This window comes from Pan paniscus, chromosome 8 (assembly GCF_029289425.2).
Source record: "Pan paniscus chromosome 8, NHGRI_mPanPan1-v2.0_pri, whole genome shotgun sequence".
In the NCBI taxonomy this organism is placed as follows: domain Eukaryota; kingdom Metazoa; phylum Chordata; class Mammalia; order Primates; family Hominidae; genus Pan; species Pan paniscus.
The window spans coordinates 124,017,534-124,089,466 of record NC_073257.2 but is presented as its reverse complement, the minus strand read 5'-3'; the positions used below and the strand labels follow the sequence as shown (position 1 = coordinate 124,089,466).

At 41.4% G+C, this 71,933-nt stretch overlaps 1 protein-coding gene across 2 annotated transcripts; it reads left to right on the top strand.

Moving 5' to 3' along the window:
• The first annotated feature begins 23,998 nt into the window (after positions 1-23,998).
• On the top strand, positions 23,999-57,916 carry GPAM (glycerol-3-phosphate acyltransferase, mitochondrial). 2 transcript variants are annotated; one of them, XM_003825587.3, is made up of 22 exons: positions 23,999-24,105; positions 24,902-24,999; positions 25,982-26,112; positions 27,194-27,316; positions 29,741-29,814; positions 32,074-32,187; positions 33,953-34,099; positions 34,718-34,814; positions 35,466-35,602; positions 38,823-38,922; positions 39,245-39,457; positions 41,257-41,370; positions 43,160-43,245; positions 43,953-44,068; positions 46,032-46,102; positions 46,901-47,165; positions 47,716-47,858; positions 49,373-49,450; positions 50,377-50,517; positions 51,724-51,913; positions 53,093-53,151; positions 54,115-57,916. In XM_003825587.3, the coding sequence occupies exons 3-22, from the start codon at positions 26,011-26,013 to the stop codon at positions 54,229-54,231; spliced, it is 2,487 nt and encodes an 828-aa protein (XP_003825635.1). In that variant the 5' UTR covers positions 23,999-24,105; positions 24,902-24,999; positions 25,982-26,010; the 3' UTR covers positions 54,232-57,916. The 2 variants fall into 2 exon arrangements, with proteins under 2 accessions (XP_003825635.1, XP_008949165.1); XM_008950917.4 differs by having other exon boundaries at positions 24,085-24,181.
• The last annotated feature ends 14,017 nt before the right edge of the window (positions 57,917-71,933 follow it).

The window sequence follows — 71,933 nt, the reverse complement described above, 5'->3', positions numbered from 1 at the left end:
TGTGACACCCGGTAGGCTCTTTCTTGTGATAATGGCTAACATCGATGGAGTGTTTTCTATATACCCAACACTCTTCTAAGGGCTTTATCTTATTAACTCAGTCCCCACAATGAGCCACTGAGGTCACTGAGGTGAGTGTCAACCCATTTAACGAATGAGCAAACTATAAGTTAAGGAAACTGCCCAAGTTAACACAGTAAATGGCAGACTTCAGAGCCCATGCTTTTTTTTCTTTACATCTATGTCATCATGACCACTCTAGGGCTGAAAGAGCCAGTGAGAAATGAATGAATGATAGCAGGCTGATGGTAAAAACATTGTAACTGTTTCACATGCTCGGTTGGACCCATTCATTCAGCTGGGCCTACTGAGCACTGACCATGTGCCAAGCTGTGATCAAGGCTTTGAGAATACAGTGATTAGCAAGCACTGACCCTGAGCTGAGATGCTTTCAGTTCTGAGATCTGCTCTGTTCTCCCTGTCGAGATCAGCTTTCCCGTCCCTCTCACCTGCCTTGGTAGCCAGGGTTAAGCACTTACAGGCTTTCGCCTAAACACGAAGAGGAGCTCCAAATCTGGAGTTTTTCCAGCCTTGAAGTAAGTGCTTAATGAAGCTAGCGTTGTCCGGAAGCTGACTGTATCTCAGGCACTGTGCTGAGTGCTTTGCCCTGGCTGATCTCATATTTCCTCCTTATGAGGTAGAGGGGTTACCACCACCCTGTGTTTCAGATGAACAAACCAAGGCTAAGAGAGCATAAGGAATATGCCCAAGCTGGTAAGTGCTAGAGCTGAGACTCAATGGCAGGCTGGTCTAGCCTCCAAGCCTTTGCCCTTTCCATCAACCAGGGGCTTTCTCGAGACCCTAAGCTTTGGGCTCACTGCATCCTGATGACTGGTTTCTGTTATTAAAAGTAACAGCGAGGCCGGGCACGGTGGCTCATGCCTGTAATCCCAGCCCTTTGGGAGGTCGATGCGGGCGGATCACGAGGTCAGGAGATCGAGACAATCCTGGCTAACATGGTGAAATCCCGTCTCTACTGAAAATACAAAAAAATTAGCCAGGCAAGGTTGTGGGTGCCTGTAGTCCCAGCTACTCGGGAGGCTGAGGCAGGAGAATGGTGTGAACCCAGGAGGCGGAGCTTGCAGTGAGCTGAGATCGCACCACTGCACTCCAGCCTGGGCGACAGAGTGAGACTCCATCTAAAAAAAAAAGTAACAGCGAAAACCGGAATTACTTTTGCACCAACCTAATAATATTCCTGTCAGACAGATATTCCTGTCTGTCTGCCTCCCCAGTTACTGAGTTGGGGTTTTCTCCCTGCTTAGTGGTCCTCAGCCCCCTCTTCCTTGACTGGACCCCTGACCTAACATCTTTTCTGACCACTGGTAATTGTGGGCTCCACACTTACGCCTGATTAGGCAAGACGGGGCACCTGCCTGGGGACACCTGCTTTGGGCCGCCCTCAGTCTCCAAGTGGCCCCTCCTCTTCTCTTCTCTCAGGGAATGGTCTTGGAGCATCTGGTTCTAGAACATCACATTTGAAAAAGTCTAAACCAAGGTCCCCAGCTTAAGAAACCCTCATACATCTGTTAATCTTTTGTTAGAAAAGCAGACAGCCTAAGGAAAAAGGTCATTAGAATCCAGAGCTGAATCTTGCTTTTTTCACTTGTTATTTAAATTGTTCAAGCTCTAGTTTCCTCCTTTGTAAAATGGGTGTAATACTTTCTCATGAGGTTACTTTGAGAGTACAGATTCTGTGTTCTGTAAATATGGGTTGTGTGCTTACTGTGTGTGAGGCACACAGCGGGTAGAATAGAGAATGAGGCTGAGAAAGCTGCGTGCCCTTGTGGAACTTGCAGTTGAATGGGGATGACCGACATTTAAAAAATCACACAAACAAATAGCTCAGTCCCATATGTGATGAGAAAAAGAACAGAGGACCTAGTTTAGATGGGGTGGGAGACCCACTGATGAACCAATAGGATTTGAATCCTTAATAGCCCGCCTCGACCAGAAAGCAGGAAGTTCTCAATACTTGCCGCCCTGGCCATGGACCTGCACCTCTCTGGGGCTCAGAGTCTGTGAGAATAAAATGAGGGAGTTGGACTGAATGATTCCTAAGACCGAGTTGGCCACCTCTAGCATTTTGTGATTTGATGGCAGGTTAGATCCAGGTGAAACGAGGGCCTCTGACTCCCTATCCTGGGCTCTTCTTCCCCAGGTGCTTCTGCTGGTGGAGAGAAGCTAGGCCCAAACTCAAGGACGGCAGGAGGAAGAAGTGACCAGTTTTGTCTTCTAGAATCCCCATTCTCTCAGCACCTCCCTCCTACTTCCCCCAGCTGGAGCCCAGTATTCACTCCCCTGGGGTCACTCCTACGGGAAAAACTCCCTAAGCCCCTTTCCAGGAACTACATCCTTCCTGTAGACCCAGTTCTCTGTGTCCTTCCTCTCCAAGCACCTGCACGTCCAGCCTGGGCAGTTAACCCACCTGGGGTGGGATTCTTTGGATGGTGAAATTCTGAGAATAGGAATGCTGCGAGGGCAGCAGGGAGCTGAAGATTTGAGAATAGGCCTAGGTCTGTTCCTTGGCTGCCCATGAGTGCTCCCAATGCTTTCCACTTGACCTCCCCCAGGCTCACGATGTTCCCTTTGCACAGCACACAGTGTCTATTGTGAGCTCTTATTAGTGACATCTCTTACAAATGGCTGGTTAGCATTTTTTCCAGACAGAGCAGAAACTCTGGAGGTGGTGGGGAGGCTAAGTTTGCAGAGGGCGATGAAAGGAAATGCTTAGCCTCAGGCCCCTGAAAGAATGGAGATATCAGCATCTTCAATTCTCTCCCACCTTTCCTGGGTGGGGTTGAGGGGGGCTGTCCCCTTGACCTCCAGAAGCATATGCATTCTTTCTCCATCTCTTCTTCCCTAACTGGGGTCTCACTCTTGCCTTCAGCTGTCTGTTATCCAATACCCCCCATTGTTTGCTGGTCATGGGGCTTAGTGAGACCTCCCGGGGCATTGGTGTTTTAGCCGACGATGCCTGAAGAGAGCAATAATGGTGGGGAAACTGAGGTAGGCATGAGACTTCAGGGCACACAACTCTTCTCCATATGAATTCAAGATTTGAAAACTCCCTGTTTGATGGTGGAGTCATAGAGAGTTGAATGTTAAGAAAGGGACAGAGATGCTATGCAACAAAACTCTAGATCAAGAACATTTCCAAAGAGAGGTTGAATAGGAAGTTGTACTCCAAGGCAATTACCCCCAACAGCTCGTAAGAGGAAAATGATAGTATATGTGCAATGAAATGTTCACTCTCATCCTTCAGTTCCCAGAACTTCAGCCTTGCTATTCCCACCACATGGTACTGGGTTCTCCAACTGCCACAGCACGTCAGACGTAAAACAGGGACCCTGTGTGTCAGGCTGAGTCAGTGCTAATTAAATCATTGCATCACGGCTCCTGGGCTCTCCAGGCACAGGCAGACAGGAGCCCTTTCCCTACCCTGTCCGCCTTGCCTGGGTGCACTTGCTTAGTGAGCTTTGCATGCAAACTCTACCCATGCCCTGTGGGGCTGGCGGGAAGTGTAGCTGTGTTATGGGCTTCAGCATCCTGCCAGAAATCAGATTGGCCATAAGAACACCCAAAATGAGTCTTGAAAGAAAGTGACATTCATTTCCCTGTGGGCTGGACATTCTGCAGGAAAGGGATGGTTGCCGTAGAAATGAACCCTGAAGGCTGCTAGTAACAGTGTCATTCTTTTTTTGAGTCAATTCCAAAAAGTGACTGTGAGGAACAGGGGCCTGGGAAAATTGATAAACCTTGGGACTGAGAGCTCTGCTAGGACTTGGCTATGGGAAAACCAGGGGGACCATGAAGCAGCAGCAGGCAGGAGGCCGGCTTCTCCCCACAATCAGCTCTGTTCCCACTTGGACATCTGCAGGCAATGTGGGAGAGGAGCTGAACTTTTGCTCAGTGGTCCCCCAGGGATGGGGCAGCAGCAATTCTGACTCCCATCAGGCTCCCCTTGGAGCACATTTTAATTATCCTGTGGGTTGATGCTCAGGCTGAGCCCGCTGGGTAAGGTAGGGGTGGGGCCCCTTCCACTACCCAGACAGAACAACACGCACTATTAGATACTAGAAAATGTGCTCTCTAATCCTCCGATTGCATGGATCCGTGAAGCAGCACTGTGCATCCCTGGGGCTTCGCCATCACTCCTTCAGTGCCTGACTACACCATCATTCCTGCCCCATGTCTAATTAGCTCCATGAATCAGGGCAACAAGGCATAGTCACTGCTCTCAAGGAACTCACAGCCCAATGGAAGAGACTGGCAATTAAACAGGCAATTTAGTGCAGCATTACAGAGTGGAAAATGTGACCGGACCATAGAGCAGTGCAGTGTATTCACAGTGCAATGTGTTTCTTCTCAACTGTCCCCGTCCCCAATCCCTGTCCTTGCCCTGAACACCATCTCCATTCCAGCTGGGTCTCAAATCTGATCCTTCTCCAGCCAATGCCAGTGGTTGTTTAGCATTCATGGCACCCACATTCCAGACAGCAGATAGCTGTTGGCTTATGATGTTTTTTCCAGTCTAGGGTGAATGTATTCAATTTGAGGAACTTCCCTTCGTTTTGAGAGTCTATCCTTCCTGCTTGTTGGGATTTTAAAACATTACTTCTTTTATCAAATGATGGGGTTAGTTGATTGGCAATTTATGTTTAATTTAATTTTAACATTATGACTGGGCAGAATTAAAAAATTAGTATCCCTTGGTTTACTGCACTGTAATAGCTCAGAGTCCGAGAAGCATTGTTCAAAAAGTTGCTTGTCACCGAGGCTAACATTCATGCCTAAACCCATGCAGGAGCCCTTGGGATATCCTTCTTAGTTTCTGATTTCCCAGCCTGTAGCAGAGTGGCAGAGTCGATCTATTCAAATTCCATTCACTTCCCCAAGACACTTAGCTGGCTATTGCAGCCAAATCCTTAAATAGAAACTACTGTTTTCTTGGCGTCTCAGGCTCCTGTATGTTTAATGCCTCCAGTATCCACTTTCTGGGCCAGAGTCATGAAAATCTAAAGGGGAAACTATCCGTCTCAGAAAGCAGTTGCAATGGAAATAAAAGCCATTAGTACTCAGGGTTATCAGGATGTTTAATTTTTCATTGATATTTCAGGATAAAAGTTGATCTTCAGAGTGGTGTTAATTCAGGTCACCAGCTTCCACTTAGATGCAGCTTAGAGACTGCTGCAAAAGATGCCAGTACGTTGATTTATGGTAGCCGAATCTTGGGGGTTCTCTATCCGCGTGCTTCTGTTGGGGCATCTTGGGATCATTGGCTCTGCTGTGATTAAATGAAGTCCCCTGATGCATGTGGTTATCCTGACACTTGAGATATGGTCCAGGGCACTGGAAGTCCCTCACAAGCTTGACAGATACAACAAAATGTCCACCAGGCAAGCCGAATCCCAAGAATATAAGTGGCAAAGTCCAAGTTCTTGGGCTGTAGTTGAATGTTCCTGTGTTAAACATTGTTTAAAATAAGCAGGTCATGCTAGGACCTCAATGCTTACATATTTAGCTGCAAGGAGCATTTTGCTTTACCCATGTTTGCAATGTTGCCTTCTCTCTGTGACAGCAAGTGCAAAAGAGACTCTCATGCTTGGGTTGAGTGCTTCCTGAGGTCAAAGATATATCTTAAGCATGATATTGGTGGACACCTTCTCCCTCTGCCTGTCTCTTGCTTGAGACCCAGCACATCTCCTGGCACATAGGAGGCCAAACATGGTTGTTGGTGACAATGATAATGTGAACAATATACATTTTAGAGAGAATGTTTCTGGCAGTTTCTACCATGACCTAATATGTCTACTTAATTATTATTTTAGCTTGCCTATTTCATTATTAAAATAAATTCATTTGGCTTGATCATTGTGTTTGGTTTACTTCCCTAAGAAAAGGAAGTTGAGGGAGCATGAAGCTGGTGGGCAGCAGGGCCTCTAAGGGGACACTGTGTTCCTTCGGAACCTGCGCTGGCTGCTTATGCAGGGGCAAGAACATTGTAGAAGATTTCAAGCAGTGTTTCTCATCAAGGCTCTGCCAGCTGTGTGGACCTATGCAAGTCTCTTTATCTCCCTGGGTTTGGGTGTCCTTATCTGTAGAATGTGTTAGGTTGGATCAGAATGGGTCAACCTTGGCCCTATAGGTGCTATATATCAGATAAGTCTTTTCGTGTGGGGACTGTCCCGTACATCATAGGAAGTTTAGCAGTGTCCTGTCTCTAAGCACTAGATGCCAGTGGTACCTCTCCCTTCATTTGTGACAACTAAATATATCTCCAGACATTTACAAATATCCCCTGTGGAGCAAAATCACCTCTGGTTGAGAACTACTGGATCAGATGATTTCTACCTGAGTTTGAGAAACCACATTAAGAGTTGTTAATGCATCCTGTTTTATTGAGCTTCTACTCTGTGCTAGGCACTGTATTAGGCTTTGTAGCTTGAATAGATATTCTATTGAGAAAGGGGCATCTACTTCATGGAAATCTGAATTAGAGCTGGATAAGCTGAATTATTTGCACAGGCGTGGAGGTAGAGTGAAGAAGATAGAATCCCTGTTTTGATTCTTACTAGCCATGTGAGCTTCATTTCCTCATCTGTAAAACATCAGATTTTCACACTGTTGTCAGAATCTAATGCCCAGTATATAGGAAAACAACAGATCATAGTAGACATGCAATAAATAAACTTCTCTCCCCAACCACCGAGGGAGTCAGATCTGTGAAAATCATTAGCTTTGCCAGTGTTGCTCTATCTTTACAACCTACTCTTCTTCCCCTACCCACTCCCAACCCTCTTCCCACTCAAGCCAGTGCTGATATATCATCTTAAAATCCCCAACTGTCTATTTCAAGAAGAGCCCCCAGATCTCTTGTGTCACCAGACGGTTGAAGTTGGGCCATCCTTGAAAGGGTTGTCTCTTCCTATCAAAAAAAAAAAAAAAAAAAAAAGAACAAAGAAAAAATTCTGTAATAACCAGAGATTTGCAGACAGCATTGTTCTATCTGTGTGCTTGAGCAGGACAATGGCAATAGGAATTGAGGACAAGGGACCTTCTACCATGTGCATTAGCAGCATGCTCCTCCTGGAGGCACTGATTAGGCACGGGTTCTCAGTGTCTCAAGACCATGCTTTGGATATTGACAGCAGCTGCTGTGCCATCTCCTCCACGGAATACACCTTGGTGTTTGGTAGCCTGGCATAGAGAGAGGCCTCATGTCACAGTGAGAAGGAATTCAGGGTGAGGGAGTTTGAAGCTGTACCCTCCTCTCAGTGAGACACTGACTAGGGGCTCCAAGGAATGTGAAGACAGTGCAGTTCTTTAAAAAACAGACTCTGCCTCAAATCCCAGCTTTGCCACCTACTCCCTGTGTGACCTTGGGAAACTTAGTTCTTTTTCCTGAACCGCAGCATCATATCTGACAAGTCTGTAATCATAAGGGTCTTTCTCGAGTTGGACAGTTATGAGAATTAAATAACAGAGTGTATGGAGAGCGTGTGGCACAGTCCTGGTAAATACTAAGTGCTCACCAGAAATCCATTATTGTTAGTAATATGTATCATCTTAAATGGTAACTCTAAACACTAATGAATATAACATGTTAAACAGACAACAAAAGCAGAAGTTTGAGTGGGTGAAAAATTTGAGGTTGACTCATTCTGTTACTGACAAGAAAAAAGGCTTAGAAAGGGGCAGAGTGGGAAAGCCTTAGTAACTAGGACCTCAATGCTGGCTGTTGGCAGAGCTGGGGCAGATTGCCCCTCTCCAGAGTCCCCTTCAGATGCTGGTTCTCCCATGCTGGGGCTGCTTTTCTGCTCAAACATTTATGGCCCATGTTTAGAAAATTACACAAAAATTAAGGAGAATAAGGTGTTAGACCAGTGTGCTATTTGCAGAGGGAATCTTTTTTGGAGGCTTGTTTTTAGAGGGACTCTTTCTTCAGGATAAGAGAGAAATGAATATTTTGTCTAATACTTTCCTAAATACCTAGGGCTACCCCAGAGAAGGGGGTTTCTATATTTCCATCTTAGCTAGATGAAACAGGAAGAGGAGACTGAGTGTTTCATTGCTTCTCTCTCCCTCCCCTCTGCTCCCCCTACCACAGTGCTGAGAGGAGGCCTGTCCTCTACACTCCAGCTCACACTAACCCATTGCTTACACACCGTCAAGCACCACTGAAACTACCTCCTTTGTCCATTGTTCTCCCACCTTCTCAAAGTTCAGCCCCTGACTCCCAGCCTAGACCCAAGGGATGACGAGTTGATATTTTGCTTCAATGCTGATATTCGGTCTTAAGAACCACTCTGAATTACTAAACAACAGAGCACAAATAATGTTCACCTTTCCAAATGAGATTTTAGATTTCTCTAGGCTGGCTCAGACCCGTGATTCATATCTTGCCTTTTACCCCCGGCCAGTGACTCATAAGTTTGCTTGAGAAGGAAAGACTGAGGCGTCCAGGCTCCATGGTTGAAAGAAGAAGGGTTTTTAACAGAGTGGCTTGGTACTATTTTGGACATGCTTGAGATGAAAATTTATGTAGGTATTTTATGGTGTCAGCATGTAAAATTATGCATAACTACAATGCGAATGGAACCTTGCTTAAAATGTCATAGATTATTTGAATTAAACTCTACTGTAGTCTTAAGTGATGGTTATAATTCAGTCAAAAGGTTTGGAGTCATAATTCCTATTAGAACTCAATTTCCTATTTTGCCTTTTTAAACTTAACAGTTATCTACCTGCTGTCTTACTTATTAAAAGAGGGCTTACCATGAACATAGTACACATTTGAATGTTCTTCTTTTCCTCACCCCCTCATTTTTAAACCCCTTTCTAGAATAGCATATATAGAACAATGACTTAACGGAGAGATTGGTAACTATGGCTCCTGGGCCAAATACTGCTTACTATCTGTTTGATGAATAAAGTTTTATTGGCACACAGTCACATCGATTTTCTTATATACTGTCTAAGGCTGCTTTTATGCTACAAAAGGGTTGAGTAGTTGTGACCAGGACCATATAGCCCACAAAGCCTAAAATATTTACTATCTGGCCATTGATTTTTTAAAAAGTGCTGATTTTGACTTAGAGAATGAGTGTTGGAGTCAGATACATCTGGGTTCAAATCAAGTCTTGGTTCCTTGCTAGCTGTGACATTGGGAAAGTTGCATAAGCTCTCTGCAAAACCTAACCTGTACCATGGGAATGATAAATACCTATCTTGGAGGGCTGTTGTGCAAGTTAATTGAAAAACCTACAGCCTTGTGCCTGGCACAGAGTAAATGCTCAATAAATGGTAGCTATACTGATGATCTTTCATTCTTTTATCCAACAAATATATATTTGGTGCTTTTTCTATGATAGGCCTGGGGACTACGCAGTGACTAAAATGTAGAAAGTTCCTGCTCTTATGGAGCTCACATTCTAATGAGGAAGATAGACAATGGTCAAGAAAAAAAAATCAACAGGTTATTTTCAGAGAGGGTTAAGTTCTATAAATAAAATAAATAGGATGATATAGAAGAAAGTGACAAGGCAAGGGACAGAAAGTTGCTAGCCAAGTTAAAGTCTAAAAATAATAATGAATCAGCCATGCAAATGTCTGCAGAAGGAATGTCCTGGGAGAAGGGACCATAACCACACAGTCTCTGAGCCAGTGATGAGCTGGGGATGGTCCAGGAACAGAGAGATGACCTTGGGGACGAGGGTTGAGTAAGGCAAGGGAGAGTGATAGAGGACCAGGGAGGAGAGGTAGGCAGGGGCAAAACAATGTGAGAGCTTGTAGTTCCTGAAAAGATAATTGGCTCAGAGGCAGGGATGCAAGCTGAGACCATGAAAGAGCAGAAGTGTAAGTGGGACCTTGACCTTATTCTATGATATTTGTTCTAAGTATCATCATCCATCCTCTTTGGTCTCAGGCATTGGCCACTCTTGAACAGAGGAATGAGTAGGGTCCTCGTGAGTCCTGATCAAAGTGGCAGCTCTTGGCTGTGGCAAGCCCATCACACCGTACTTGGGTTCTTCTCCTCACACTGCCCCCTGATTCAGCAGACACATCTTCTGGCCAATGTCACTACCTCTTTAAAATAATTCCTTTTCAGAAGCTTTTACTGCTTCTCCAGGTAGAGCACTTAAGGTGAAAATCAGTTAATGTAATCTCAAAACTCTAATAAATGTCCAGCAACATAAGACCACCAGATAAGCATTTTGTCCCTAGGGTCACTCAGAATTCACAGCTCAGTTCCCATAATTAGCATTTCTTTTATGTCTGAATCATTGAACAGGTGTGGACAGCCCCATAACAATATTTTACCTGTTTAAGGTTTAAAAGAAGGCCTTAGATATAATCAGTTGCTCAAACTGCCTCCAGAGTTGCTAATAATAGCTACACAGTATTCCACAGTAGCAAAACACTATTGCATACTTGTGGCTCATTTAGAGGTAAAAGTATCCCTTCAGTTTGCTTACCTTTATCCATTTTGAATGACTCCTTCTCTTCCTCTGCTTGTTCTCTTCTTCATTCTCCTTCTTCATCTTCTTCACCATCAGCAAAACTTTTTATTGGAAGTACTTAGCTCACTAATAGTAATTAATATTTCCCTTACAAAGCCGGGCATGGTTGTTCATGCCTGTAATCCCAGCACTTTGGAAGGCCAAGGCAGGAGGATCCCTTGAGCCCAGGAGTTCGAGACCAGCCTGGGCAACATAGTGAGACACTGTCTCTACAAAAAATAAAAACAAAAATTAGCTTAGCCTGGTGGCATGCACCTGTGGTCCCAGCTACTCGAGAGGCTGAAGTGGGATGATAGCTTGAGATGGGGAAGTCAAGGCTGCAGTGAGCCAAGATTGTGCCACTGCACTCCAATCTGGGCAACAGTGAGACTCTGTCTCAAAAACGATCAACAGTATAGATGTTGAAGGAAAACTATTCTCTCTCTCTCTCTGGTGCATTTTGGCATGATGCATTTTCAAATGTTTGGGCTGGCTGATGTGTATGGGGGTATTTGGCATGGTGCATTTGGCACGCTGCATTTTCAAATGCTCGGTCTGGCTGATGTGTATGGGATGTCTGGATGGGTAGCCAGTGCAGAAGTAGATGTGGGGCATCCAGGCAGTGAGTCGTTATGCCCCCCAGTGAAGATGGTGATATTTTGGATTAGGATAGTGCAGGTGAAGAGGGAGATAAGGGGGTGATGGGTTTAAAGCTATTTAGAAGGTAAAATTGTTTAAGAGTTAATGTTCTATTGGATGCAGGAAAAAGTCAAGAACTTCTAGGTTCTTGGCCTGCTGAGGAGATGGTATGAAGTGAGAATGAAGGAAGGACTTGAGCCAGCAAAACATGCCAAGAGAAAACATCTAGTTGGGTAGAAAGAAATGCAGGAGAGCACAAGGTTGTGAAAGCGGAGAGACTGCCTGGCTCTTTACACCCAGAGCTGGGACTTGCTCAGCAAGCCATCCCTACCCAATAATCTGCCGTCAGGTTATACAACAGTAGAAAGCTTGGAATGAGTCTGGGCTTGTCCATGTTAAAATCTAGTCCACATTAGGATCTCTTTTCCAGAAGACAAGACGCTTTATTTTCATATCATTCCAGCCAGTATCTCAGCTCCACAAACCATCTTGGACAGTATCTTTTAAGAACCAATGGTGATTTTTAGGGAAATGTTCTTAAGCAATACTTAGGAACAAAAGGTTTTCCTGAAAGACATAGTGTCCGCAGAGATGCAATTTTAAGCACAGCAAAGACAACCTTTTAAAATGTTATATAGTGTAGCCTGTCTTGTTAGAAGCACCTAAGTCTCTTCATTCTACATTACGACCTTTGGTTTATCTCAGTCCAACCAGAAGTGTCATTAATGTGGTTCGATTGTCATTAGAGCTGTTCACAAATGTTTAGTTATCCGGGACACATGGTAGGATTACACTTCTTTACCCAACAAACCGGATTAAGAGCCAGTGTACAGCTTACTACACTCTCTTTTCCAGCCTTGGCAAACACGAAGGCATGTATCAACATGGAACCTTCCTCAGCCTGGGTCCCTCAGTGACCATTATGAGCAGAGTCCCAGGATAACCTGCTGTTGACATGTAGCATAGGCAAGAAACAAACTCTGTTGTTTCAAGACTAAGACGTTTGTTACTGTATTATAACCTAGCGTATTCTGACTGATATAGTCACTCTCCCTAGAACAAAGTAACTTTAAGGGTTCATATGAGTTTCAAAAATTTAGGACAAATTTTGTGAGGATCCAAGCTCAAAGGAATAGCATTTCCTCTTTTGTCCCAAAAGTATCTGCAAGAAGTATGTTTTTCGAGCATAAGATCTTCGCAGCCTAGCCCTGAGATGAGGACGACCAAAAAACTAGAGCCAGTTCCAAAGCAAATCCTAAAAACAATTATCATAATGTTTTCAGACCTGGGATCTGCTAGCGCAGCTCTAACTACCATGTTCTTGCCTAGGCTAGCTGAATAATATATCCCTTGTATGTTTGGGCTTTAGTATCAGGTAGACGCTGAATTCAAAGTGTGTTTCTGCCACTTTACAGATTCTGACCTCTTCTGGTGCCTCAGTTTCCCCATCTGAAAAATGGGAGTAATAATAGTTTCTAACCCGTGGGGCTGTTGAGAGGACGGGCCCATCATCTGCCTGTTTGCCCTTGGATCTATTCCCCATCCTTCCCTGCTCTACTCTAGATCTTAGGACAATGCCCCCTTGCAAACTTATTCCTCAGGCTTCCTTGAAGCTTGGGTCAGCCCCAGTTGGCAGAGAGAGGATAAAAGTCATGGTATCTCCCTGTTTCTCACGTGGCACCTCCAGCGGCGGTGGCTCCATGGTTTTGGCTCCTCCTGGTCAGGACCCCCTCCTTGGTCCCAGTTGTAGCCTATGAGGTGATGGCTCTTGGCTCTGTCAACACCTGTCTTTGCCACTCCAGCCTGAGGGAGGGTAGTGATCTCGTGTTGCTGCTGATCTCTGGGCCTCACCCTTCTCCTTTTGTCTTCTCTGCTCTTCCAAGACCTTCCTAAGTAGTTTTCTGTATTAAAGTCTCACTAGCGAGCTGTCTGGAAGGGGTTCTGTTTTTCTGATGGCGCCATGACTGACACAGGTGATTATTTGAGAAAATGCCTCTAAAGTACTTAGAATAGTGCTTGGCACATAGAAATTGCTCAATAAAGGGTAGCTAACAAAACCTACTTACTTTCTTCCTTACCTAGATTCTCTGCTGCCAATTTAACCCAGGCGGGCAGGCCCCTGCATACAACATAGCTCCTGAATCATTGCCCACTTCTTCTCTTCCTGGTTGACCAAGTCCATAGACATGGGCTTCTATTTTGATTCACCCTTCTCTAATCTTACAAGGTAAAGGGTATTCACATACCTCCATGACATTTATGACACATGTCAGAATTTTATTTTGAATTTTCCAAACTTTTTACTAAGACCTGGTCGGCCTGTGTTCCCAATTCCTCCCTCTGCCATTTTCCCACTTACCCACTCCAGCCACACTGGCCTTGGTTCAGTTCTCACTCTCTGCCAAGTTCTGCCCTCCCTCTGGGCTTTGGCATTGCTCTTCCCTCTTCTTGGAGAAGTCTGCTCTGGGCTCCTGTCTTGGCCAGGCCCTGCTCACACCCTGGCCTCAGTGTAGCTGCTCTCCCCTTTTAGAAGTCCTCCCTGACCACCTTATGCAATATCGGCCGCCTCTGTTCTTCTCTGGGACAGATGCTGTTTGGATTCTTTATTGCACTTAAAAAAAATTTCATTGTGATTTTAAGTTTGTTTATCTTTCTTCCTACTGTCTCCATCCCTACATACCGTATGGCATTAGACCATGAATTCCACAAGGGTAGGATCTGTGTGTAACTTCTTCATCTCTGTGTCTTCAGCACTTAGCAGGATGCCTGCTGCAAAAAAGGCTCTCAGTCAGTGTGTTATGAATGAATGGATAAACGAATGAATACTGTATTACTCTGTCTTTAAATAGCTTATGTCAAAGTTCTCTTGAAGGCCAATAGTGATAATTTGGGGCATTCCACCCTCCTACCCCTTACCCTGTTGCTTGTGTTGTGCGGAAGCCAAGCAGAGGCCCTGGGTCGGCTCAGGCTGGTCCCCTTCCTCATTGCACCTTGCCTGGGCTCTACGTGGTACTCAAAGTTCCATTCCTTTCATGACATACTCCACCACTGGGACTTTCGCTGCGGTTTCTAAGGTGCTGGACTGTCATTCTTCACAGTCCCCCCATCTTCACCCTTTTTTGAAGCCCTGCCACCTCCAAGGTTCTGCATCTGAAGGATCTCAGAGCTGAGCCACCATCAGACCCCTGAGTCCTGTCCCTTCTCAATGCCGAGCCATTCTGGCCTCCACTCTTTTCTTGGACAATCTCTCCTCCCACAATCCAGCTTGAGTCCATGAGAAAACAAAGGCCCATTTAGAATTTGTCTTCTTGGATACCAGCCCCAGTTGAGCAGCTTCTCATTTTTTTGCTTTTGATCACAAAAAGGCAGTTAGTTGCAATTACTTAGCCTACTTCCAGGTCTTAGGAAACCTCAGGATTTAAACCACAGAGCCTGGCTATGCTCCTGGGAGAAAGGAAAAATACCTTTTATTCCCTAAGAACAAGCAAACAGTAGTTAAAAATTAAGAGACATTCAAGCTAATTTCTTAACTACACTGCTCTGCTAGTTATCCCATGCAGGGCCCCAGTTTCCCTCTAGAATTGGTTGGTGCCCTGCCCAGTGGCACAGCTAGTGGCTAGAAGCGTGAAATACTACCTAGTTCCCACCATGCTTTCTTCCTGGGGAGTTGAACCTTGTCATGTACCCTATCTGGTGGGAGATGGCAAGAGAGATCTCCCAGAAGCCTGGCTGCTTACTGCCTGGCTCCAGTGTATTTGATGACCATCTTGAGAGACTGCTGCTCTAACCTGCCTCATCACAAAGACACTTTCCATTCTAGGCTGTCTGAGTTGGACCTGGGCTTGGTGCATTCTTTGAACACTATGTCTTGTTATAACTAACTTCAGTGTCCAGGAAAATGTGCTTGTCTTCCCGTCTGATTGGCTCTGCCCTCCTCACTCTCCCTCCTAGAATGAGGTCCCAGCATGCCTTATGCTTGAGCCCAGGAAGTTTACATTATTATAAGCTGTGATGTTTGGCCACAGTTCAGTCTTCTTTAAGACTTGGAAGCAAGTGTGTATGTAAGAAGAAATATCACAAATATTTTAGCTTGGGAGCAATCGCTTGGGACTAAGGAAATAGTTGTCTGTGTCTGTAGTGCGGGCCCACTTTTCTTGGTGTAGCATTTTGGAAGATTCTGCCTTCTCTAAAAGAAGGAAGAATATTCATTATTTGCTTCTCTGAATTATTCAGTTCTGAATTATGATTTCATAAACCAATATATATGTGATGGGTAACGCAATTAGCAGTCCAAGTGTGGGGTGCCGTTATAGACATTTCCAGCCAGCACTACGCTATTCCAGTCATCCTCTAACGTCTCTTATTTGAAGCTGAGTCTATTGATTGTTTCCTGATGAAGCAGGTTTCAGTCAAAATGAAGTCCTTATTATGCCATAAATGTGGTAAAAGTAAGTCAGAGGGGTTTCTTTCTCTTCTGGCCTAAGACCCTTTCTTTTTTTCTTTCTTTCTTTCTTTCTTTCTTTTTTTTTTTGAGATGGAGTCTCACTCTGTTGCCCAGGCTGGGGTGCAGTGGCACAATCTTGGCTCACTCTCTGGCTCCTGGGTTCAAGTGATTCTCTTGCCTCAGCCTCCCGAGCAGCTGGTATTACAGGCACACGCCACCAAGCCCAGCTCATTTTTTGTATTTTTAGTAGAGACGGGGTTCCACCATGTTGACTAGGATGGTCTTGATCTCTAGACCTTGTGAAAGACCCTTTCTTAAAGGCAGAATCTAAGGTCACCTTCACTGCCACCCCTCAGCATGTGATACACTGGTAGGGACTATTTCTGGATATTTTCTCTCTCTTATTATTTTTTTTAGAATGTTTGAGTCATTCTGGCAATGAGATCCAGGCTCATATATGATTAGAAATATATTTATTTATTTGCAGCTATTTAATTGTGCATATTTTATTTTATCCAATGAAATCTTGAATTTCTAAAAACATGGACTAGAGTGTATCCTCCTCACAGAGTATAGGTAGGCAATAAAAAAGTTTTTGATTAATTGTTTAAATAAACTGGGCTTGGGATGTGTTGCAATAGGGGTCTAAGCTGCCCGTTTCATTAAAATGAACCTACATGGTGACAGTCAGGAATGTTACCCGAGAGTAACAGAAGACAACATTGTAATGGCTTACACAGGTAGAGGTTTGGCAAAATCCAGAGGTGTGTGATTCGTGGTGTTGGGTTTGGATATTGAATTACATAGCAAATGGGAGAAAAACGGAAAAGGAAGCGGTGCCAGCTGTGTCCTCTTTTACTAGGAAAGAAAAACTTCTTCAGGAACCCTCAGTTTGCCTTGCTCTCAGTTCACATTGCCCAGAACTGGGTCATGTGACCATCTTGGCTAGAAGGATAGTTCCAGTATTAGGGAACAAGATTATCATAATTGGCTTAGATACCTTGATTCATTCTTTTCTCAGAGCTAGGCAAGAGATCACCCTGAATATAATCAGAGAGTAGAAATACGTCTTGAACAGGTAGGTCTCAGTGAGTGCCCCAGATCAGCTGGAAGTAGGGAAGTGAATTCTGGAAGCCACAAGTCAGTGAACTTGATGCTGATTTTTGAAACTTTTTGAAACAATGATTAAACAGGAGTAGTGTAAATATTCTAGACTATAAGCTTGAAGGGAGGAAGTGTGGTGCTGTCTTGTTCAATGCTGTATCTACAATAGGTTGGGTGGCGTGAAGTAGATATTCTATAAATATATACTGAATAAATAAATAAACAAAAGCAGCCCAAAGAAAAGTAGGTCATAATGAGAAGAGCATGAATCCAGTAAGAATAATTCATGCCAAACTACTTCCTTTAAAAGTTCTTGATAGAACAATCATTATATTTTATATAAGGGAATTTAATAGATACTTTATCATTAGATTTTTGCAAGTCAGTTAACAATGTCCTTACAATATTCTTGTAGAGCACTGCTATTATACATAGGTAGACCTGCAGCTACTTGAACAAATGCACCCAGGGAAGTTTGGTCAACGAATCTGGATCAGTCTGAAAGGCAGCCTCTGAACAGGGACTATTAGGAAGGCAGCATGAATTATTGTCAAGAATATGAGGTGTAGTATGAGAAAGGCCTAGGTTCAAATCCCTTCTGTGCTGCTTTGTGTCTGGTTGATTTGGGCAATTTATTTAATTACTCTGAGCCCATTTTTCTTATCTGTAAATTAAGGATCATAATATCTTGCAGCATCATCATGAGAATCAGCCATGTTAAAATGTAGCAGGTATACTGGTCAATATGTAGGATGGCAGAACAAAGATTTTAAAATACCTTGAACATCTGGAAAATGGCAAAACAAAACAAAATGCAATGTACACAGAGGTACGTGTGCATTACTTTCACAAACACAGGGTGTGTGCCATTTTCATAATTGGCTTAGGTATCACAATTCATTATATTTTCAGAGTTGGCCAGGAGATTGTCCTGAACAAAATCATAGAGAGGGAAACAGAGAGGGAATAGCTTCTCTGCTGGTACAATGGGTGGGACCAGCTTTTTATAGGATCTAATCAGACTCACCTTATGAAGACAGGAAATCTAACATCTGGTACACCACCCTGAAAACAAAAGGCAACTAGCTTGGGTAATGAAAGGCTGTATTACTGTGTATATAGAATTTGTAGTGCTGTCACTCTTCTTGTTCCTAATATCAATAATGTGTGTCCTCCTCTTTTTTCCTTATGAATCTGGCTAGAGGTTCATTAACTCTATTGATTTTCTCAAAAAATTAACTTTCAGTTTCAATTGTTTTTTATTTTCCTACTTAAAAATTTTTCTGCTTTCGTTGATATCTGCCCTTTATTATTTTCTGTTTTTGTTTTGCTTATTTTGGGTTTAATTTATACTTTTTTCTTAAGGCTGAATCTGAGATAAATAATTTGAGATCTTTCTTTTTTTCTAGTATAGGTGTTTTAGTGCCATAAATTTCTAAGTACTGTTTTAGCTGCATTCCTCAAAGTATGATATATTGTGTTTTCATTATCATTTAGTTCAAGGTACTTACAAATTTTCATTTTTATTTCTTTTTTACAGCATGATTTTTTAAAAGTATGTGAGTTTCCAAATAGTTAAGGATTTTCCAAATACCTTTAAGTTAGTGGTTTCTAATTTCTACCATGCTCAGAGTATATGTTTTATGATTTGGATCCTTATATGTGCATCAAGACTTGTTTTATGACCCAGAATATGACCTATCTTGGTGGATGTTCTGTGCACACTTGAATGTTTATTCTCCTGTTATTGGGTGGCATGTTCTATAAATGTCAATTAGATCAAGTTGGGTTGATAGTATTGTACAAGCCTTTTACATCCTTATTAATTTTTTACCCACAGTTCTATTAGTTATTGGGGGAGGGGTATTGAAATGGCTGACTACAATTGTAGATTTTTAAAATTTCTTCTTGCAATTCGATTAGTTTTTGATTTATATGTTTTGAAGTGCTGTATTAGAGGAATAAATATGTAGAATCAGTTTGTCCTCATTATGAATTGACCCTTTTATCATTATAAAATTATCCTCTATATTTCTGATAATATTCTTTGTATTGAAATTATGATATTAATATACCCGCCTATATTTCTTTTGATTAGCATTAGTATAGCATACTGTTTTCTAACCTTTTACTTTTACTTGTCTTAATATTTAAAGTGAGTTTTTAAATAGGTGGCATATCATTGGATTTTCATTTTCTTTCCAATCTGACAATATCTGCCTTTTAATTAGGGTGATTACTTATATGAGCTTAAATCTATCATCTTGCCATGTATTTTCTCTTTATTCTATCTATTCTTTCTTTTCTCCCCCATCATTTACTGCCTTCTTTTGAATTCATTAAACATTTTAAAAATTCAACTTAAGCTTCTTTGTTGATGTGTTAACAATAACTCTTAGTTTTGCTTTCATAGAGTTGCTTTAGGAGTTAAAGTATACATTTTTAACTTATTACAGTTTACCTTCAAGTATATTATACCGCTTGGTGCGTAAGATAAGAATCTTACAACAGAATACTTCTCCCTTCCTGGACTTTGTGCTGTTGTCATCATACATTTTATTTGTACATGTTATAAACCCCACAAAATATTGTTTTTGTTTGTGCATTAAGCAATCATGTTTTAAAAGAGTTTTAATGGCTGACATGGTGGCTCACTCTTATAATCCCAGCACTTTGGGATGTCAAGGCAGGCGCATCACTTGAGGTCAGGAGATCGAGACTGGCCTGGGCAATATGGTGAAACCCCAACTCTACTAAACATACAGAAAAAAATTAGCTGGGCGTTGTGGCGGATGCCTGTAATCCCAGCTACTCGGGAGGCTAAGGCATGAAAATTGCTTGAACCTGTGAGGAGGAGGTTTCAGTGAGCTGAGATCACGCCACTGCACCACTGCACTCCAGCCTGGGTGACAGAGCGGGATTCCATCTCAAAAATAAAATAAAATAAATTAAAATAAAAGGGTTTAAAAAATAAGAACAATTATTTACCTATGTATTTGTGGTTTCTTAAGCTCTTAATTCCTTTGCATAGATTCAGAATTCCATCTGACAGCATTTTTTTTTTTTTTTGCCTGAAAGACTTTCTTTAACATTGCTTATAGAACGGTCCTGCTGGTGATGAATTCTTTTGGCAATTCGATGTCAAAATATGTTTTTATTTTTATTTTTTGATATATATAAAAATATATAAAATGTACATACTATATATTAATATAAAAATAACTCTTGATTGATAGGTTCTTCATTCAGTACTTCAGATGCTGCTCCACCATCTTCTGGTTTGCATTTTTCTGATGCAAAATCTGCTGTCATTCTTATCTTTGTTCCTCTGTACAGTAATGTCTTTTTTTTTTCTCTCTGATAGCTTTTAAGATTTTCTCTTTATCAGTGGCTTTAGGCATTTTGATTTTGTGATGTTTCTTGGTATGGTTTTCTTCATGTTTCTACTGAGTTTGTTGAGCTTTTTGGGTTTATAAGTTTATAGTTTTGGTCAAATTTGGAAAGTTTTCATCAATTATTCTTTCAAATACTTTTTTCTGTCCTCCCTAATCTATTCTCACCTCATATTTCTCATTTTCTTCAGGGACTACAATTGCATGTATACTAGGCTCACTGATACTCTACTTTTACTTTCAGTATTTTTCTTCCCTTAGTGTTTCATTTTGGATAGTTTCTATCACAATGCTTTCAAGTTTTTGTTTGTTTGTTTGTTTTTGTTTTTGAGAGAGTCTCGCTCTGTCACCCAAGCTGGAGTGCAGTGGCACGATCTTGGCTCACTGCAAGCTCTGCCTCCTGGGTTCACGCCATTCTCCTGCCTCAGCCTCTCGTCAGGTTTTTTACTGTTTCTTTTTTAGTAATGTCTAACCTATTAATCCTGTGTGTGTGTGTGTGTGTGTGTGTGTCTGTGTGTCTGTGTGTGTGTGTTAGGGTGTTAAAAATCTCAGATGTGGTTTTATTATCTCCTAGATGTTTGGTTTGTGTCTTTTTTTTTTTTTTTAAGATTTTTCACATCTCTACTTCCCATGCTCAGTTTATTTTTTCTACTTGTTGAAAACATTGAATACAGTCATAATTACTTTCTTAATGTCCTTGTTCTCTTATCATCTCTGTCATTTCTGGGATGATTTCAATTGGTTGATTTTTTTTTCTCATTTCCTGCTTCTTTTTGCATGCCTGATAATTCTGTTTGGATTCCAGATGTTGCAAATTTTACCTTGTTAGGTGTTGGTTATTTTTAATTTCCTGTAAATATTCTTGTGCTTTGCTCTGGGACACTTTGTTCTCAAAAACGGTTTAATCCTTTGGTGGCTGGCTTTTAAGATTTCTAAGATAGGATCAGAGTAGCTTTTACATTAGGGCTAATTTTGCCCCACTACTGAAGCAAAACCATTTGAGTTGTGAATTATGAGGTTTTCCAGTCGGGGTGCCAGGATCAGGCACTATTTCTGGTCCTGTATAATCACTGGGTATCTTTCTACTCTGCCTTGTGGGAGCAGAATTAATTTCCTACCCTGTGCAAGCTTTAGTAATTGCTCTCTCTTTTCTTCATACATGATTATTTCCTGCCCTTAGGTAGCTTCCTCACACACATGCTCTAATCAGCGGAAGACTGGAGTGAGATCTGTTGTAGATCTCCACAGCTCCTTTCTCTGTGTAGCTTTCTCTTTTCTGATATACAACTCACAGTTCCAGCTGCTTTGGCCTCCCTGCTCTCCCAGTTCTATCTCTTCAACTCAGGGAGTCTGCCTAGCTCTTTTTGGCTGCTCCCTCTAGTTAGTAAATCAAGGCAATCATAGGACTCACCTCATTTGTTTTCCCTCCTCAAGGACCACTGTCCAGCACAACGTTTAAAAGCCATTGTCTTATAAATGCCTGTTTGTTTTTGTTTTTAGTTGTTTTAGGCAGGAGAGTAAATTCAGTCCTGTTGCTCCATCTTAGCTGGCTGGACTGGATTGCTATAAATTACTGTGGCTCTCTTCATAAAACAGATTGCCAAGGGTGTCACCTATTTCCAAAACAATTCTTAAGTAACACAAAACACCTGACATTGCAATGTACATCGGCTCCACAGTAACAATTGTGCAACAGGCATTACTGAAGAGTTGCCTACAAATGAATCTTATGTAAGATGATCCACTTTTCCCTTTGGCTTACATTTCAAAACTCCTGTGGTATTCTCTCTAGTGAATTTGTTGTTACTTTCTCTTTAGTAGTGACTTCAAACCCTAAGACTTTCCCTTATTTTCTCCCCTCTTTCTTTTTTTCCTTGTCATGGGCCAATAACCTGTACACAAAATTTCATAATGTTTTGGGATTAAAATTCTAGTCAACATAAAGTGCTTGAGTATTTAAGTGTGTGCTTATTGCTAAGATTATGTGTGTGGGTTGAACAAAGACAGGGTCTTTGACCTCAAGAAGCTCAAAATCTTCTTAAAAATATGAATATCAACTCCCATTGTTTTTGATTGTTTCAAAAGAGGAGAACATTTGCATTTTGGGGTGGATTTATACACAGAGGTACAAGAAAGTTCAAGATTTATACACAGAGGTATGAAAAATTCAAGAGAAGGATTTTTTTTTTAATTGTTCCTTAGCCCCAATAAGTACTGAGTGAGTGCTTACTATACAACAAGAGACTTTGGTGTTAACTAAGAGACTGAGGCAAGTCACTGACATAATGTGTTTGTAATCGTCTGGAAGACTTGAAAAGAAATTGAGAAAGATCCAAGGTGTGGTATTGTATTACATATTTGAGATATCACAGGAGAGTGTGGTTATTGAGGGCTGGAGAGATTAGGGGAGGCCTGAAGAACTAGTTCAGGAAGGAACGGTAGAGTTTCAGGGAGAACAGTATGAGCAGAATTAAGAGGATGAGTGCCCATGGCTTGTCTAAGAACAATCAGAGAGGAAGTAAAAGGCTTCTGCTGGAGAAGAGGGAATAGCAGAGGCCTCTCTGTGGAGGCCTTATTATGTTCCAGGCTCAGGCATTTCTCCTGTGGGGGGCTGTAGATGATTTTTTTCCTGGTGGATATGCACGAAGATTTGTATTGAATAGGGGATTAGGATTAGTGAGTGTAGGAGGGACAAGGACTGGCGGCAGAGGCTTGAGGGAAGGGCATATGCCTTAATCATCTTTGTATTCACAGATTCTAGTTCATACTTAATGTTTGTTGCTTGAGTGCATGTAAAAGTTTATTTATTATAATTATTTTTTGAGACAGGGTCTCGTTGTTGCCCAGGCTGGAGTGCAGTGGTGTAATTTTGGCTCACTGCAACCCCCTGCCTACCAGACTCCAGCAATCCTCCCACCTCAGCCTCTTGAACAGCTGGGAGTATAGATGTGTGCCACCACCCCCCGGATAAAAAAGATTATCTTTTTCTTTCTAAATTGCTAATGCTCTTGATAATCATTGGCCTTGTCAATGGCATAACAGGTATTGTGAAAGAACTTCATGGTCAGTGTTATTTTGTTCCAAGGGCTAAAGGTAGGCCAACTTGAACTCAGACTACTTCAAGTCATTTTTTTAAAAAATTATATTTTAAACTAACTAAATAGTTGCATATATTTAGGGGGTACAAATCGATGTTATGACTTATGAATACAATGTGGAATAACTGAATCAAGCTAATTGACATATCCACCTCAAATACTTCTCAGTTTTCATGGTGAGAACTTTTGAAATGTACTCTTAGCGATTTTGAACTGTATAATACATTATTATTTACTATATTCACCATGCTGTGTAACATATAGTCCGAAGGGGGAAAAAAGCCCTTATTTCTCCTAACTGAGGCTTTTTATCCTACAAGCCTTATTTGCTTCTTTTCATATCTCATTCTCCTCCTTAAAGGAAAAGGCACTCAGCCACTTTGGTAGAAATTACACAACATGGCCATTTGCAATCCCTGCCTCTCCCATTCGTAGTAAATCCTACATAGTCTTACAGATCTCATAAAAAGTCAGACCACACACATAACCTGATAGCCCACATGCACGTTCCCAACAGAGCCTGGAAGAGGGACAAGCTCCCGGATAAGCTGAATTTACACAAAGCAGAATGAGGTACCCACACACACTCACACACGCATGGCCTAGGCAGGGTAACCATCTGTCCAGGCGCTCACACACTATCTTTAGCCACACACAGGCACGCACACTCGAGTACACACATTACACCCTCGGATCCGCTCACGCTCCCTGAGGCTCGCAGGCCGGGCCCCGCCCCCGGCGCTGGCTCGGCGGCGGCCGCGTCAATCCCATGCGCCGGTTGCGTCATCAGGGTGCGCCATTGCAGCTGGCATTGGCCGGGACTGGAAGTGCGGGCTGCTGTAGCAGCCGAAGCTGGAGCTGCTAGGGTGCGAACTGCCAGGGCAGGTGTGGGCTGCGGGAGGCTGCTCGGGCCGGGAGCGCCGGGACAAGTGCATGGAGCTGGTGCGACTCCTGCAAGTTGCTGGGGCAGTCGTGTCCCCTATTCCCTGACACCCGAGCTCCGGTCTTCTCCCTGAGAAACGGGTCGGGCTCGTGCAGGGGTGGGGATCAGGATTCATCTCTCCTGGGGAGACTGGGCTGGGGCATGGGTTCCCCTGGGTTGGAAGGAGTCCTTATGGACTCAGTCCCCTAAGCATCTGCACGCGCGGAGGCGCCGCCAGCCAGCCCGCCTGGGTCCCTAGGGGACATTGAGGCAGCAAGGGGTACTCTGAGAGCAGCCGGTATGCTGGAGATAATGACAGCGTTACCATTGATTGGACTGAGCGCTCACTGTGTGTTACACACTGTGGTAGACCCTTTGTTTATATTATTCCGTCCTCTCAGCAACCCAGGAGGTAAGAGCTATCATTCTGCCCATTTTCCAGATGGGAAAACTAAGGCATAGAAGTTAACCAACTTATGGTAATAAAAAATCACACAGATGGTAAGCAGTGGAAGATTTAAACCTCAGAGCTGGTCTTCCAGCCTCTGTCCTTTTCAGATCCTCTAGTCAGCTTCCCTCAGCGCATGCTGCTGGCTGGTGCCTCTGGGATATTGCTTCTTTATTACTCCTTGACCTAGAGCGAACTGTGCGGAGTGAGGAAGTGCAAAACGTGGACTTCCTGCTGGCACAAACGAGCCTCTTTGTCCTCTCCTCATCCCCTCTTCACTTCATTTTCTCAGGCAGCAGCGGCTCCCCTGTTGTATGGACATTCTGCACCCGAAACTGATAGCTGAGTCCTGAAGTTTTATGTTATGAAACAGAAGAACTTTCATCCCAGGTGCATTGGTTTATTCTCTCCCCTAGCCTGTTATGTTAGATTGTACTTATGTTAAATTTTTAAGGACATAGGTGGTTATGCCGAGAATAACAGTGACTGTAGCAAACCCATGTGGGGATTGTAAAGAAATTGGAATATGCCTTCCAAAGGAACACTGTTAATCTAGACATGACCTTTCAGGATTTTAAAGGAATAATTTTAGGCCAGGTGAGAAACAGCCAAAAGCAAAAATAATGTGAGGCTAGAGATTATGTTTGAAAGTTTTTATATTTTGGGTTAATATCTATTCTAGGAGTTTACTCTTAGTGAATCTTTTTCCTTAGGGTAGAAAAAAGCTTATCGAAAAGGATGAAAACTTATACATCAGATATTTCAAAATAGTGTGCTTTTCTTTCAGAGCTTTGTAGCTTTGTATTACCTTTGTATTAAAAGTGAAAATGTTCTTTTAGGACATCACAAGAAAATTAAGATCTTAATTCAATTTAAGTACGGGAACTTAAGGGGTGCCCTAATTGCCTTAATTAAATAAACATGCCTTCCTTCTGCCAGAAACTATTCAATTAACAAAAATGAAATAAGAATAAGCTCTTATTTTCATTTGCAAATGACTATTCATAGCTATTTTGTTTGGATACAATTCATAGCTATTTTGTTTGGATACTATTTTGTTTGCATACTATGTTTTGTTTGGATACTATTCATAGCTATTTTGTGTGGATACAAAGGATACAATGTTGTATCCTTATATATTCAGGAAGTCTTAGAATACAAATGCTGATTTTTTTTTCTAGTTGGGGAAGCCTAACTGTGTTCATATAAACACATCAAAGTCAGTTTTTACCTTGTGACTCAACATGGTAGAAGTCTGTCAGTTCATTTGATATCCCATTATGGAGCAAAGTAATGTAGAAATCAGAATTTTGAGTTCTAGTATTTACTCTCTCGATTCCTTGTTAATTTAAATGGTACCTATTTTTTATAGCACATGATTTGGGAATTACACTTTGTGACATGGATGAATCTGCACTGACCCTTGGTACAATAGATGTTTCTTATCTGCCAAATTCATCAGAATACAGTGTTGGTCGATGTAAGCACACAAGTGAGGAATGGGTAAGTTTAGGATAAGAGTTAAAAGCATTCAGCCTAAAAATGTTCATTTCAATGATGTTTGTGAAGGTGCAAATACTGGCAGCAACATAATATCACGTCAAGATTAATAGCTACAGAAACTGGTATGTTTATGAAGCCTAATAAAAAATTTTATGGCATTATATTGGGAAGAAAAAATGGTTAGAAAATTTATGTACACTGATTATGTTAGAAAACGAAATAATCATTTTGCATAGGAAAAAAACCCTAGTAGTAGTTTTGGGTCGGTAAGAAATTTTTTTTTCTTTCTTTCTCTTGGTATGTACTTTCCATGAGTTATACTTGAAAAGCATGAATTTTATAATAGAAGTAAACTTTAAAAAATTAGGAACTTATGAATTCAATCCAAAAGGCATACATTTTCTTGGATTGTTTTTCCTATTTCAATATAACATGACGTATTTTAAATATCTTAATTGTCTTTATATAAAAAATAGTGTTTTTTTTTTTTTGCTTAATTTTGAGAATGTTATATCTGTATAACAGAGATTTGAGCAACTGAGCTCAAAGTTAAGCATTTTTAGAATAGAAGAGCAAGGTTTGACCCTAATTGAATAGTATAGCTATAATTTAAATTCTGGTCTTTAAGTTCCCTTGATAAGATAAAGGAATGTTATATAAGTTTACCTGTTTTTTATTTAAAGTAAAATTATAAAAACTTGCTCACTATGTAAGGCCTTTATAGTTCTGTAGTGCGACTGTGTGATTTAAAAGGGGGTAAGGTTAATTGTTAGACTAGAGATCCAGGAGTCTGAATTGATTTATCTAGCTGTCAGAAGTCTGTTTGACCTTCTACAATTTAGTTTTTAAATTTTTGAATACTGCCTTCAGTGTGTAGCTATTACTATCCTTGGGTGCTCAGCTTTTGCTTATGTGGTAAGCTTTTATCCAAGTGTTGATCATGGAGGGAGTACTTAAATGAAAATCACCCAGAATATGCCATAAGTTTTTCTTCTGCTCAAAATACTTTAGATTTTGAGATCAAGTAGACAAGTATTCTCTTGCCATTTAGAAACTATATTTTTTTCTTAATATTTGTCAGGGTGAGTGTGGCTTTAGACCCACCGTCTTCAGATCTGCAACTTTAAAATGGAAAGAAAGCCTAATGAGTCGGAAAAGGCCATTTGTTGGAAGATGTTGTTACTCCTGCACTCCCCAGAGCTGGGTAAGAACCTTACTGCTTATTGACCCTAATACTCAGCATAAAATATGATTTCCAACTTTGTAGTAGGCAGTCTTATTGGACTAAATTCACTTTCAGAACAGAGACCCATGTTTATGAACCAAATGTTTCAAGTAAAGATGTTGACACACTTTTTCTTTCCATTTATTTATTCAGTAAATATTGGTCCCATAATTGATACTAGGTAACATTCTAGTTCTTTTGAGGTTGTAGTAGGATTTTAAGGGGGAGAGTAGATCTTACTTTCGGTTAAGTCTTCAAAGGAGTTAGTGGGAACCTTCATGAACTTTTAGGTGTTGAACTTTAGCACTTAACATTAAAATTCTAGCAAGATAAGAAAGAGATAATGGGACAGAATAAGAAGTTAAAGCTGTGACTTTGCTCTGAGCCTTTGCTAATGGAAGGTGTCTGTTGACTTTGTGATAGTGAAAGATTGTCACTAAAATGTTAGAATGAAGATTTAAGAGAGTGTATATGGGTTTGTTGTTTGTATTTTGGTGAAAAAACACAAGCCATGCAATATCTTTTGCATTACAGTGCAGTCTTTGAGAAGAGCCAAGTGGGTGAGAGGTATATTTTCGGTGGTAGTTGAAGAGAAGGACAAATTAGCACAGGAACGTAGAACTTCATATGGTTGTGTTTGAAGGCAGTAGAATTGCCTTTTAAAAGTCATATCTGGATGTTAAGCTCTCTCTGGGATCCAGTTATTAGGATGAAGAAATTCTGCCGTTTAAGTGCCTGCCGTTTATAGAGGTAGCTTGTAACTTGTGTGGCTAGGTAATTGTGCTGTGTGAATTTTCTACTCAAGGTTGGTTTGGCAGAAAGTAGAATTCTGAGTCTGGTATAAAGGGGTTTACTAACATGGGAGAGATTTGTGTGGAACCCAAGCAGTTTATGTTAAATGTTCAGATCTGCTGAAGAATGTCTTGTTATAAATATTGCTTCTTTTAAACCACAACTACCTTGTTGCAAGAATTTGGTAGAATTCAAGAATCACAGAAATTTCTAGCCTAGGAGTAAAGCTAGTTCAGATTAATAGGTCACTTGAAATCAAGATTTAAACAGAATGTCATTTTCTTTTTAGATCTGACATCTAGTCTAATTCTAATTTTGAATACTTAAAACAATAACTACAATGTGTTCTTAAGTCAGAGGGTATAGGAAATAATTTGGTGGTGGTAATGGTTTGGAGTAAAGGGTAAAGGTAGATAGTACAACAGACAATTGATTTTTGCCCTACTATAGTACCTGATGGAGTTGAACTTGATCTTGAATTACTTCCATGACATGATCATTTAAAATAATTTGTTTAAAAATGTTTTTATTGGTAACTGTATAATATTTGCTATCTTTTCTCTGAAATCGTATTTTCCTTTTCTCTAAAGAGATTCCACTTAAGTAGTTTTATATTTGTTGAGGGAACATTGTGCTTTTTCAGCATTTAAGTGTGGAACAGTTACCTTTTTGCCCATATTGATAAAGCTATAGACTATCTTTTCAGCAAAGCTATCTCTGGATTATCTTTCAAGATCACATGTAAAGAGGGTGACCAGTAGACAGATGATTTCTCATTAAATGGACAGTTATTTAGGGGTAATAGAAAGACCATACTCTTTAGATCAAGACATAAGATTGAATCCTAAACCTCTCCCAGTCTTAGTTTCTCACCTAGAAAATGGTGATAACTCTTTTGTGTCAGGGATTTTGGGAGATTTAGTAAGCAACAATAACTGCATGGTACTTAGCGTGGTCTTTGTATTTTGGGAAAACTGAAATCTCTGACATTCTTGTAGCTTCACTTCTTTCAGGGTGGAGATGAGGAGTCAAGCAGCAAGGGGTACTATTTCCTTTGGTTTTAAGGTGGTTTGTTTGTTTGTTTGTTTTTTGTTTTTGTGTTTTTGTTTTTGTTTTTTTGAGATGGAGTCTTGCTTTGTCGCCCAGGCTGGAGTACAATGGCATCGTGTTGGCTCACTGCAACCTCCGTCTCTTAGGTTCAAGCAATTCTCCTGCCTCAGCCTCCCAAGTAGCTGGGATTACAGGCACCGACCACCACACCCAGCTAATTTTTATATTTTTGGTAGAGACGGAGTTTCACCATGTTGGCCAGGCTGGTCTCAAACTAATGACCTCAGGTGATCTGCCTGCTTCGGCCTCCCAAAGTGCTGAGATTACGGGTGTGAGCCACTGCGCCTGGCTAGTTTTAAGATTTTAAAGATGAATTTTGAGTTTATGACATTCTTTGAAGGCTAAAAAGTACTTTTCAATAAAACTTTTTTCTTCACTTAGATTTTTGAGGCAATATCTGTTTTTATGCTTGATATTAAAGTTATCAAGAACTCATAATGAGAGCTCTTCACCGTCAATCTAGTTGTGTATTTATGTCTACATTTACTTTGTTTTATATAGGACAAATTTTTCAACCCCAGTATCCCGTCTTTGGGTTTGCGGAATGTTATTTATATCAATGAAACTCACACAAGGTAAAAAGAAATTTCTTATGTTTTTAATACATCTCAAAAGAAAAACTTCATAATAATCAGTTAACACACTTTAAGCTGAATTGCTTTGCATTACTGAGAGTGAATAGAATATGAGTTTCTGACACAAGAGAGATTATCTGAAAATTGGAAGCAGTATAGCCACAGAGAGAACTATTACTGTTACCACTTGTGTACTTACAGATAATTTCAGGGGAGTGTAGATGTCACTTAGAATGTTCTTTGACTTATATTGATTTGCATATGAAGTATGCCAAAATGTGGGAAATATTTGTCTGAGAAGACCGGTAGGTTTGAATCTCTTATGATTTATTATGACTATTTAATACTTAAAAAAAAGTATAAATTATTGAAATCTGCCCAATCTGTAGGGTGTTAAAAGACATTTTCTCTGTTGAGCAAATGTTGTTTGAGTTACTATTTACCCAAGACTTTACTTAGAGTTCTTACAATTTCTAGGCATATGGGGATAGGCTTGTAAGCACCAGTGTGAGAGAAAAGGGTCTTTGTTTTATCTGACTCTAGGCCAGGGGATAGGAAGGAGGGTCGAAAGGTTGTGTGAATGTCTGTGAGGCAAGAGAATCAGTAGCCAAATGTTAGCAGTCCTTGTAATTCTAAAAATAGATACCTGGAGTAGGCAGGCAGATAGGCTCAGATGAGAAATACTTGAAATTCTATGAAAATTAGTGCAAGAAATCAACTACTTGAAACCCTTATGATATTACTTCTCATAATTTGATGATGAGATCACATATGAGAATGATAATACTTGGATATATAGTAAACTTTTAAAAATAGAACTTAAGTCTAAGTACATGAGCAGATCATTCCCAGGCTGCTGGTCTCTCTCTCTCTCTTTTAAATTTTCATTTAAATTTAAATTTAAAAAAGAGGGGAGAGACTTTGGTCCGTTGAATTTTTTTTGATAAGATGATAAGATCCTAAGAAAAGGGATCTCAGAGTCTTCCTTATGTAAGTAGATATTTTATATATAAAGCCAAGAGGTTTGTTTCTTGCCCTCAATTAGAGACAGTTAAGGAAAATCGCATTTGCTATGATGACGAGGCAGAATGAAACTATTCAGTGAAATAAGCTGCATGTTCAGCTATTTACTTCTTCTGTGTATTCTATGAAGCAAAGCCTACACATTCACATAGAGTCACACACTCTGTCACTGTCACACTCATGCACATGTGCACACACACACACACAATGCTTTCAGTCAGTTGCAAAGGGATTTCATAGAGAGCTTGGACTTTGTACATACCAATAATATTTCTGAAAATGTTGGCTGAAGGAGGAGTTTAGGATTAACATTTAATATATTGGGCCAAATTTTTGGAAGATTTAGACAAAGGAAGGGAGGAAGAAAAAGAGAATGGCAGGAAGGAGAGGTGAAGAAATAGGTGATTCATAAACAGTTCTCTTTCAAGTTACTTTTTCTCTATTGAGGGTATTCTGGGTCTTTTCAGAGTTACTGAATTGATAATGATAATGTGATATCATGTAATCATTACAAATGTTTTCAAAGTATTACATAATGAAAGCTTGTAGCATTCTTATTCTGAAACTCATCTCTCCATCCTCCCATCTAAACACCACATAGTCATTTATAACTGACAGGAATATGTTTTATCCCTCAGGTGTATTTAAAATGTGAAGGGGGAAAAAGTGAGAAATTCTGGCTTCGTTAGCCTAGAGTACAAATATTTATATCATGCTTGACTTCTTTCAACCGATCTGCCTTGTCAATTCAATTAGAGAATCAGTGATTATCTTAGGAAAAAACAAACAAAAACTTAACAAAAAAAATTAGTCTTTGATCATAGGAAAAGACTTCCAAATTTATCTTTTTATAGCCCATAGCTATAAATATAAGCTGTATGGTTTATCAGAATAGATATAGCTTATATATAGCATTAAACATTTTTGCCTTTTTAATGGTATTAATAAAGCCAGATGTTCTTATTTCTTTTGTTTTCATATTAGGGTTATTCAGCACAGTAACGCTATTCAAACATTAATACACAAATTCCAAGTTTCAGTTTTAGCTGAGAGTACATGAATAAAATTGGCTGCACAACATTCTGAACTACTAAGGAGAATTTGCTGTAGGAGAACCCTAAATCTCAGAAAGAGATGACATTAGGCTTTGTTTTTATGGGCAGAAAATTAGTTTATGATTTAAGCAACTTGTTTTAGGGGTACCTCTAATACTTCTCTGCTAAATCATTTTCACAGACACCGCGGATGGCTTGCAAGACGCCTTTCTTACGTTCTTTTTATTCAAGAGCGAGATGTGCATAAGGGCATGTTTGCCACCAATGTGACTGAAAATGTGCTGAACAGCAGTAGGTAAGGGCAGGGCAAGGTGTAAAGGTGGGAAGAGGCAGGGATGGGCGGTAGGAGTGGGAGGGGGAAGTAATTCTTAGTAACCTTTAGTTTCTCTGGGACTGTGTCTCAAGAAGTGTTCACATTTCCAAACATTAAATGTTAAGCTCCAAAGGAAACTAAAGAAAGGCAGGAGAACAGGTGCTTTGGTGACAGTGCCATGTGGGAATAGCAGCCTTGTTTTATGGATTAATAATTGAATGGGTTTCTAAAACATGAAAGGCAAATAGGAGTTCAGAGATGCACATATTTCCAGAGTTCTCTGCTTTCTGTAATATAAATGGTGGAGACATTGTATTTCCTATTTTATAGCCGAAAGAGAATTGAGTTTGATATTTTTGCCAGTTACTGAGTATCTAGGTACAAATTCTTGTACTGGAAAGTCATTGCTAGAAATCTTAACAGAATGAATTACTGCCTTTGCTCTTACAGGAGCTTGCTTACAATAGGAAAGACTGATTGGAACTCAGGTGGAATGGGGAAATAAATATTCTAGAATATGGGAGTTTGGGTGAAGATGTTCCAAACTCCCATACTCTAGAATATTGATTCTAGAGTACTGGCCTCATTGGTGTGGCCAGTTTCAGAGATCTACCTGGATTTGGGGAGCAGGAGACCAGGGTGAATTAAAAGGCTGCTTTAAATTCATAAGTGTCATCTGTAGACTCTTCGTTATGTTTGTTAAGGCCTGAACAATGCTGGCACATAATATGTACTCAAGAAATACTTCTCGAATGGATGAGTGAGTAGTTGATAATGGAGGTGCATCAGTCATGGTAATGACGTGTAGAAACATTCCTGGTCAGAATGCAATGAATGCTTTTTAGGGAATAGACTTGGGGGGCATCAGTGTCCTGTGGTATTGGTCTTTTTGTATTAGTGAATTATGGGGCTATGTGGAATTTTGCTGTACTTCACTAGTCCAAAATCAGCACCAGTGGGATAAAACACAATTATGTGAAATTCTTAGATTATTATATATTCTGTTTTCTTGTTAAAACCTTCAAGTACATTTATTTCATCCAGATGTTTTGACTAGTAACTGGGATGTTAGAAGTGGTTTAAGGAGGTTGAACCTCATGCTTTCTCCCCTAAGTCAGCTGGAAGATTTATAAAACTGGATTAAATGTTTCCTTTTATCTCACTGCTTATTATTCTGTGCTGTGCTCTTTTGATCTTGAGCTGTGCCTTTTAAAAATTACTGGTTTGAGTTGAAAAAATTTGTAAATATTTATGACCATTTTTGGTCCCTCCCAGAGTTTTACATATAGTTTTACTAATGGAGTCACAATACAAATTAAAAGTAAATTAAGTCTTCAAAAGAAAAATCACACATTAATTTGGTAGTAGACTTTTGGATACCTCTGAATTATATGCCTAAAGGGATAACCTTTCTTTTTCTCTCTTCTGCTAGAGTACAATTTCGTGTCCCTCACACTTTAATGGGAACATTCAAATTCACATAGTTGTCACCCAGTAAATTTGAATTAAATTCTTAGTCTGCTTTCCAGATTCCTCAGAGATTCATTGATTTAGGAATATAATATTCTTAATATTTAATAGATAGCCAGAAAGAGCACTTCTAGCTTGAGCTTATTCTTTCATGTTACCGCATTTTAAAGAGAACATACATTTTGTTTTGTGATTTACAGCTGCAGTTTAGAAAATACTGAATACAGAATGTAGTATAGAAACAATTACATTGTCTCTTTTTCCATTTTCATACCAGAGTACAAGAGGCAATTGCAGAAGTGGCTGCTGAATTAAACCCTGATGGTTCTGCCCAGCAGCAATCAAAAGCCGTTAACAAAGTGAAAAAGAAAGCTAAAAGGATTCTTCAAGAAATGGTTGCCACTGTCTCACCGGCAATGATCAGGTATTAAAAGGCAAGGCAGAAAGCTTTCAATCACAGCCATGCTGATTTGAGCAAATAAGACTGAATTATTGAACTTTCCTAGCACAGTTCTCTTTGTCCAAAAGATGTTTTAATGAATCCTGATATTAAATTAAACTCTTCTTATATTCTTATTCAGCTTTCGTGCAAAGTAGCACTGTGGTAGGCTTGAAGGTGCCTTCATATCTGTTAATTGATAGCAGCCAATGTATTACTACTAACATCTGCTCACCTAGACTGCTTGTGAATCAACTTTCACGTATCTGAGTCATAAAAGGAGTGGTTTGTGTACATCAGAGGGATCATTCTGCTCACTAAATATTCATTCGCCTTGGTCATTTGCTTCTGCAGTATAAAATGTTATTAGAGTGAACTATGACTGTAGTCTATAATAAATGGATACTTCTGTAAGTAGTATATATATATATAAAATTAGCTCTAGTTCAGCAATTCAGACATGCATGCATGTGCACACACACTAAGTCATTTACAAGTACTTTGAGGTTGTAGGTCCATAAATTTAAGTAGACAGAAGTCAACTGTATGTGCTTGTATGTAAAAATAATGTGTGTTCATTTATTTGTTTGTACTTTGTTTCAGACTGACTGGGTGGGTGCTGCTAAAACTGTTCAACAGCTTCTTTTGGAACATTCAAATTCACAAAGGTCAACTTGAGATGGTTAAAGCTGCAACTGAGGCAAGAATTTCTGTGAATCTATTACCCCATTTTCCCCTCAATTGTAGAGTGATTTTAGAGTTCTTGTGGAAATGTTTTCTTGTGTACTGTGATGTATTTCAACCCATTTGGAAGATTTCCCTCATTTATGATAACTTCAATAGCTGTGTATTTGGGGAGGAGAAATGAGATACAGGAGTACTTACTAGCAATATGCAGGATTCCTTTTGTAAGTTACCTTGCAACAACCCTGAAAATCTGGTAGAACAATCCCTATTTTGTAGATGAAGCAATAGAGACACAGATAGATAAATAGGTTGTCTCAAGTGGCAGATAATAAGTGACTTGCCCTGGATTTCAAATCAAACCAAGCCTGACTCCAAAACCTGTGCTCTTTTTATATCAGTGGAGCTGCTTCTCAGAAAGGGTATAGGTCAACTGGAACTCTTGATTGCTCTTCTTCCCTCAACTTATTTCTGTTGTTATAGTTGCTCTTTTTCTTTTTAGCTCAGAAAGTATTACATTGAAGGAAGTTCCTATTATTGGAAAATGTTTTTAAAGAGTGAGTCACTGATTAGCCAGTGTTTGAGTGACTCTAGCCAAATATGCAGTTGCAAAGTGTGATTGAATTTTACATTTGAGTTTTAAATTTGGCATTTTTCCCTTTGCTAGACGAATTTGCCGCTTCTGTTTCTACCAGTTCATAGATCCCATATTGACTATCTGCTGCTCACTTTCATTCTCTTCTGCCATAACATCAAAGCACCATACATTGCTTCAGGCAATAATCTCAACATCCCAATCTTCAGGTAAGATGAGCTTATTTTGGAATTTAAGGAATTAAAAAGATTATGTTTTGAATTTTAATTTTTTAAATTATAGCTTTCGATATGTTATTGTAAAGATGACATTAGCCTTTTTTCTTTTATTATAAAAGTGATACATAGTTATTGTGTAAAATTTGGAGAGTGCAAAAATGCATTAAGACTATCATCATTATTTATACATTTTATATGGGATACTTGGTGAACTGTGACTACCTAAACTTTATGGGCATTATTTATCAAATAGATAAAAGGCAATTAGAAAGGCAAGATAGCAAATTACCATACCAGGCTCAGCAGTAGGGAGTTGTTTGGTGGAGGGCAGTGAAGTGGGAGAAGGGTTAGTGATATAAAGACAACCATACCTGTTACTTTGACCTCATAATTTAGTAGAGCTAGAACCACTTAAAAAGTACAATATCATGTGAAAGGTATGTTTTAGAGGTTTTCACCTTTTGAAAGGTTTTTTAGAGGTTTTCCTCAATGCGTTCCATTCAGGGGAAATAGTATGTGCAAATGCGGAGAGATACAGGAGCATGGTATGGTTGGGAAGTGATGGACAATTGGGTAAGGTGGGAATATGGGATGCATTAGGAAGGATCAGAGACTGGAGGTGGTAGCTGTGTAGGTAGTGAAAGCTGGATCAAAACAATTTCTAAGCCAAGAGATTAGAGTCTCTCCTGTACTTGAGAAATGACATGTTCAGGTTTGTATTTTGAAAGGTCATTCTGGATTAGAAAGAATGAAATCAATTCTGCTTCCATTAGGATAGTTCAGGCAGAAGATAATGGAGGTTTAAATTGTATTGTTTTTGGACAGGAGGGCATAGATTTAAAAAGTACTTAGTAGCTTGAATTTAAAGACCCAGTGCTAGTCCCTATTGGGGCTCAATAGAGGGGGAGAGGAAGGAGCAAGATTCCCAGGTGTTTACCACCTAGGAAACTGGGTAGGTGGTAGGTCTGATCACCAACAAGGAATTGGTGAGGAACTGGTTGAGCTGGTTTGGGAAATTAAAAGTTTCAAACCTGAAAGGACAAAGCATCTCTAAGGTCAGCTCTGTGGGTAGAGAGTGGATAAAAGGAGCATGAATTTAGAAAGAGACTGGAAGGAAAGTGGGCTGGCAGGTTGTGCAGGTGGAGCTTCACAAGATGGCCTTCGTCACCTTTGTGTGCTATGTCCTCAGTATCACAGTCTAAGGAGCTCCTTCTTAATCCCTTGGTTCAGAGTTCTATAGGCTTTCAGAGTTCTGTAGCTAACCAGACTCCTGTGACCCAACTGAAGAGAAGCCATGGATTCATGCAGTGAGTGATATTTATCCAGCTGTGCTTTAGACAAGAGAGAACAAAATATATAGTCCTTGCCTTCACATAGCCTAATGGATAATGTAGACAGACAGCTAGCCGTAATAGCGTGTGATATGATCCTACAGGGTAGATGTGCTTTTCCAGGAATTAGAATATCTGTGTTTGCTCTCCAGGGGACCTCTCTCCAGGAACAAGGAACCGGGAAACTGAATAGAAAGTCATCAGGAAGTTTCTGGTGGGCACAGACTTAGAGGGAAGAGGACTATTCCACTGGGGCTCTAGAGAAGCCTTGCTTCTCTTGTAATTAGAATATTTCCTGTACCCATTTCCTTCACATTTGGTTCTCAATTAGGATTTCTTGGAACTGCTTAATAAACACTGATAATTTTTCGTAATCCAACTTCCCTTTCATGGACTCTATGCCAGTGATTGTGTAGCTCACCTGTCCTTCAGACACAGCAGGCTGTAGTTAGCCCAGCCTGTTTTTGTGCCGCTTTCTTTTGTTACATGACAGTCTACCCATTCACAAACTACTTCTCAGGTGTTATTTTTGTGGGTGGCTCATCTCATTCATTTTATTCTGCAGAGTTTTACTCTTAAAGAGTGATACTAAGCTTTGGCAACACCTTACTGTGGCCTCCTTCTATTTACTGTAGAGCAGTGGTCCCCAACCTTTTTGGCATCAGGGACCAGTTTCATGGAAGACAATTTCCACAGACCATGGGGGTGGGGAGGATGGTTTTGGGATGATTCAAGCATGTTACATTTATTGTACACTTTATTTCTATTATTATTACTTTGTAATATATAAAGAAATAATTATACAACTCATCATAATGTAGAATCACTAGACGGTCCCAACTGGGGGTGATAGGAGACAGTGACAGATCATCAGGCATTAGATTCTCATAAGGAATGCACAACCTAGATCCCTCATGGGCAGATGTGCAGTTCACAATAGGATTTGCGCTCCTATCCTATGAGAATCTAATGCTGCTGCTGATCTGACAGGAGGCGGAGCTCAGAGGGTAATGCAAGTGATGGGGAATGGCTGTAAATATAGATGAAGCTTTGCTTGCTTGCCTGCCACTCATCTCCTGCTGTGTGGCCCGGTTCCTAACAGGCCAGGGACCGGTATTGGTCCGTGGCCCCAGGGTTTGGGACCACTGCTGTAGAGGATACCAAAAATATATATTAATGTTTATATTAGTATCACTCTACTTGAAAAGAATAGGAGGCTGTGAGTTTGGAAAGATTGACTTAGACAGTTTCAACTTCATATCAAAATTAGTGTTGTAGAAAGAGACATAGGGTTAGGAAAAGAATCGTTTTATGCCTGTGTATGTGCAAATGAAGCACATTTTTGTTTCATGTTTTGGAAAGATGGTTATGCTTGGTTTCAGCTGGATAAAATTATTTTTGTCTCACAAGGATCCTCTGTAAACAATAATTATTTGAGAAAATTTCCCCCAAGGAGCTTTCGTAATAAACATCATATTCATTTTGTAGTAAACATACCATGGGCAAATTTCAGAATGTCTAAGGGTCAGTGTCTTGAGACCCTGGGCAGGATTTTAAAATTTAGAAGTGTTCTGTAATCCTCTTAAAATCTATACTATCATTTTTACGGGTAATATGTCATGCAAACTCCTTTTGGCTTGGAACAGATGTAATAGAGGCTCATTATACACAGTGTTATCCCAAAGATTGATGAACAATGTAAATGACTGAAACATGTCGATAATATGGAAAATGAAAAAAATGCCTGCATTTTTACTGTCAGCTGCTCAAACGGCACATATGGCTTGTATCCACTTGGCAAATGTTTTCAATTAACTTGGAATGTGAGTATTCTTTTTACATTTTTCTTTGTAAATAATTCATGTATTCTGAATTTATAGTACCTTGATCCATAAGCTTGGGGGCTTCTTCATACGACGAAGGCTCGATGAAACACCAGATGGACGGAAAGATGTTCTCTATAGAGCTTTGCTCCATGGGGTATGTGTGATCTCTAATTATCCTTAGGGACATTGTGTTGGTTATCACAGTGGAAGGAAAAATGACTCTTTTGAGTTGAGATTTTTAAAAACTGCTCTTTGAGTAACTGGAGTGATTATTGCTTGAGTTTGGTAATTTGTTGTTGTTGTTGTTATTACCAAAATATAGCATTGGAGGAGCTGTTTTATTAGTGTGAATAAGATACTTTGTCAGTAGTGAAGTTATCGTTTTTCCTGTTTTGCTTTTAAAGATTTAATTTTTCTGAGCTCATTCTAAGTTGAGTGGTCTTGAATGTATGTTTTACCTTCTTCTTATATCCCAGCATATAGTTGAATTACTTCGACAGCAGCAATTCTTGGAGATCTTCCTGGAAGGCACACGTTCTAGGAGTGGAAAAACCTCCTGTGCTCGGGCAGGACTTTTGTCAGTTGTGGTAGATACTCTGTCTACCAATGTCATCCCAGACATCTTGATAATACCTGTTGGAATCTCCTATGATCGCATTATCGAAGGTCACTACAATGGTGAACAACTGGTAAGGGTACCTACACAAAAGTTGTCTTTGCTTATCAAGTCTTTTAGATTTAACTTTTAGAATTTACATTTGCTTTTAGAATTAAGAATTTTTTTTGGTACTCCCTATGTTTAAAGCACTGTATGAAATGTGATTGGATGGGCATGGTGAGTAGCTTTCATGCCCTATCTTTAACTTGATTGGTAGTGCTTATGTGGTGTTTTCTTGAGCTTGGCAGAAGTGACCTGGTTAGATTTATCAGTGCCGACCTTGGTCATGGGATTGGGAAGTGGGAGAAGACTTGCCACCGTGTTGCCATCTCTGCTGTGGAAGGTTATCTGCGGTTTGTTCTCCCCAGGGCTTAATGAATATGTGCATATTTTAAATTGGGCTTGAAGAACTTGTGGGGTCATGTTGGCAAAAACACCTACAGATTAATTTGAGAAGTAGCAATGACTTTTTCAGTATACCTTTTTATTGAAGTATAATAGTTACAAAAGAGTATATAAATCATAAGCATGTAGCTTGAATTATCACAAAGTGAATACATCTATGCAACTAGCACCCAGATCAAGGAACAATATTACCAGGACCTTTGAAACCCTCCTTGTGCTTCTCCTATCATCATCCCCTCAAGGGTAATGATTAATTTCATTTCTTACAGACTGGGTTAGTTTTGCATATTTTTGCACTTACGTAAATTGGATAACATGTGGTCTGTACGCATCTGGTTTCCTTTGCTTAAGCAGGTGTTTGTGAGATTCATCCACATTGTTGCATGTAGTCTATTCCTTCTCATAGCTGTGTAGTATTCCAGTGTATGAGTATACCATACTTTATTCTACTGTTAACAAAATGTTTGGCTGTAATCCTTCTTGGCTATTTTTTCTTGATGACCATATATATTCATTTTGTTGGGTATGTGCCTAGGAGAAGAACTTATGGGTCTTAAAAAGTATGTATTTTCAGCTTTAGTAGGTACTGCCAACCACTTTATCAGAATGGTTTTACCAGCTTACCACTCCAGTCAGCAGTTAGAGTTCAAGAGGAATTTAGTTTTGTTCGTATTTATTGTGGAAATTTTGGCTGAGGTACTTATTTCAAGCTTACGGCTCCAGACATGTCAGAAATTCAAGGACGTCTGACAATCAGAGGCTTTAGAAATTAAGTGATAGGCTTACAAATTAAGTGATATGATCTGTATGACACTCTTCTCCTTGTGTTCTATGAATCTGTCCTTGATGTATACCCTACTCATCCTGACTGTGTCTCACGAGTTCATATCTGAGTCTGTGTCCGTTATATGTCCTGTCATTGTGCCTTATGTGTAATAGATACTAGGTATTTACTGAATGAGTACTCAGCTCAAAGGCCACTGTAAGGCTGGATTTGCAATTACTTGCCTAGTATTAGACATTTAGACTCTGGTGATCATCAGACCTCAGATAAATGGCCTCCTTGATGTTTTATTCTTGTTTAAGAACCACAGAACAGTTTTCCAGGCTATGTCATTTTTTCCTTCATTAGTTTGCAATTGTATTTTTGTGAATTGTGTGAACATGATACTAAATGAAATAGTATTAAATGTTTTGTTTTTCATTGACTGAATTCCATCTCCCAATGACATGATTACATCTTTGAATACTAAACGTTTTCTGACAGGCCGCAGTTAATGACTACCTCCTTTCCTTCTTCATTCATTGTTCTTCTTCAAGATGAACTTACAGTTTCCATAAAACAAGTTATTCTGTGGATAATAGAATGTTTGTTTATGTGTTGGCTTTATTTCTCACCATGTTATTCTCACTATTGGAATTTAGGGCAAACCTAAGAAGAATGAGAGCCTGTGGAGTGTAGCAAGAGGTGTTATTAGAATGTTACGAAAAAACTATGGTTGTGTCCGAGTGGATTTTGCACAGCCATTTTCCTTAAAGGTGAGTGTCTGTTGAAATGAAACCATGTTGTAGCATCTACCTGGAGTCAGGAGGCTCCAGTGCTGACTCTAACAGCACCTCTCTGTGTGACTTGGGGCTGCAGTTTGCTCTCCTGTAAAATGAAGACTATGACAAAGTTGGTGTTGCCTAAATTTTTCCACAAAATTTGCCTATTGACAAAGGAGAGTGAGTATCTGTTTTTGGGAGATATCAGGCTCAACATTTATTGCTATTATTATTTTTTTTTAATTCATGACCATCTAAGGGGAACAAAAAACAGGTAGAAGGAATAAGTTTTAGTATTCGATAGTACAGTAGGGAAATTATAGTTAGCAGTAATTTATTGTATATTTCAAAATAACTAAAAGAGAAGAATTGTAATATTCCCAACCCCCCGCAAAAAGCTAAGTGTTTGAGGTGATGGTTATCCCAATTACCCTGATTTTATCATTACACATTGTATATAGATATCAAAATATCACATGTACCCCAAAATATGTACAAGTATTATATATCAATTAACCCCAAAAGTCAAAAAAATTTTGAGATGGATGAATGAATAAATGAATAAATAATTGTAAAAAAATAAAAATTCATGTGAATCTTGCATGTGCCTTTATAATACGTATTTATATCTTATGTTTCAAAATTGCCTTTAGGGGAAATTTTTCCAAACACCTCCCCTAAAAGCTGGGTAACTTTGTTTTTTTGAGACGGAGTTTCATGCTCTTGTAGCCCAGGCTGGAGTGCAGTGGCGAAATCTCAGCTCACTGCAACCTCTGCCCGCTAGGTTCAAGCAATTCTCCTGCGTCAGCCTCCTAAGTAGCTGGGATTACAGGTGCCCGCTACCACACCTGGCTAATTTTTGTATTTTTAGTAGAGACGGGGTTTCACCATGTTGGCCAGGCTGGCCTCAAACTTCTGACCTCAGGTGATCTGCCCGCCTCCTCATCTGCCTCCCAAAGTGCTGGGATTACAGGTGTGAGCCACTTCGGGCAGCCAAAGCTGGGTAAATTTGACAGGATAATGCTCTCTATGTCCTATTGTGTAGAATCCAGTACCCACAAATCCCAAAGGATAGTGCCATCCTCATTGAAAGTCTGGGACTGGCAGGTCCCTGAGGCCCTTGCTGGTTTAAATTCTTAAGGTATTCAAATTGTAAAGGAGAAGGAGAAAAATGGGTACAGAAGTAGGGAGCCCAGGGATAAGGAGCAGAAGGTCCCGCCTCTCCTTTTATTCTACTTCCTGGCTTAACTTTAAGAGATTCCAGCTGCTGTGGTAGATGCTTGCTAACCTTAAATGCTTTGATCTTTTAGAACCTTATCATTGCTTGCCACTTTCTTTCTCTTTGTTTTTTAAATGGTCACATAGCTCCTCTGTCTTGTTATGATTTGCTTTTAGATTAAGGTTCTTTTGAAAATAATGTGACCCTTGGGTTGCCAGATTTTTTTAAGTATGATTATGTCTATCATCACTATTAATGATATTAAGAATGTCAGTTTTATGATGATGTGTGAGAAAAGTTAAAAATTTCTTTTAATTTTAAAATGATTTTGTTTAAGCATCCTATTCTTTGTGTCTTCAGTGTTCAAGTTCAGTTTCATGCTTAGCATTCTGTGAATCATTCTGGACTTCTGAAGACAGTTTAGGATATAGAAAGTATTTCCCATGCTCTATAGCATGGCTTATTTAATAAACAACTCCCTTTTAACCTTTGGAAGATGAAATTACATTTTATATGTTGGTGCGAAAGTGAGGGTAAATGATCATGTTGTGCTTTTTTCTCCAGGAATATTTAGAAAGCCAAAGTCAGAAACCGGTGTCTGCTCCACTTTCTCTGGAGCAAGCGTTGTTACCAGCTATACTTCCTTCAAGGTAAAATTTGTAGAATTTTTTAATGCTAATCAAGCTACCAAACATCTGTTATTTCTTGTATTGCATAGATTAACCTTATTAAAAATGCGCACATTCTTATTTTCACTTCTTAAGTAACTTTTCTCTTAGTCCAATAAGGGATATTGAGATGACATGTTTTCATATTAGTTTGGAAGTTTTTAATTATTTGCTTATAAAATCTTTTTGATTTTGTGACTCATATAGGAGTTCTTATTTGATTTATGCTTTTTGAATGCTTGAACTGAGTTTTTTTGGTGGTAGGTTATGCATATTGTATGTAAGTGAACCATATGAAAGAATTTTGCTGTTTGAATTTTTCAGAATTCAAATTGAATTCAAATTGAATTTTAACTTACAGAAATTGAATATGAAGCCTTTCCTTTAATATGTGGAAGTGTTGAATTTTCAGAAATGTTTTAAAATAAGGCATCTTGCATTATGTATTCTTTCTGCCAGTGGTTTTGGAAGTGATGTATCAACAGACTATTTAGTCATAACTAACATGTTTTGGCCAGGCCATAATATAGTATATTATGGAGGAAAATAACCCATAGAAATAATCTGTTTGTGGTTTAAATTTAAAATATATAGTAATTTAAAGTATCTAATTCATTTAAAGATCAGTTCCACATGGTTTGCCTTGTAAAAGAGTGCAGTTGTGTGTTGATTTTTGAAACACTTTTTAGACCCAGTGATGCTGCTGATGAAGGTAGAGACACGTCCATTAATGAGTCCAGAAATGCAACAGATGAATCCCTACGAAGGAGGTTGATTGCAAATCTGGCTGAGCATATTCTATTCAGTAAGTAGAATACCAGACTCTTTAATTCTACAATTTAGATTCATCATGGTGTGGTGCAAACTATACAGGTTTTGGAATCTGCTGAGGTTAGTTTCCACTTCTATTAATTCACAGGTGGTGATAGGTAAGTTATTAGAAAGAAGGTGATACCGTGAGGATTTGAGATAATCGGAGTTAAACATCTTATACAGTGTCTGGTAATTAGTAGGTGTTCATGTGGTAGTTGTTGTACTTTTTAAAGATAGTTATTATTAAAGTGATTTGTTGCCTCTGTTGCTCATTAATGTGTTTTATTTGAACTACTTGAACTAATTTGTGGTACAACGTCTAGATTTATAGTTGCATGTCCATTTCTCCTTTGACCCCATGAGTTTTTGTAATGCAGCAAATATGAGTGGCCTTGTATAAAGCTTTGCCTTAGCCGTGGAGAATACAAAATGAATAATTAATGGTTCTGAACTCAATGAGTTTATGTTCTTGTCAGTGGGATGGTTATACACAAATAATTAAAGTGAACCTAGAGAGGAGAGGAGTGTGAGTTCACTGCAGGACCAGTCTTCTTTAAGTTCCAAGCTGTACAATTGTGTACTGTTGTGGAGGCTGCTTTAAAATCCCACGGCAGCACAGTGGTTCTTTGGTGCTCAGCCTAGTTGTGATTTCTTTCTTGCTGCTCTCTGGGCCAGGACCCTGATGATACTCTCAGCGCCCCCTGCCAATGCTACTGGGGAGGCCTTCCTCCCTCACCTTGCTCCTCCCATTCTGGAGGCCCCTATTCCTGCTTGACTTTGGGTCAGAGGATTCTTTCTCAAGCACATTTGATTATGTCTCTATCCTGCTTAAAATCTGGATACAAAAAATAATACCTTATTGTTAAAAAGTTTGAAAATAAAGATGAAATAGATAGCAAAAACCCATTACCCAAATAACCAGTGGTGTTGCTGTGTAGTCTCTAAAAATATTTTTTACAGTTTTGTATTGTGCAGCTTTCCATTTATAACAGAATATTCATATTTAAAAATTCTTTATAAATATTTTTAATAGCTATACATATAGTACTGAGTACTTTTTTTAAACACTGGAGACGACTTCAATTACCAGTGGTGAATGAAGTATTCTTAAATTTATTGTTATCTTAGAAAACTCACAAATGTTATCGTGATTTCAGATTATTCCATGGGTGTTCTCAGATTTGATTTATATAATTATAATTTTATGCAAATTCAGTGTAGGGGTGTGCACTGTAGTCATTCTCAAATGTGTGTCTGTGCCCTTCCTTCTTACCTCTGGGTCAGGTTGAGAGAGGAAATACAAATATACTGAGCACCCATTACTGTGGCTCCTGTGCTGGGCCAGTCATTTTATTCTCATGTGGTCTAATGAGCTAGGTAGTATTTTCATTTTATCAGTGAGGAAGGTGAGGCCAGGAATTTAAGTAATTTGCCCCAAGTCATGAAGTTAGTTAGTGAGTAAATTAGGATTTGAGCCCAGATTTTTCTGACTTCAAGTCAGCTGTTATCCTTCTACTACACCTTTGTTTTAATATGGTGAATACCAGCAAGAAGAGTGAAGTAGAGTTGTAGTTACAATAGACTGTAGGTGGGAGCAAGTCAAGGAATATGGAAATGGGAGATCCTGCAGAACTAAAGCAGCCTTGTACTTTGGGTCTTCATATTTCAATAAAAGTGTCTCTTCGTCATTCAGTAACTAAATTCCACTGGCCTGGATTGAAGGTGGACCTGTCTTACTTAGCCTGTTGTATGATGAATAGTGATCTCTAATGAGGTTCCATTATACCAGAACACTGTAGTATTATAACTTCCTTTTGGTAAATCACACTTATGGGAAATGTGATAGAAGACTTTCACAGTTTTAAATACTCCTGTTTAAAATTTAGGTATTTCAAAAAAGTTCAGCTATGTTTGTAAAAAGTGCAACTAAAAAAAGCTTTGTGTTTGCCTTCCAGCTGCTAGCAAGTCCTGTGCCATTATGTCCACACACATTGTGGCTTGCCTGCTCCTCTACAGACACAGGCAGGTATGTCTGCAATGTCACCTGCAGTTAAGTAGGAAGCAGGAGAATGTTTTGTCAGCTGCTCAGATACATACTCAGGGGCAGATTTGGCCCACTCATGGCTAGTACTATGAGGTAAACAGTAAAATAAGCTGAGGACCCTGCCCAAAGGAGCTTATCAACTTGGTGGAGGAAGAATCTACGTTTAAAAACAAAACAAAACAGACTGCTTAATATATATAGTACTAAGCTATTGCTTGATTAATACTGTTACTGTAAATAAGGTCTATCTCATTAACATGTGGTATATATTCTGAAAGCAAATGCTTTCCAAATGAATTGACTGGCATTTTAGAACCCACCCTTTATCCTCCCAAAATACATTTGTCTAAGCTTTATGATGGAAGAGACCACACCAGTCTTGTTCAGTCATGTTCTCAACACCGAACAGTACCAATATATATAGGCACCAAATAAATATTTGCCAGATAAATATTTAAAATGAAGGAAATTTTGCTAAAAAATAAGCACTCCTTACTTGCAGATGGCTTTTTTTCTCCCCCTTGTGATCTTATGTGTGCATATCATGTGTCATGGCTAGAGTGTTCACTAGCATGTGTAATACCTTGACATTCCTGGAGGACCAGCTTTTTAAGTAGTTTTCTGACTCGCTCTGCATTGGTGTTCTGGCCCTACTTCTCTATGGGCTAGCAGTGAGCTGCAGGAAAGCCAAGGCAAGAAGAAAGTCTTGGAGTGTTGGCCTCTCAGCTTTTTGGAAAGTAGATTTTCCACCATCATGATACCGTTTCCGTCTTTCTTTAGGGAATTGATCTCTCCACATTGGTCGAAGACTTCTTTGTGATGAAAGAGGAAGTCCTGGCTCGTGATTTTGACCTGGGGTTCTCAGGAAATTCAGAAGATGTAGTAATGCATGCCATACAGCTGCTGGGAAATTGTGTCACAATCACCCACACTAGCAGGAACGATGAGTTTTTTATCACCCCCAGCACAACTGTCCCATCAGTCTTCGAACTCAACTTCTACAGCAATGGGGTACTTCATGTCTTTATCATGGAGGCCATCATAGGTATGTCAGACCTTGAAATATTTTCAGTAATTTTCATGGAAAATAAAAAGGCCTAAAACACACAGTGGTATCTGCTTTAATTTGGGTGATAGCCCCTTGCTTGAGGGAATGTGGCTATAATTTTAGTTTTCAAACGAAAATGTAATCTCCTGTTATATCACTGTTTACAATGAGTAGTTACTGAATTACCGTTTGTATAGCATTACCCTTATTTTTCAGGAGAGGTAGAGTGTCTTGCTATCCGGGAGCTGAAAATCTAACTGAGATGAGACATACACAGAGCAGCAAAGTGAGTGGAGGGCCTCATTTGTGATTAAGAGAAAAGAGAGGAAGGAGAGAAGAGGGGGCTTATGTCTTTGGAGAAGGTTTTTGATGCAGTTGGGATCATATGGAGTCATAAGAATTTAATCTTGTGGGATTTACTTAAATTTCTCCAAATACAGGCCATTAGTTTTGATGTATTAATAATCTCTTAAGGTTATTCAAGCCAGTTGAAGTTTTTCTTGGAGACTTTGAGCTGGCAACTTCATTGTTGCTTTTCTTTTCTTAGCTTGCAGCCTTTATGCAGTTCTGAATAAGAGGGGACTGGGGGGGCCCACCAGCACCCCGCCTAACCTGATCAGCCAGGAGCAGCTGGTGCGGAAGGCGGCCAGCCTGTGCTACCTTCTCTCCAATGAAGGCACCATCTCACTGGTGAGTGAAGACTCTTCAGTGTTGCCTGGTCTCTTTTCTTGAGCGTTTTCATGAAAACATAACCCCCCGTGTTTTTCTGTTAGATAATGTTTGACCCATTGTTGATACTTTATATTCCACTCCTGGATTTCAGTGACCACCAAACCAATATGTCATTTACTATCTTGGTTTGCTCTCTGGGTCACTGCTGCACTGAATCTATCCTGCAGCTATGAGCCATGATAGGACAGATTGCTCAATGTTCTCAGGCAGTCACATCCAAAGCTAGTGAGCATGTATTGTGTGTGAGGCACTGGGTCAGTGGTTTGTAAATAATTAACACACCCACCTGTAGATGATGGAACCACAGATGGTAAGAGTCAGAAGCAGCCTTAAAAATCATCTGCTCGGCCAGGTGCGGTGGCTCACGCCTGTAATCTCAGCACTTTGGGAGGCTGAGGCGGGCAGATCACGAGGTCAGGAGATCGAGACCATCCTGGCTAACATGGAGAAACCCCGTCTCTACTAAAAATACAAAAAAAAATTAACCAGGTGTAGTAGCACATGCCTGTAGTCCCAGCTACTTTGGAGGCTGAGGCAGGAGGATCACTTGAACCTGGGAGGCGGAGGATGCAGTGAGCTGAGATTGCGCCACTGTTCTCCATCCTGAGTGACAGAGCGAGACTCCATCTCAAAAAAAAAAAAAAAAAAAGAAAGTCATCTGCTCAACACCTCTCAATTTACAAATGAGGAAAACCAAGCCCAGCAGTACTAATGAGCATTTATATTATATACCCAAACACTTTTAGGCATTTATCATGAGACATATGTATTAAGTAGTAGATTTCCTTCTTCTCAAAGTCATCAACATGTAGAATTCATATTTTATTTGAATTCCGATATTTTCTTTTGTATGAATGTGTCTTGAGATGTTGATGAGATGAGTGCATGTGTTAGGAGTACCGCCCCCTCCATGCCATGCTTTGTGTGAGGTGTGCTCGTGGTCCTGTTGGGGAATCTGTTTTGCATGAACCTTGGGTGGTGGGATGGAAGGGATGAGGGCAGATAAGACTTCCAAGATTGACCTTGTCCTTTCTCTGGTATTTATTTACTTATTCCAATGTTGCCCTTCCTCAATCACCACTTTTGTGTACAATATTTATTATAAGATAACTATTGCAGAGAAATTGTCTTATAAAGTAAAAGAAATAGATGGTGGGGGGCTGATAAGCAGTCTTCAGAGGGCTTTCCACACTGTGGGTGTGGGGAGAGAATTGAGCTCAGGAGTACCCCGTGCAGGTGGTGCAGTGTTGGGTGCTCTGCCAACTTTAAGCGACAGAGGTCTTTTCTTGGGCTTTGTCCATGACCATGTGTGTATCAAGACAGTGGGCATTGGGAATCACAGGACTTGCTCAGTGGGGTGATGGAGGTAACAGAATGGAAGGCTTTGGCAGCTACCTTGTACTATGTTTTCTGCATTTAAAAAAAGAAGTATAAAATGGTGGCATTTATATTTAAATGAATTTTCTTTTCAGCCTTGCCAGACATTTTACCAAGTCTGCCATGAAACAGTAGGAAAGTTTATCCAGTATGGCATTCTTACAGTGGCAGAGGTAAGAGGTAGAGCTTTCCTTTATTTGTCTTTATACTTACTCTTCATTCCCTTACCTTTTCTATAACTTACTTAAACCAATAATTGGCCAGGCATGGTGGCATGTGCCTGTAATCCCAGCACTTTGGGAGGTGAAGGCGGGTGGATCACCTGAGGTCAGGAGTACGAGACCAGCCTGGCCAACATGGCACAACCCTGTCTTTCCTAAAAATACAAAAATTAGCTGGGCATGGTGGCACACACCTGTAATCCCAGCTACTTGGGAGGCTGAGGCACAAGAATCGGAGAGGTGGAGGTTTCAGTGAGCCGAGATGGTGTCAGTGCACTCCAGCCTGAGTGACAGAGTGAGACTCAGTCTCGTAAATAAGTAAACAAACCAATAATTACATTTGGTATATAGTCATATTCAGATGTAGAGAAGCGAAAAATAAGAATGGGGAGAATAAGTGTCCTTTGGGATTATTTAATATTTTGGTTCCTATTTGTAAGTTGTGTTGTCTAAAACATATCCTGACTTGATTCCGTGACATCCAGAAGTTTGTATGCTAAGTTGAGACGTTACACCTATCAGTATGCTTGCAGCTTGCACATCTGCAGTTTTCATTTTTGAGATTCTATTTTAATTTTGGTAGATTTAGTGTAGAGGAGATGGCCTGGAAAAGTACATATCAATTTAGAACATGTGGGGGTACTTTTATTTGATCTTTCTTTCTGGTAGCTCTCCCCTCCCACCTGCCCTTTCTTTTGTCTCCTGCTGTCTCCTGACTGAGTTTGAGTTTGGAAGGGAAGTGGACTGACATTATGAGTGGCTAAACAGAGAAGAGCCAGGAAGGGTCAGAGAAGAGGACTGCCTTGTCCTGGCTCCACTGGGCAGTTGTTTGTGTGCCAGTGCATATTTATTTACTATCCATCATCTCCTTGGCCTAGCACGATGACCAGGAAGATATCAGTCCTAGTCTTGCTGAGCAGCAGTGGGACAAGAAGCTTCCTGAACCTTTGTCTTGGAGAAGTGATGAAGAAGATGAAGACAGTGACTTTGGGGAGGAACAGCGAGATTGCTACCTGAAGGTACTTGGGTGAAGAATTCTGGTGGATATTACAGGGATATGTTGAGGTTTATGCTGCAGTGAGATCAGCTGGAGTCCTGGTGATGTCTTCTTATCTAAAGAATCCCCCAACTAGCTCTGGTACCTTCTGTGTGGTAAAGACACTCAAACTGTTTGAGTTGAATTAATACCTTAAGTTGTTCAGTTTAAGTAGAAAAGGAAAGGAGAGTCTGAAAAGTCAGGAAGATGAATGTCATAGGTGAGACTTTCACCATCCTTTTATGAAATACACAGGTGCATACCTGTTTACCTACACCTGCACCCCTCATGAGGCAGCAGTTTTGCTATTGAGCTGCCACTGACCTGGTTGCTCTTTTTGAGTCACTCTTGCTGTCCCTCCCAAAATTTCATATATTAAGCTCTTTGCTGTCAATTAAAACAAATACCATTATAGGAGAAAATTGAGATTAAAAAAAAAGTCCCTGATTTAGAAAAATCAATTTTGTCTAATTTATAATTTTAGAACTTAGTAATAATGACCCGTCTTTTCTGAATACTCTAAGAGGATTACTCTTTTTTGACATTTAGAAATTGTCTTCTTTTTCACTTGGGTGGTATCAGTTTAGTTTCAAGATGGGGCAGTGATCTTGCTTTCACACTCCAGAGGGGCTTGACCGAACCAGTGTGTTTTGGGTAGGTACAGTGAGAGCCTCTCGGCCATAAAGCACCGCTGTCACGGTGGCCATCATTCCCCACAGTGCTGGACTGTGGGCAAAGGCCATTTAGGGGAGGCAGGGAATAGGTGCTGCAGAAGGAGTGAGATAATCTTGGTGGTCTCCCATTGGTCTTTCTGCAGACTTGAGTGACTGTTGAGCCCAGGCTTCAAACCGTGGAGGGCCTGGTCTTAGGAGCGGCTATTTTTAGTGATGACAGCGTATCACAAGTAGGGCATTCATTTATGAAAATTTCTTCTAGGTGGCTGTTCAATGAACACAAGCCTCAAATACCATAAAAAAGTGAATGATTACAATAAAGAATGTGTTTGAAAGCCAGCAGTTGTTTCCAGCAGAGATTCTCTGCATGAGGGGCAGGGGGCCGCTTTCATGTAGTGCTGATGTGAGTGGCCATCTTCTCACATTACTGGCTCTCCAGAGAAAGTCCTCTGTCCGCTTGCCTTGTGTCTCTTGTCCCTTCCTCATGACTTCATCTCCTGCTTTTGCACACTCAGGTGAGCCAATCCAAGGAGCACCAGCAGTTTATCACCTTCTTACAGAGACTCCTTGGGCCTTTGCTGGAGGCCTACAGCTCTGCTGCCATCTTTGTTCACAACTTCAGTGGTCCTGTTCCAGAACCTGAGTATCTGCAAAAGTTGCACAAATACCTAATAACCAGAACAGAAAGAAATGTTGCAGTATATGGTATGTTAAGTCACTATTTATTCTTTTAAAATCTTTTTTTTTTTTTTTTTGGATTTCAGAAATTTGCTAATTGTAGAAAATTGGAAAAATGCAAACTTATCCTGACCTCTAACACCATAGAGTATTACTATTATCTTCTTTGGCATGTTATGTAAGTTGAATGATACAGTTATACACTCTTACATCTGGCTTTTTTCACGTAACGTTATTTTTGAGATTCATACATGTTGCATATAGTTGTTCCTTTGTTCTTGTTGTGTAGTGTTCCATTGTGTAAATATTTACCACATTTTATTCATTCTGCTGTTGATGGATATTTGGGTTGTTTTCAGTTCACAGCTGCTTTGAACAGTGTTGCTATGAGCATATTTGAATATGTCTTTTGGTGAATATCTGTGCCCCTATATACAGCATGTATGTGGGAACAGAATTGCCTGGTTGTAGGCTCTGGGTATATTCGGCTTTGGTAGATACCACCAAACAGTTTCCAAGGGGTTATACCTACTTGTACTCCCACAACAGTGTGTGTTTCACTTGCTGCACATCTTGGCCAGCGCTCCGTCTTCTTTGTTTTAGGAGGTGTGATTGGGGTGGGAGTACTATTTTATACAGTAGTAGTTTGGAGCTGAAACTACTTGAATCACTTTTTAGAGCCAAAAGGAATCTAATCTAATCACCTCATTTTATAGTTGAGGAAAATACCCCAGGTCACACTGCTAATTAATGGGTAATCTCGGGATCAGAATTCTTGTTTCCTAACCTCGAGGCCTGTGCTTTCTCTGGTTCCACTGATGTACAGTCATCTGTGTACCACTGGGTAGCTTAAAGAGTATTTATACACTGTCTCATTTGATTGTCACAACAGTCCTGGAAAATGGATGTTTTAGGTATTTCTACTTCCCTCTGTTCTCCCTATTTCTCTCTCTACACCCTCTTTTCTTTCCCCCTCCCTTTCTTGTTTACCTCAATATAGGACAAAGTAGGTGTAAGCAAAGTAGGTTTAACAGCAAGTCATCTGAGAACTCACAGGTTGCCAGTGGTGGAAGTGGGGCCCCACCCTTGTCTGCTGACTTGCCCTCATTCTCTTCCTAGCTCCCCATACTTTCTTACTGTGGCTGCTGGGATTGTCATGATTTGTTGAGCCTAACCATTTGACAGGGTTTTATTCTCTCTCTTCAGCTGAGAGTGCCACATATTGTCTTGTGAAGAATGCTGTGAAAATGTTTAAGGATATTGGGGTAGGTGTCCACCATTTATGGTATAAAAGCTATCTTAACTTCTGTTCTCTTTAGATCTAGTCTGTTTGAGCTACCTTTGTGGTGGGGTGGACCCCGAGAGAAGCAGTTTCTGCTGGCTTAATGATAAAGGCATTTTTGGGAACGGGGCATGTAGGATGGGTTGGGCTATGTTGAAGGTGAAGCCCATCAGTGTAGATTTATTTGAATGTTCTGGAATTTTACTGGTTTCATATTTATTCCCAAGCTGCTATATATAACTGGTATCAATATGTTTCAAGGTGCTACAGGTTGAATATCCCTTATCCAAAATGTTGGGACCAGAAATGTTTTGGATTTCAGATTTTTTTGGGATTTTGGAATACGTGCATTAGACTTACAGGTTGAGCATCTCTAATCCAAAACCCAAAATGCTCTGATGAGCATGTCTTTTGAGCATCATATTGACGTTCAAAATCTTTCAGATTTTGGAGTACTTCAGATTTTTGATTTTGGGATTAGGACCACAATCTTGGCTCTTAATTATTCCATATGATTTTTAGTTACTTTCTTGTATTTTTACAAGAATTTCTAGAATTATCCTCAGGTGTCCTTTACCTTCATGATTCATGGGGAATGTAAGTTCTATAGAGATACTAGCGGCCTTTTGTAAGGGACTGTTTGTGACTTTATTCTAAGTCATTTTAGAGTATAGTTATGTTGGTTGAAATTTTAGAATATAGTTAATGTTGGTTGAACTCCATCAAAACAAAAAAAAAAAAAAAGAAAAAGAAAACCTTGTTTGCATTGGAAACTCCCACCTCATGCTCACACACACCCATGCATACATTTACTTAAAGCCAGGATATGGTTTTTTGTGCCTTTACTGCCTTCTGAGGTCTAGGACACCACAGGTCAGGTTGGTAATGGAAATTTTTTTTTATTTTTTATTTTTTGCCTTTAATTTAATCTAAACTTTTTCTTTAGGTTTTCAAGGAGACCAAACAAAAGAGAGTGTCTGTTTTAGAACTGAGCAGCACTTTTCTACCTCAATGCAACCGACAAAAACTTCTAGAATATATTCTGAGTTTTGTGGTGCTGTAGGTAACGTGTGGCACCGCTGGCAAATGAAGGTCATGAGATGAGTTCCTTGTAGGTACCAGCTTCTGGCTCAAGAGTTGAAGGTGCCGTCGCAGGGTCAGGCCTGCCCTGTCCCGAAGTGATCTCCTGGAAGACAAGTGCCTTCTCCCTCCATGGATCTGTGATCTTCCCAGCTCTGCATCAACACAGCAGCCTGCAGATAACACTTGGGGGGACCTCAGCCTCTATTTGCAACTCATAATCCGTAGACTACAAGATGAAATCTCAATAAATTATTTTTGAGTTTATTAAAGATTGACATTTTAAGTACAACTTTTAAGGACTAATTACTGTGATGGACACAGAAATGTAGCTGTGTTCTGGAACTGAATCTTACATGGTATACTTAGTGCTGCTGGGTAATTTGTTGGTATATTATCTGGTTAGTGGTTAATGCTTCCTTTAAAAATAATTGAGTCATCCATTCACTCTTTTTCAGTTTTATCTGTCAATAGTAGCTACATTTTTAATGGGAGCACCTTTTATCCCAAAGTGCTTTATAAATTGAGTGGACTGATATATATCACACCCAGGTATCACTGTGCTGTCCTTTGCTGTCAGATTTAGAAAATGTTTTTAAGAGCTATGTGAAAACAGACAATATTAGTTTAGGTCGGGAACTGAGATATTGTAATCAAATAGTTAACATCAGGAAGTTAATTTGGCTGGCAAAATTCTAGGGAAACTTGGCCAGAAAACTGGTGTTGAAGGCTTTTGCTCATATAAACAAGTGCCATTGAGTTTTAAATGACCAGCAAATATATTTAGAACCCTTCCTGTTTTATGTCTGTACCTCGTCCACCCCTCAGGTAATACCTGCCTCTCACAGGTACAGCTGTTTCTTGGAAATCCTCCAACCAAATAGCAGCTTTCCTAACTTGATTAGCTTGAGCTGACAGACTGTTAGAATACAGTTCTCTGGCCACAGCTGATGAGGGCTTTCTGTACTGCACACAGATTGTGTACTGCACCCCAGTCCAGGTGACTGGTACCCACTCGAGTTGTGCCGTGCACAACCTGTCCAGTATATGCATGTGGTGGCCTTACTGACTGGTAATGGTTAGAGGCATTTATGGATTTTTAGCTTTGAGGAAAAACCATGACTTTTAACAAATTTTTATGGGTTATATGCCTAAACCCTTATGCCACATAGTGGTAAATAATTATGAAAAATGGTCTGTTCATAATTGGTAGGTGCCTTTTGTGAGCAGGGAGCATAATTTTTGGTTTATTATGGTAATTATGGTGATTTTTTAAATATCATGTAATGTTAAAACGTTTTCTAACAGTTTACTGTTGCTTATCTCCAAGATATTATGGAATTAAGAATTTTTCCAGATGAATGTTACATAGATTCTTTGAATTTAGTATAAAAGTACTGAGAATTAAGTTTGTACTTCCATAAGCTTGGATTTTAAACACTGATAGTATCTCATGAGTAATGTGTGTTTTGGGAGAGGGAGGGATGCTGATTGATATTTCACATTGTATGAAATACCATGTTTGAAACTCGTAGCAATAATGCTATGCTGTTGTGATCCCTCTCAAGTTCTGCATTTAAAATATATTTTTTCTTTATAGGAATTGATGTATACCATGAAGTCATTGTCAGTTGTAGTAGCTCTGATGTTGAATGAGATATCATGTTTTAGCATTCCATTTTACTGACTAGGGTAGAAGAACACTTTTCTTGGCTACATTTGGAGGATACCCAGGGAGTCTTGAGTGTTCCTTATCTGGGGAAGCAAACATTTCACTAGTCTCTTTTTTTCATCCTTTAAATTGTAAATTAAGGATTACTCAAGCTCACCATTATTCAAGATTGGGACTCGCTTTCCAGTCGACACTCTGCCCTGCCTGTCACTGCTGCAAAGAGCTGCTGCTTTGCCAACCTAAGCACAGAAAATACGGCTTCTCTTGCATTATTTTCCCTTTTGGTTGGTTTGTTTTCTAGAAGTACGTTCAGATGCTTTGGGGAATGCAATGTATGATTTGCTAGCTCTCTCACCACTTAACTCACTGTGAGGATAAATATGCATGCTTTTTGTAATTAACTGGTGCTTTGAAAATCTTTTTTAAGGGAGAAAAATCTCAACCAAAGTTATGCTCATCCAGACAAGCTGACCTTTGAGTTAATTTCAGCACAACTCATTCTTCAGTGCCTCATGACTGAAAACAAAAAACAAAAAAACGAAAGCATCTTCACAATAAAGCTTCCAGATAGCACCGTTTTGCTAAAAGATACATTCTCATTGTTTTCCAACAGTGATGGCTTCCACATAAGGTTAAACAAACTAGGTGCTTGTAAATAATTTATTACAGTTTACTCTATCGCATTTCTATAACATGAAATGCATGCCCTTCTTCAGGGGAAGACTGTGGTCAAGTTAAAAAAAAAAACAATATTAAGCAATATGAAACTGCAGTCTGTTTTTGAAAATGAGAATGTCCTAAGTGATTCAGAAGAGAGGAGGGAAGTTGTGCACTCTGAAAATGCATGAAAAACAAAGGCAAAAACTAGTGGGAAATGTGTAGAACTGTTAAGTGAGACGGCTTCGAGTTTTCCTTCTGACATCTGTTAAATTTCACAAAGTCATGAGGGTAAATGGAGAAAATATTTCTGGGATTACAATGAATGTAAGCCCAAATTGTGGACTTGCCAGTAACCTGGACGGGGAAAAGCATTTCCCATAGCACTCCATGTAATATGAGTGCTCTGTGAGATGTTCATCAGTGTTTTATAGAAATGGTGTTGCTGGGAAACCAAGTTTGCACCTGGAAACTTACAATGCACTTTAGCGCAGTAAGGGCTTGGTATCCGGTAGTGAAAAACTGTCTAACCCAGCATTGCCCAAACTATTTTGACACCAGGACCTTTTTCTCCTTTGGGATACTTATGAACCTCTCACTAATGTCCTGTGGAGAACATTTTGGGAAACACTATGTTAGATAGTTCTTTAAGGAGACAAAACGGTAATGAACAGATAGCACTGGGGCAGAATATGCATGCATTTTGTAACATCCAGTGTGGCGTTGAATAGATGTGTATTTCCTCCCCTGCAGAAAATAAGCACAGAAAATTATAATGTAGGTGATCGGAGCTCTTTCCTTTGATAGAGAGAACAGCCCCAATGATCCTGGCTTTTTCACTGAACGTATCAGAATACATGGATGAATTGGGGTAAATAAGGTTTTAATTCAGATCTAGAAGAAAGTATTGTACGTTTGAATGCAGATTTTTATCCACAGATAGTTGTAGTGTTTAGACATGACAGGACCTATCGTTGAGGTTTCTAAGACTTACTATGGGCTGTAAACCTGTTTTTTAAAACTATTTTAGAAACCTGAGACTTGCCGTCTGGCATTTTAGTTTAATACAAACTAATGATTGCATTTGAAAGAGATTCTTGACCTTATTTCTAAACGTCTAGAGCTCTGAAATGTCTTGATGGAAGGTATTAAACTATTTGCCTGTTGTACAAAGAAATGTTAAGACTCGTGAAAAGAATTACTATAAGGTACTGTGAAATAACTGCGGTTTTGTGAGCAAAACATAGTTGGAAATGCTGATTGATTTTTATGTTTGTTAATGTATTGCAAGAAACACAGAAAATGTAGTTTTGTTTTAATAAACCAAAAATTGAACATACTCTTGATGTGTTTGATTTGTATTTAAAAGTTTCCTACATAATTCATTATATGAACAATTATTGTTTTCTGACTTTATATAGCAACTTATTAAAATGCTTAACGATATCTTACATAAATGTATGAACCTACAGTTCATGCTTTTATTATTGACCCACAGCTTTCCAAATTTGATCAAGCATTTGGAGATGTAGGTCTGTTTCTTAGCTATTGCTCTCCTTTTATTTAGTAAATATTCATATTCTAGAGAGATTCTGTGGGTTTTTGTAAAGATTTCTTTAAGCTTGGTGCTTTTTGTTATATTTTTACATATTTAGGTTTATAAAAAGTGTTTTCTCCACTAGTTTATCACAGTTGCTCAAACAATATTAGTTTACTTTTTTGACAAGAAAATTATTTCTTTTATCAGAGCACAGATTTTGTGGATTCTTTGAAAGTTCTCAAATACAGCCTGATCTCCAGAGTGTTCCTTCTGGGAACGGTGGTAAACATGTGCCTGCTGATGATGTCCGTGTCCTTTGGATGCATGATATGGCTGTGAAACTGATTGACGCCCAAGACCATCCCATCCATTCTCCAGCCAGCCTCTCTCCCTAAACTTTCTACTTGAACGCTTCTGATTTTCTCTGTGATGTTGCTGTGACTGTGCCCTTATTCTGGCACATTCATTCTTTACATTAGCAACTCTCTTGCTGCTGCCAAAGGTTACCTTCCTTTTATTGTAGCTAAATTCTAACTTTCACAGCCACTAGGTAAGTGGATGTTAATTTTGAAGTCTCATCTCGTTGTTTAGTCTACTCTCTAATTTTAGTCCTGTCATTTTCCTTTTTAAGCCCTTGCTGTCTTCTACACACCTAGCTAGTAAAATTCCAACATACCTCCTTGACATGTACAAGGGCACTTGTGGTGTTGACACCCCTACCTGGCTTCTCTTGCCCCTTCAGTTTCCATGGCCCTATTGTCTCCTGTCTCCCGTCATGACTCCGTGCTTCTCCAACTCTTCCTTGCCTCCCATCCCTTACCAGATAGTCCTGGTGGTGTTGCCTGATCCTCTGATTTGAAAAAAAAATTTTTTTTCAATATAATCTGGAATTTGTATTTTTATGTGAAAGCATCTAATTTTTACACAATGGTCCAACAACATATATGGATCAAGTAAATTGCCTTTCCAGGCCATTTCTATCTTGTCAACTGCCAGTTTGTATCTTTTGGCCTAGGAAAAAGAAGCATGAAAGGACCAGTTTCAAGGTGCCCCTTCCAGGAGGAGCTAGTAGGCAATCCCCAGGGGAGAGAAAGCTAACCTTGGTCATCTGACTTAGGCAGGACTAGAGCTTGAGGCAAGTATCTGATGAAGACTGGTGATGTTTAACTAGGCAATGAGCACGTCTGGGTCAGCTTTTGACATCTGATTCACTCCTGTGCCCATGTCAAAGAAACTGTATCAAAACAAGCTAGCATTTGCTGCTGGCAGTGGGCTACCTGTGACAGGTGATTAGAGTAAATGAGTGGACAAACGCAATTTCCAGCCCTCTGGGAACACATCTTGCCTCTTTTGTCTTGCAGGTTGGTGGACAATCAGAAAGGAAAGAACGCAAGTGGACACACACTCAACCACCTGCTGAAAGTTCCCAACCTACATAGCCAAGATACATCATACAGAACTTAGTAGAAGTGAGGTGACTCCCTAAAGCAAGAGCAGAGGTAGCATGCCTGAGTGTGCATTTCACCTTGTTCCTCACTCCTTACTGGTGGGCTAATCCTATGCCCATACCCTCCTTTTTCTTTGTAATTATTAACAATGCCCTCTTTGACTCTTAGAAGAGTCTAGGTGTGCATAATAGACTATATGGTTGCTGTATCCATGGGCTCTGCAGCTGCTAGTGACAAGGAATCCTGCTGGAATTGAGAACGAAGCTACCTTAAAAATATATATTCAGGTTTTTATCACCTGAGAATTTTAAGAGTCTTTGAGTTTACTTGTAAGGAAATGTTTGTGCACTATAAAACATCTAACTTCTGCTTCTTGAACCAATCTTAGCACTTGTTGCGGAGAGCTCAGAAATAGTCCAATTGTCCCCAAGTAATCTCTCTCGAAAAGAGAATCCTACAAAGCCCATCTCTTCTCCTACTTTTGGAGGGTTTGAGGCCCAATTTACTTGCTTTATTATTTCTCCATTGTTGAAATGGTGGGCAAACATCCCACTTCTATTTCATGATTCTAGGTGTGCGTGGTGGTGAAGGGAGTGCTGACTCCCTTCGCCTAGCAAGGGAAAAGTAGAACAGCATGCGGCCCACAGTGAGGATTTTAAGGAGCCATGGAATACGGTGGCTCTGTCTAGACCAGTGATTATCAAGTGTGGTTATCAGACAAGCAGCATCAGTATCACCTGGGCAATTTCAGTATCACCTGGGCAATTTCAGTATCACCAGGGCAATTTCAGTATCACCAGGGTAATTTCAGTATCACCTGGACAATTTCAGTATCACCTGGGCAATTTCAGTATCACCGGGGCAATTTCAGTATCACCTGGGCAATTTGTTGGAAATGCAACTACTTTGAGCCCCAACCCAGAGACTAACAATACATATTTTAACAAGTCCTCAGGTTATTGTGATACACATGAAGTTTGAGCACCCTTGCTCTAGACACTTGGCACAATTAGGCATTTCACAGTTCTACACAGTGTACTCTGGAAGTAAAAACGAGGGAGAGGGCATGGGTGATAAACGCCCTTCTAAAGTGGCTTTTCCTCCAGGACGTGTTAAAGTGATCAAATAAACGGGACAGAGCTGGGCTTTCAGGTAACAGTGCTTAGATCCTTTATGTACCTGGAGATGTTTCTTTCTACAATGGGAAATGGCTCCCTTGAGCCTTGTCATTGTCTAGCCATCTCTGTAGATGCTGGCATAGCTCGCATGCAGTTGGGTGACTTACACCACAAAGTTTGGCATTGAGGTGCTTCTTAGCCCTCAATCTATGAAAAGGAGGCTTGCCCGAGTTGAATTGTGTGTGTGAGCTTTACACAGTCCTTTAAACTGATCCCTTGGTCAGTAAACCTAGGACTGAGAGCTGGCTTTCTTGTGCGCATGCAGACTCTGAGCTGGTCATGTCACTTCTGTGGGCATGGTTGTTCTCCGTATGGCATAGGGGCAAATGCACAGTGGATTTTTGAAGATGAAATTAGGTTTAATGAAGGCAGAAGTGTTTTGTAGGCCGGCAAGTGTGAAACGACTGTGTGTGTTTTGTATGCTTTCATGTGATGGCCAGTCAGGTGTGGCCACAGAACAGACACAATTTATTATAGTCACAGGTCGTAGAGACAGGAGGCATGGGACACCCCACACAGGGCCACATGGGAAAGACACAGGGGTGGTCAGGAGGCAGAAGACAGGAGCGTGGTGGGGGCTTGGGTCGGAGCATTTATTGATGCTTCTGAGGGAAAGGCAGGGCAGGGCAGGGTGAACTGTTTAGCACTGATAATGGAATAGTCTGGATAATTTCACTGGGCTCTGAACTACAGGAGTGGTCCTTAGTTTTCTGTTATCAGTCCCTGGGATGAGTTAGGTAGAGGAATATTGCTTGCAAGGGTGTATGGGCCAGATTGAGAAGGCATGGCTCTGGATTAATTAGTGTGTATATCAAAGTAGGCTCCTGGCTGAGTCCTTTGCTATCTCTAAGAATTGACTAGTGCCAGGAGGGGCAGTCTCTCCCCAGCCAGACAGTCTTTTTAAGATGTCAAAGAATCATAGGTTAGAAAGTTTAGCTCTGAGGAAGCTTATGCGTCCTTCAGAGGGAAATTAAGGGTCACCTAGTATTCTGCCTCCAAGTTTTACAGAAGAGAAGATTACCAGTGCTCACACAGTAAGTTGATAGAATCTAGACCAGAAGCAACATTGTTTGACACAGTCCTGTCAACACCAGCCAAAGGGAACACAGACAAGTCAGTAAAATGACCAAGTTTTCCTGCAGCAAAGTCGAATCATGCATATCTTTGATGTGAAGCTTGGCAAATGGCATAATGATGTGGACTGGATGGAAGTTAATTGGCTCCAGCAAAACAGTGTGGCAGACATATCTAGGACTGACTTGTGCTTCTATCATTAGGCACTGTGCTAAGCACTTTGTATGTATCATCTCAGTCCTCTGGGGTGGGTAGTATTAGCCCCATCCTACCAGCGATGAAACTGAGACTCACGGGTGAAGTAGTTTGCTGAAGACTGGTAACACAGAGTTCACGTTTTCTCTTGATCATTGTGACATGCTTCTTTCTGGAGTTTGCAAACCCAAGGAACCTTCATCTAGGAGCAATTGACAAAAGCACAGGGAAAACAGTGCTTAGGAAAACATCCTCAGGATGGGGGAAGAGAAAGTGAGCAAAGAGCTTCGCAGAAGATCTCTTAGAATGTTCTTGCACAGAGTAGAGCAGGAAGGGAGTCTTTGAGGTTGAAAATAGCCAGAATGTGCTACTGCTTATTGCAAATCTGTTATGGCACAGAGCCACACTCAGCAACTTAGCATAGGGTAGTATTTTTATTGTATGCTCCAGACAGCATGCTGATCATGGTCCTAAACAACCCTAATAGTAACCTGAATGTGAGCAATTTCTCAGCGTCGTGGTGTTGGCAAGCGGTGTGGCTGGTTTTCCAACTTGATCTTCAACATTGTGTTTTACAAATGCTCAGTGGAGTCGCTTAGCATCCCTGGTGGGTCCATGTCTGGAAGAGAGAACAACTAACTTTGAAACAGAATCTGGAGATGGCACTTATTTGGGAAGTGTTTTGAACACAAAGCGAGCTTTAGTCAGGTTCACTTTGAAGTCTCTCACTGTGTTCACTGGGTTGGAAAACTCACTTTTCTCTTGTGGGTGAGGGAATGGGTGGCAGTTCCACCCTGTCCTCCCTCACTGTGCAGGCTATGGTCCTGGCCCCCTCCCTCTGCAGTCAGTAGACACCTCTCCCCTCCAAGATACTGAATGGATCACTTCCAAACCTGCAATCCTGGGACAGTAATGCTTTTAACAGGGCCAAAGCTACATCATGCTTTAAGGCTCGAAACTACAAGCTGTTTTTTCATTTGTTTGTTTTTACACAAAGTGTCTTTCTGCCTCCGGGTCAGGATTTTTTTGTTGTTGTTATTTTTGAGATGGAGTCTCCCTGTGTTGCCCAGACTGGAGTGCAGTGGCCTGATCTTGGCTCACTGCAACCCCGCCTCCCGAGTTCAAGCAATTCTCCTGCCTCAGCCTCCCGAGTAGCTGGGCCTACAGGCGCGTGCCACCACACCCAGCTAATTTTTGTACTTTTAGTAGAGATGGGGTTTCACCATGTTGGCCAGGATGGTCTCGATCTCCTGACCTCGTGATCCACCCACCCTGGCCTCCCAAAGTGCTGGGATTACAGGCGTGAGCCACCCTGCCCAGCCAGGAATTTTTGTATAATCTGTTTTGTAGGAGGCTTCTGGCCTCCTTAACATTCCCCCATAGAAGTTCCCTCTCACTGCAGACAGGGCAGGAAATTAAATTTGGAGAGTATATCTAAAATGGGCAATGGAACACAATCATTGTTTCTGGTCAGGATGAAACTTAATTTTTATTGGCAACAACCTTGCATTTAGTTCTTTCTCTTCGTGAGAATTCATACTTCTTTATTCTAATCTTTTGAACCAGGAGGGTCAGCTGAAATGGTGTGCCTGTGCTTGCTGTTTTAATTCAGTTTTATTAAAGATAAAATCTTGTCAGGGCCCAGGAAATAATTTTACATAATGGTGACATGTAGAGGTTGAAAGAGTAACTGTCAGAAAGACATTTGGGTCTCATGGCACTGTGAGGGGCTAAGACTTGGTAGATACTGAATGTGGAGTTACTGTAGCCAGGCCAGGCACACAGAGACAGGAGATACCCCACACCAGGTGAATCCCCAAAAAGCTCCAAGGAAATCAACTTTAAAAATTACAACATGATTTTAAAGGAGTAAATGCTTTGCTATTTAAAGTAGCCCCCTGGCAAGGTCTTCAGTAATATGAAGGTCATCGAGTCTGCAAAGTAGAGTTAGTAATTGGTTATATGACTTCGGGCACACACTTGATCTCTCCCTTTTGTTAATTAGGGCTAGTAACAATGACTGACAACATGTCTAGCACGGGAGTGTTAGGAAAACCTGCTGAGCCAGTGTGAGGTGCTTTGCAGTGTAATTTAGGTGTAAAGGTGGGCTTCGGTCACAGAATTGGACTTTCTTGAGGCAGAGTTTTGCAGTAGATTCTGTAGGCCCTACCTTTCTCCCCTCAGCCACCCTGGAGGACAGATGTGGATGTTCCTGCACCCCCTCTCTTCCTGGGTCTCTCTGTGGAGGGTGTTCTTGGTTTCTGCCTGTGGTGCTTGGGAGCCAACACCCCAGAGGTGAGAGCTGGGGGATAAACAGCCCACCTTCTCTGCCCCTCAAGGGCATGCTTTGGAGGGTCCCTGTGGGTGGGATGATGCTCCAGTTGCCCTCATCAGTGACCTACTCATGAGCACCCCTTTCTTGGCTTTTCCCCTCTGTGTCTCCCTGTCCCAGTCCCTAACTGGCCTTCCTGGCATCAGCTTGCACATAAATGACTTGCAGCCAAACTCTTGTCTCTCTAGCAGCTTTTAGGGAGACCCAAACTAAGACAGGCCTCATGAGTATTCATCAGACAAGATGCTGAACTGGCTGGGCGCAGTGGCTCACACCTTTAATTCCAGCACTTTGGGAGGCTGAGGCAGGTGGATCACTTGAGATCAGGAGTTCAAGACCAGCCTGGCCAACATGGAGAAACCCCATTTCCACTAAAAATATGAAAATTAGCCAGGCATGGTGGCGCATGCCTGTAATTTAAGCTACTCATGAGGCTGAGGCAGAAGAATCACTTGAGCATGGGAGGCGGAGGCGGCAGTGAGCCGAGATTGCGCCATTGCACTCCAGCCTGGGCGACAGAGACTTCATCTCAAAAAAAAAAAAAAAAAAAAAAAGCCAGAAAAAGATGCTGAGCCACAAAGCCATGTCAACAACTAGTGTTTCCAAAGACTGCTAAGTTGCACTAACCAATGCAGTGTCACTCCAGGTTGTGGAACAATTAGAGGGAGAGAGAGGGAAGCTGACGTTTCTAATTCCGGGTTTGAGGTCCCTGCCAGAAGTTGGTGATGAGGAGTGATCTGGAAATACTGCCCTGGTTCCTTTGCTGGTTGCCAGGAAGAAAGATGATCAACTGTGCTTAGAGAGATTAGGATTCCGGGTGGGAAGTATTCGGGGAGGGTTATTACCATCATCAACCCACATTCACAGAGCCTAGAGAAGGCAGAAGATACAAAGGGCCAACCATGGCCTCACCTGGGGCAGCCCTCTGGCTCTCAGGGGACACAGGACTTTATCCAAGAAAAGTTACCTGACAATATTGTAGTTGGAGATTTGGATGGTGATTGAGGGAGGTCTCATATCAGAGTTAGTTTTTAATTGAGCCTTGAAGGAAGGGCAAGAACCAGAGAGTGGGGACAGGAATCCCTTCAACAGTTCACCAGATGGTTTTGTTGTTTGCTTTTTGTTTCTTTGAGGCAGAATCTCACTCTGTCGCTCAGACTGGAGTGCAGTGGTGCAATCTCATCTCACTGCAAACTCCGCCTCCTGGGTTCAAGTGATTCTCCTACCTCAGCCTCCCAAGTAGCTGGGAGTACAGGTGAGTGCCACCAGGCTCGACCAATTTTTGATTTTTAGTAGAGATGGGGTTTCCTCATGTTGGCCAGGCTGGTCTCGAACTCCTGACCTCAAGTGATCTGACTGCCTCAGCTCCCAAAGTGCTGGGATTACAGGTGTGAGCCATTGTGCCTGGCCCTGACAGTGAAATTTAACAAAACTCTTAACTGATAATATGCGAGGCCTGTGCGTGGCCACACATAGTGGTGACCTGTGGGCTCCAGACAGATGGCCCACCCATCACATCACATCACATGACTAAAGCTACTGTAAATAATTAAAGTAGCTTTAGTTATTTAAAGCTACTTTGATAACTTTAAATTTTCAAAGAAATGAGGTCGGTGCTTCAGATGTCAGAAAATTTTTCTGTAAAATTCTAGCTTTTGTTGAATCTGTAAGAAGACCTGGCGGCCCTGGGTCTGTGCCCCAGCATGGAGTAAGGGGTTGCTAGTGAACAGAGCGCATTTGGATGGGGTGTGTGTCTTTTCATGTGCCACACTCCCCCTACCCAGTTGTCCCCTGGCTCTCAGACCAAGGGTCAGGGGTTGTTAATTATTGGACGTACACTGTTTTCTTTTTTCCAAAATAGAGAGCGATGTCTCCAAATGCCTATCTTTATTTAAAACGGAAAAAAAGAAAGCAGACGGACAATTTGTTTTTTTTTTTTCCAGGGTAAAGGTAAGTAATACGTATTGAGCAAGAACTAATTGCCAGTCATTGGGCTAACAGCTTTACAGGCACGACTAGCCACTTCCCATTTTACAGATGGAGAAGCAGAATGAGTGTGTCTTGGGAAACTCCTCAAGCTCTTAGGGGAAGCTTCGTCAGTGGGCACTCAAACTCCAACTCTTCCCACTGAACCTGAAGTTTGCTTGACCTTGATTTCCTTCCTGGATGTCTGGATTTCATGATATGGGTTTCGAGATGAGGGGAAGGAGAAGGAAGGTAATGCACTAGAATGTGGGACTTTACCAAAAAAAAAGTAAAGCCCGCTTCCCAGGACCTATGTGTCTGCCTTAGGAATTAAACCCACCCATTCCAGGGTAAAGGGGCTATAAGTATTTGAAGCAGGGAGGCACACACTGCTGTTGAGTGTGATGGGTGGGCCAATCTCATGTCAGGGGCCTCAGGATAATAGAAAGCCACAACCTGGAAGGTCATGGGCAAGTCCATTTTCACAGCCTTCTTCCAGTACAGAGCTCTGAACTACCAACAGACGAGAGTTTCGAGCAGCTAGAGTCTGGTGCATGGTCTGGGGGCAGCTTCCTACCTAAATGCCTTCTATCTTAACTGCCTTTGCATGTGACTGCTGTCCAGGTGTTTATAGCTTTATGATTCAGAATCTGGCTGAGGGTTCCTGGGTTCAAATCCCTGCTCTGCACTTACCAGCCACATGAACCTTGTGCCTGCTTTTTGCTTAGTCACTTCCACCTGATAGGAGATCAGATGAAGTAATGAGCATGCATGAAGCATTTAGCACCAGCGTGGCACATGGTAAACACTTTATACACATTAGCTCTGCTAAGAGGCCTGCCCTGTTCCAGATGAGTCTGCACACTTTCTGCAGGAGCCACTGCTTTTCTACCCCTCCCTGCCCACTGGCTCCTTTGGCCAGCATATTGAAACCACCGCGTAAACAGGGGCGTCCGTGTGCAGGGCTACTGCTTTGGGGTTCACCACCCTTGTCAGCTTTGCTAATGGTCATGAATTTTCAGATGCTAATTTGCTTGCATTAAGCCTCACCTGGACTTCAACAGGGGCATCCGTGTGCAGGACTAGTGGTTTGGGGTTCACCAGCCTCCTCAGCCTTCTTGTTGGTAGTGAATTTTCCGATGCCAATTTGCTTGCATCAGGCCCTGCCTGGACCAGGGTGCAGGGTGTGGCCACACTGCGCATTCCACCTCTGTCCACTAGATGGCGGTTGGATTTCATCAAGGGGTACCAGGCCCAGGACTGGAAAAAAGGTGTGGCCTCCGCCCAGACCCTGGGACCAGGTGGACGCCTCCTGGGGTGCTTCTTAGCAACTGCAGCTTATCGCTGACGGCCAGAAATGAGACCTCAGGATGGATCCTTCAAGTGGAGGAAAGGAAAGGAGAGACAGAAATGCAGATGGGGTGGGAAGTGGGGTAAAAGTGGCAGCAATGGGCATGGCTCAGGGATCCCAAGGTCTCCATCTAGCCTCTGTTTCCTGTCTGCAGCCTAGAGGCACAGGGATGTGGATTGATGGGGACCCAAGGCAGCCTGTCCCCTGCCAGGGGACAGGCCCTGTCACCTCTGCCTGGGTTTCACATCTGCCCGTCCCCTGTGCTGGTCCAGGCTCTGGTCACTCTCTGTCAAATTGTCTCTGCTGATTTTATTGCCTTCTCTCCAGTTTCTCTGCCCACCTCTGCCTTGCAGCGCATCTTCCCTGAGCCTTTCTGCTCCTCCGTCAATCACTGTCAGAGCCCTCCAAGACCACCTGCTTTTCCCTGGCCTTCCCTGTTCACTGCACTCAGTGCTTCCTCAGGCACACCCCACCCCATGCCTTTGCTTCTGCAGTTTCTTATTCCTCACCTCTGCATGTTCAAATCTTATTCTCCACCCCAACCTGTAAGTGATTGCTTCCTCCTCTGAACCCTCATTGCATTGCTTCTATGGTGCTGGGCCCTTTCATGTATTCTTTCATTCTAATGTTTGCTGAGCACCTACTATGTGCGGCAAGATGCCAGGGATACAATGGTGAATGAAGTCAACATCTCAACTCTCCTTGAGCTTCTATTCCAGCTGGCAAGATGGGGCTAAAGGTAAACAGTGTAAGGAAAACAGTCACAGCCTACCACGAGGGCAGTGTGGGGAACCCATGGGTGCTGTGGTCGTGTGTTGTGGGGTGCCAGCTGGCGAGGCTTCTCTGAGCAAGATGGTGTTTCAGCCAAGCCTCAAGACTGAGAAAGAGCCAGGTTGGCAAGGGGCTAGTGGGGTGGGAGTGGGCTGCCCTGGCAGAGGGGATGGCGTGAGGAGGACCCTAAGGCGGGAAGAGACTGGGCTGGTGGAGGAGCTGAGAGAAGGCTTGTATTAGTCTGTTTTCATGCCTCTGATAAAGACATACCTGAGACTGGGTAACTTCTAAAGAAAAAGAGGTTTAATGGACTCATAGTTCCACATGGCTGGGAAGGCCTCACAATTAAGGCAAAAGGCACATCTTACATGGCGGCAGACAAGAGAGAATGAGAGCCAAGCGAGAGAGGAAACTCCTTATAAAACCTTCAGATCTTGTGAGACTTATTCACTACCACGAGAACAGTATGGGGGAAACTGACCCCATGATTCAGTTATTTTCCACCAGGTCCCTCCCACAACAGATGGTAATTATGGGAGCTACAATTCAAGATAAGATTTGGGTGGGGACACAGCCAAACCATATCAAGGCTGAAGGCAGCATCTGAGCTGAGAGGGATGCCAGAGGGCCAGGTAGGGAAGCTGTTGAAGGGAGGTAATGAAGACTCAAGCTTTTTAAAGAGCATTTTTTTCCCTCCGCTGATCTGTATACAGTGTCCTGAGTGGAAGGGGAGGAAAAGAAACCATAGTCCAGAAAGAGATGCTGGTAGCTTGGGTGGGGACGCAGAGAAATGGGTGGATTTGGGCATTCTGGAGACCAGTGAGCAGGCCTTCTCCACCATACAGGGATAGGACACACTGTCAAGGTAAACTCCAGTGGCTTGGGGTGGGGTGGAGGACAGCTGCCTCCAGAGCACAGTGAGGGAGGGGTTCTGAGGCCATGTGCAGTCTGGGAGGTAAAGTGTGATGTGTTTGACAGCCCTAGTGCAGCACAGCACAGGAGGGGCAGTGTGAGATTGGCAGTTGGATCTGACATTCGATGAATGGCCTCCCAACTCCTCGAGGGCAGGAACCGTGCTTGATTCACTGTTGTGTCTCTTAAAAAGCTTTTCCTGGGCTATGGGGAAGTGGCCTCTCTGACAAGCATAGGGATTTGATATTGTTGGAGAAATGGGTGCCAATGGGTCTGGATGGGCTTCTCTTGCCACATGCCACCTGCTGTCTTGGCAGCACCTAGGGATGCCTCCAGTGGCTGCAGAGTGAGGGTGAGGGCGGGTCATTGCTTTTCTCCCCCGCCCTCCATTGCTGTGCCTAGGGGACTCCAAGCCCGCTTGGTCCTCTCAGATGTTGCCTAGGCAGTGAGCTCAGGATCTCCCTCACTCCCCTTTAGGGTCCACTGGTTACACCTTGGCCTTTGAAAAGTGGAATGCTCCTGATTTCAAGTCATATGGTATAGAGGCCTACTTCCTCTCAGAAGGGGAAAGCGGTGCCTCGCGTGCCGCCTAGAAATACCTCTTTAATGTCTAAATCACCATATTGGAACTTCACTCCTAACAGAGACTGTGCCAGCTGCAGCTAAAAAACCCACCATATTATCCCTTATTATTCATTTACAGTATAAATTTTACACATTGATAGACATAAGATTGGCAAAGCAAACTGGGGAAGAGTGGGGGGAGAATGCGTGGCTTTGTGTCTGAGATCTGTGGGAAGAAGGGGGAAATGCTGAGAAGGGACAAGGGGAGGGACGCTGGGGCTGGAAGCAAGTGTCCTGCACTGCACAGTCTTGCCCTGAGCTTGTGCCTGCCTGGGAACTTGAATCCTCCTTCCTCAGTAAAGGAGCCGGGGGCACCTGCCATTTTTTCCGCTAGAGGGCGCCAGCACCCTGCAATGCAGCCTGGAGGTTTGGGACCTGGCTGGGAAGACAGCTGAGAATGGAAGAGGTTTGGGGCGTCTCAGGGCCTCAGAAGCACCGTGTACCTGGAATCCCTTGCCTTGCATCCCCTGAGCTCCCTGCTCCCCTCTGCTGCTCCAATGGGGCTGCATTTCCTTGGGTATCTCCCAATCCAACTCTGGCTCCATGTTCGCCAGCATGAGCCCTTGGTTGTGGGAGCTCCAGCTAGACGTGGGGACTTCAGGAAGCTGTGATGAGCACCAGAGGGACTCCTGAGCTGCTATGTGCAGCTGGGTCTGCCTGCCCTGGAGCCTCCGGTTCCTATGGCCTCCTCCCTGGAGGGAGAGTTTGCTAGGAGAAGAGAGCTTGTCTTTGCACGTTTTGTTTATTCTCTATTTCCTTAGGGCCTCACTGGACCCTGCACTGAGTAGGTACTCCTCAAATCCACTGCACCTGTGTGCATGCTGGGCATTGGCCCTGGCAGCTGCTATGCAGAGTGGGAGTAGAGCCCCGGGAACAGTGAGTGGGTGAGAAGGCTCAGCTGGTGTGCAAAATGGGATCAGAGCAGAGCTGGGAGGCTGGGGATGCTGGGTGTGGAGGGAGGAGAGGAAGAGGAAGGAGAGGGCAATGAGCTGGTCTTGGAAGCTTGGGGAAGCATTCAGACAGGCACAGAAGAGCCACATTAAACAAGGGTTTGGCCCAGTAGCCACCTGGGCTGCCAGTGTTCTAGAACTAGGAAACCAACCCAGGAAGCTGGCTCTGCTCCTGGCCCCCAAAGCCCTTTCCTCTAGGCTGTTCTAGGCCAGGGAACGGAGGGGAAATGTTTTCCTTATTCCATTCTGGCCTTTAGCTGTGGTATTGCCTGCCAAGCTCTCTGGAGGATCCAGGGGGACCGGCCATCAGATCCTCCCAAACAGCTGTGCTCTTCTGTCCAGACACTGTTCAGCCACAGCCTTGGGCTGGGCCTTTCCTCTGTGTCCTGGGCCGAGGACCCAGAGCTGCTGGGGGCCTGTGTGCCCCACAGGATCCATGAAGGTCTCCACAGCTGCAGGTACAGATGTCATAATCTGCGTAAGTTGCAGTTCATGTGATTGTCACCGCCAGCATCTCTGAATATTGCTCACCTGGGTATGGAGCTGCCTGAAGTTCTTGTGTGGGTTTTCAGCCATACTTACATGGGTTATAGGCATGCTGGACCATTGGTAAAATCACATTGGCAGGCTGTGTTTTCTTCTCCCAGCTGTTAAAGCTGCAATTCTGGCAGTCAGAAGACGTCGCTTACTTGGTGGTTTCTAGCAGCCAATTCCCCTGTCTGAAAAGGATCCCTCATGGGGTTTGTTGTGTTATGGGCTTGTCTGAAATATTAACCTATTTGTTCTTAAATGTCATCGGTGAGTGATTTTTATCACAATGAGAGTCTCATTGATGAAAGTCGTTGAGAGCCCGAGGACTTTGTGCAGAGTCTCTGTGGACCACGAGGGAATCTAGCAGAGAGGGGAGGTGGGTGGGTTGGATGTGGTGGCGCCTTTCAAGCTGAGGCCATGGGAGCTGCTTCGGGCTGGCCATTTGGGCAGTTCCCTTCAGTACAGGCCTCATCCCCAAGCAATGT

Coding starts and splice junctions, on each gene's coding strand:
- GPAM (XM_003825587.3), top strand. CDS start 26,011: ATGGATGAATCTGCACTGACCCTTGGTACAATAGATGTTTCTTATCTG. Junction 34,100..34,717: donor GTCTCACCGGCAATGATCAG/GTATTAAAAGGC, acceptor ACTTTGTTTCAG/ACTGACTGGGTGGGTGCTGC. Junction 41,371..43,159: donor CACAGCCATTTTCCTTAAAG/GTGAGTGTCTGT, acceptor TTTTTTCTCCAG/GAATATTTAGAAAGCCAAAG.